Below are 71687 nucleotides of genomic sequence, written 5' to 3' on the forward strand. Positions count from 1 at the left end.
GCATATCGGGTATGGATCACAGTGCCATCATTAGGAAATGAGGGTCAGTAGGGCCCTAGAAATGCGGTCATTTGCAAACTTGGGTTATGGGTACTACTGATTTCACAACGCGCTGTACATTATTCCGTGATATGGGGTCATACCATCCTACTAAGGTTATCTTTGCTGTGATGTAGAAGAGATGTACAACGAATAATATGTCGATATGCATGTCCCTATCCTGTACTATTGAAAATCCAATAAAATATGTTTAAAAAAAAAATAAGAAGGGAAATACTAAAAGGGCAGACTAGATGGACCCAGTGGTCTTCTTCTGTCGACAATCTTCTATGTTTCTACTGTCCTCCATATGTAATGCTTATGGCAAGAGAAGAAAATAGGGTGACAGATCAGGGGTGACAACTGAGTGACAACTGGACTGAGTATAATTATATCACCTGTGCAATACTAAGGAAATCCTCAAAACATGACCTGTTGGTGAGGCCTGAGGACTGGAATTGAGAAGCACTGTACTGTATTCTGGCCGGTATTTTACATCAGTATTTAATTTAAGGATGGGGAACCTCCCGCCCTCCAGTTGTTGCAAAACTAAAATTCCCATCATGCCTGGACACTGGACAGCCGAAGGAGCAGGTCCAGAACATGAATGATATAAACCTCTCTAGTTTACTTTCTCTGTGTTTGATCCATTGGTTTTTGTTTTACAAATACAAATTTAAAATATTGATCAGAATACTACAGGATGTAAACCTGGCTCCATAACTTTCCATGTTAAAAATCAGAAAAACATGGCTGCTTTCTTCCAGACACAGCACCTCTCCTGTCCTCAGATTGGGTTTTCCATTGAAGTGAATGGAGCTGAAGTGTAATACCACACACAACCTGAGGACAATTGTGGAGCAAAAAAAAAAAAGCAACTCTGTTTTCATTTAATGGCAAATATGTGCTGTTATTTTAGAACAACGGCTGTTATATTGAAATAATGGCCGTTATTTACCGTTATATGGCGGCCATCCACTCAGTTTCACCATTGTGTGAACAGATCCTTTCTGTGTTTTTAATCCACTCCTGGTTTTGGTTGCAATATGAGGACCACAATACCGACTGAAATATACGTAGTGTGAACCCAGCCTTAAAGGGGTTATCCAGCGCTACAAAAACATGGCCACTTTCGCCCTACTGTTGTCTCTAGTTTGGGGGCAGATTTTGAAACTCAGTTCCATTGAAGTAAATGGAGCTTAATTGCAAACCGCACCTGAACTGGAGACAACAGTAGGGGGAAAGTGGCCATGTTTTTGTAGCGCTGGATAACCCCTTTAAATTGTGTATTGTACAGTCATGCGTGCTATCCATGACAATGTATCATATTTTACCTCCTAGAGATATCTGTTCTGTAAAATAAGAAGCCATTGCCATAGCTAAAAAGAAATTGTACAGATATAATCTGCCCGGGCACACGCTTTCTTATAACACTATATTACAGCCACTTAGTGTTACTACTGAGCTTAGCAGCAGCCCCTTGTTACTATGCCCAGTAAGCCCCTAACACTACTGGGTCACTGTATGGGAGAGGTGATGGGAGCTTTGGCATCGAAGGGGCTGTGCCAATATTAAATAGGGGTAATGTAGCGTTAGAAAAACATGGCCACTTTCTTCCCGTGACAGCACCGCTCTTGTCTCCAGTACAGGTGTGGTCTGCAATTAAGGAGGTATTTCAGCATTTTTTTTTCCTTTTAACTAATTTTAGAAGGTTATATTCATTTTTAGAATACTTCTATGTAAAGAAAACTCAAGTCTTCCAATACTTATCAGCTGCTGTATGTCCTGCAGGAAGTGGTGTATTCTCTCCAGTCTGACACAGTGCTCTCTGCTGCCACCTCTGTCCATGTCAGGAACTGTCCAGAGCAGCAGCAAATCCTCATAGAAAACCTCTCCTGCTCTGGACGGAGGTGGCAGAAGAGAGCACCTGTTAGACTGGAAAGAACACACCACAGGACATACAGCAGCTGATAAGTACTGGAACACTTGAGATTTTTAAATAGAAGTAAATTTCTCTAACACCATTCCTGAAGCCCCAGCCTGTCCCTCACACAGGCACATAGTTAGCCAGGTCAGTTCTGGGCACCATAAGTGGTCTACCTTACACACATTCAAACAGCCGCAACTTTATCCAGTTCATACAAACATACACAATAATTCAACATTACATGCGCAATTGCTGCGGCGCTACACTTTCACTACAACTCCCGGCATTCCACCGGTGCATTGTTCTTGAGTCATTTCCGCTGCACCGCATTGCATTCTGGGTCACATAGTGCGTCCCCCTTGTACAGACTCTAGTCCTTCGACGCCTGCTGTCCATTCACAAAACTACATTTCCCGTCGCGCCTTTCGACTGGCTACCAGCAGAGTACGAACGCAGGCCGCAGTGCACCATGGGATTTGTAGTCCGCGTCTGAATGTGGCTTCCCGACCTACGCAGTGACCATCTGCGCCACAGGACTACAACGCCCAGCATGCCGCGCAGCTGCTAGCACCCGCTGAAGCAGCGGGGTAAGATGGCGGCCGCTGGAGGGATGGGGAAGCTCCCTTTGTTGTAAAGCTAAGAAATAACCATCAGAGATCGTCCTTCGCCAGTGCGGGCCGTCCCGGTAGAGGCGGATTGTAAGCGGAAGCGCCTGTGTGAGTCGGTGCGTCTGAACGGGCGGCATATGAGGACAGGGAGAGAAGGCCGGGGGGCTGGGAGGGGTCTTCCTGCCGGGGATGGGGTATAGACTGCGGGATGGGGCTGATGGCTGATCGCGGTAGTCTATGGCACGGTGATCCATTGCTGCAGGCCTGGCTGATGTCAGGGCGGCCTCCCTGCTGCAGATCACCATGCATAGACATCACTGCGTGCTTATGGTGTATCCAGAGCTCGGTAATCACTGTATATAGGGAGGATGGTGCAATGTATAATATATTACACTGGTGTGCTGTCATTTCTAGTCCAGGAGATGCATACATCTGTCCTAAATCACTGGAACCCAATGGGGGATTTACAGTGATTGCACAGCTCCAACGCCCAGCAGCTAGAGGCTATGAGGGCATGCTGGGAGTTGTAGTTCTGCAACCACTAAAGAGCCATCAGGTGGGGCACCTCTCTAGCTTCATTGGGGGTCATGTATATAGTATATATGGCGATACACATAGATCCTAGAGCTGTCATACCTGCCCAACCTTCTCTATAGGCCTCTATGGACAGATCTGCACAGGGAGGAGCGCCATAGTACACGCTTTTATAATGTATTCTGTTTGTTACTGTTGGTTTTGTATCAAAATTGTATCAAAACTTTCCTTGTTGTGTAAATAATAGTGATCCTTTCCATCCCCTCCATATCCTCCCATCTTATGGTGCCTTTACACAGAGAGATATATCTGACAGATTTTAGAAGCCAAAGTGGATTTGAGAAGATGAGAAAATCTCAGTCTTTCCTTTACGATCTGTTCTCTGTTTATAATCTGTTCCTGGTTTTTGGCTTCAAAAATCTGTCAGATACATTTCTCTGTCTAAAGGTCCATTTACACAGAAAGATTATCTGACAGATTATCTGCCAAAGATTTGAAGCCAAAGCCAGAAACAGACTATAAACAGAGATCAGGTCATAAAGGAAAGCCTGAGATTTCTCCTCTTTTCAAATCCACTCCTGGCTTTGGCTTCAAATCTTTGGCAGATAATCTGTCAGATAATCTTGCTGTGTAAGCCAACCATCAGTCCGATATCTGGGGGAGAAGACAATGTAATGCACACAGATTCCTCCGCTTTATACAGGGTTTCCTTAGGTTGTTCTTATTCTTACAAACTGACACAGTGATTTTTGGCCACATGACCTGTGTCACAGCCATAGTTACCACAGACCAATGATCATGTTGTGAGGATGGCGTTAGATTTCCAGAAAGGCTCTGTTCACACAGTATGTATTCCTCACAAAAATCTGATGACAATCTGCGCCAATCTGAATAGGGTTTACACATGCAGTGTAAAATTTCTGAATATTGTATGGAAAGGATTAGGTACGATAAATGGTCACTGGCCTGATCCATCTTTAGAGGAAATCAAAGACTTGGCCTTATATTCATGCTGTCAGATTTCACTTTAATTCTAAGGGTATGTTCACACTTAGCAAATCAGGCGGAATTCCGCCTTTCTATGGGAGAGCACACGCATTAGTGTCTACGTTTAAAACTCCGGCCCTCCAGCTGTTGCAAAACTACAATTCCCATCATGCCTGGACAGCCAAAGCTTTAGCTTTGGCTGTCCAGGCATGATGGGAATTGTAGTTTTGTGACAGCTGGGGGGCCTCAGTTTGACACCTTTGCCTTAGTATGAACAGAGAAACCCCTGTGCAGTGACAAAGGGGCTTGCTCTCTCTGTAGAGCCCTTCAGTCTGTGTTTCTCTTTCAGACAACTAGACTGTTGGGGTAAGTTCACACAGGTCAGATTCTCTATAGCAAATAGTCACTAAAATCCAGAAGACTGATACATACAGAATGTGGATTTTCCTGTGGAAGCTGAAAAAAGGGTAAAAAAAATCAATGTAGAATGTGTCCGTGCAGATTTTGCTGATGCTTTCAGAAAATCCATCACAGATCCGTTCCAACCTAGAGCAGAACAGACGTGCGGCGGATTTACAATCTAACATTTTTGGAATATTTTATATAAAACACATTCAATTGCTGAATTGATATAAATGTTAATTAAATTGGACCGTGTTGTTTAGCGCTAAATAGTATTGCTGCGTTGTGGTGGTCATGGTATTTGAAGGGGGGTTCTGTATATACCCTTCTCTATCCAGGGTGATTTAACTTTCACATTGCTGCTTCACTGAGCCAGGAAGAACTGTCATAGTGTTTCTATGACACCTTCCTATCTAGCGTTCTGCTTGCATTGTGTGATTCTCACTGAAGGGGGAAAAGACCACTGGGTCCATCTAGTCTGCCCTTTTAGTATTTCCCTTCTTATGTTAGGATAGATATATGTTTATCCCAGGCAGGTTTACTTTCTATTATTGTAGATTTACCAACCACATCTGCTGGCAGTTTGTTCCAAGCATCTACTACTCTTTCAGTAAAGTCATAGTAGTAGTAGTAGCCAGTAAGTCACTAAGCGTTTCCCAGTGGCGTAGTTTTTCATTCCTGGCATAGACATGGGTACTAGTAGTTTTCACTGCAGACGGACCCCACATCTCCCACAATGTATCTACTCATTGGAGCAATAGATTCTTTTCATTTTTCGCATTGATCCCTTTCACCTCATTGTGCTTGCAGTGGGAGTCACACCGATTTTCTCTGCTATCCTATCAGCTGACCATGCAGCTGTTAAAGAAACCATCATTACTGGAGATCACTGCTCTGCGTCTTCTATTCCTAACAATCTTTATAACGTATATATAATGTTTTTCTGCTAGGTGCAGAAGACCCACAGAAGCTTAGCAGGCAGCAGTAATGGCAGAAGACCACCAGGAACAGAAACAACCCAAGGAAGATGCTGAAGAGGAGGTCAAGGCAGAATCCACATCGACAGCAGAAGCGGTATTATCAGAGGATGAACAGGAGCTTTCCGCCAGCGTCACCGAACACGATCATCCGGAAGTGCTCTGCCCTGGACACATTATTCTGGTAACCCATACTCTACATGTCCCATACATTCATCAGGAAACACAAAGTAATCTCATCACATTAAAGTGGTCATCTCAACATAAGTCTCATACCGCCATGGGTCCAGATTCTCTAAGCCTTGGCCAATAGGTGTGCAAGTGACTAAGTTCACACACAGTATGTTTTTTGCTGCAGTACTGCATGTGTAGCGTACAGAAAACACTGCTTAGAATACTAAGGGGGAGATTTATCAAACAGGGTGTAAAGTAAAACTGGCTCAGTTGCCCCTAGCAACCAATCAGATTCCACCTTTCATTTTCCAAAGAGTCTGTGAGGAATGAAAGGTGGAATCTGATTGGTTGCTAGGGGCAACTCAGCCAGTTTCACTTTACACCATGTTTGATGAATCTCCCCCTATGTGTAAACCCAGCCTCCCTTTGCAGTTTTAGTCTGACTTCTATGAAGTCTATATGCTGTAATACAATGATCCCCAGCTGTTGCCACAGGCTGTCGGGGTATGCTGGGAGTTTTAGAACAGCTGGAGAGCCACCGGTTGGGGATCACTGGTTAAAGGCCTCATGCACACATGTATTTTTTTTTTTGTCTGCATACTATATGCAATTAAGAACTGTATGTGGACCCATTCATGTTTACGCGCTTCATTCACACATCAGGGTTGTTGTTTTTTTTTCTGGATCTACAAAAATAGGACTGCACCAATATAGTCCGTATTTCTGGTGTGGAGGTACCCGTATAAGTCTATAAAAAAATTCACGTAGCATACGGATTACTTAAAAGAAATAATAATAATAATAATAATAATAAAAAATCACATGGGCCACTGGTTGTCACTTTAGGTCACCAGTAATCTTTGGACAGATGGACTTTTAGGTTTGTAAAGGATTTTTTTTATTTCATTACAGAAAGCTTTGCAGCAAGTTGTCAGTGAAAGTAAGAAGACGCTCCACAGGGTTACAGGTAAGCCGTCTACACATTTGGATAGTGTGATAGCTAGAGATGACCGAATTTACAGTAGCTCGACAGTCTGCTTATCATCCGGCTGCCTTTGAACTCCGTGCCGCTCTGCTCCAGGTGCCTGGAAAAGCTGGATCCAGTCCTGGGAAGCTCCCAGTTTCCCAGGATTGCATTTAGGGTTGCATTTTCAAGCACCCGCAGAGGAGCAGCATAGAGGTAAAAGGCAGTGGGATGATAAGCCGACTGTCGAGCTAGTGAAGAGCTTTACTTCCTTACTACTGTAAATTTGCTCTTCTCTAGTGATAGCTATGTATGATCTTTTATGTTGCTGATTTCCGGATTGTGTGTCCTCATAACAGAGGGGTTGTCACTGAACTGTGCTCTTTACATGAGGTCATCAGGAAGAAGTGAAATAATACTGCCAGTGTGAGGCCAATGCAAGATGTGGGGTGGTGATAACATACTAGGATACTGCTATACACTCTACCTATGGATGACTTATTATAATGAGTTTATATATCTATAATTTTACATGTAATCGTGTTTTGTTTTTGTTTGCTTTTTAATTTTGCAGACTTAAAATCGAAATGTCCCAAGTCAAAAAAGACATGTAAAAAGAAACCACAGAAGACCTTTGTGGATCCAGAAGAGACCAATTGCCTCCATGTAGAAAATGAAAATTCTGTATGTCTAACTACTTATTGTTAATTAAAAAAAAATGTAATGAAAACTTTCCATATTCCTTGACTTCCATATTCCAGCCTACATAGCCACTGTTATCGGACACCTTTCCGCATGACAGTATTTCAAACATTTCTAGTTATGCAATATGTCCCTTGCCGCCATATGGCCTTCCAAGTAGTAGGTGGACTACAAGAATTGTGCAGTTTTTAGGAGTACTTTGTATTCTATGTATTCTTGAAAACTATGTATTTTTTTTTTTGCAGAATTATGAACCCACACCAGATCTGTTGCTTAGTCTGGCTAGTGCATTGGAATATGCTGAAAATACAATCACACCAGGGTCTCATCTCCAGTCGTCTATAGAAGAGAACCTAGATCATGAAGACTTGTAGTGAGTATCAGTGCTTGGCTTCATATGTTAAAGGGGTGTCTAGCCTTAGGCCACCAATATCAGATGGGGGAGAGTTTACAAACAAGCCCTGACCCTTCAAAACTTGGCTCATGCGCCTTCTATTACACTATATTGGGTAATCTTTGACAATACATTGGTAATAAGTTTGACACTTGTCTGATGTTTATTTACTCTTCTATTAGTTATATAGTTAGTATAGTTGAGAGGAGACACCATCAAGTTCAATGGGAACATGTAATACTCTTGACAGCTTCCCACATAGTCATGGCTGCTGTTGCTAGAAACCTAACAATTAGAGGCTTGATGCCATTCATTGAGCATGTCCAATTTTTTTCTATTTATTTAACAGTATAATTACTTGACTCTCCACTTTTTTTCCCTCCCAAGTTCCATGGAAGAAATGGATGAAATTGAACTTTTGGCAGAGGTTAGACTTGGAGATGTTGAAGCCTTTTCAAGTACGGGGTCAGGAGTCTTTAGAAGGAACCGACACTGGAGATTTCAGAAATCAGGTGTGTGGCACTTACTTTTTATTCACAGTGGTTTCGGTTCCCACTGAAATTATTTATAGTCTTCTGCTACTCTCTAAAGAGAGTCTGTCAGTAGATTTGAATAGGTCTCCAGATAAAAAAAAATAGATTTGCTCCACAGCTGTGGTTGATGTGAAAATAATAAAAAATATTCACCAACCTGGTCCCTCCCTCTGTCAGGTTCCTGTTACCTCCGCACCTGCAAGCCAGTCAATGGCTCCAATAGCTTCCTGTGTGGTCAAGACTTTGCAGGAACTCAAAGGAGGCAGAGACCACCAAAGGACCCGAGAGTGTTAGCATGGCAGTTGGGGGGAGACGATGTGTATAACATTATGTTGGTATTACACCACTCCCAGCCATGGGGCAGATGTCTTTGCCTTTTAGCTAACTACTAACATTACTAGAATGTTGCATTGTTTCAGAGGGCAGCTTAGCTTAAACCCTGAGCTGTGGCGCTGGGAAAAGGTCTGGTGCCAAACACTCACACGTTTTTAAACAGTTAAAGTGAATGTACCAGCAGGTACATCGCTTAAAGATTTGTAAATCAATAGATGTGTCTGTCTCCAATGCTTCAGGGCGAGCCGATGACTTGGAATAGACCGGTGCTATGTGCGGGAACCGGAGTGCGGTTTAAAAAAAAGGACATCGGCACCCGCATCCCCATGCCAATTTGACAATTGCAGCCATTTTTATGTACTCAGTAAATTCCCCATAAATGTATAAAATGTAGTCTGCAGTGAGGGGGTCTGTTCTTGTGAATGCGTTTGACAGCATACACCTAAGATAACCAGTTTTCGGTTATCACTATTCGGTTATCACTATGCTGTTATGACATTTTCCTGACTTGCGTTGTCCCTAATACCTTGCTCATTGCCTGTTTTGTGTTTTTACAGTGTGCCTAAGTACCTCAGGGCTGCAACTCACTGAAGGACAATCAGCAATGAAAAAGACAGCATCCCCACCTTCAAGAACTGAGGAATCACTGGAACATCTTAAATACCCTCTGAATATAAAACCTTGTATGCCCAGGACATTGCACAGAACTGGCACAAGCACGAAATGTGTTGTAACGCAGATCTTAAAGGATGTTCATCTGGAGAGGACTTTGCCACCAGAAAGTCCTACAGCAGCCTGGGTACCAGGACTTCCGGGGCCTGGCAGAGGTCCATTGGATGCCTTCTCCATCTCTAGGGTTCAGAACAAACTTTGCTTGAACAGGACTAGTTTGATAAATAGCAATACTAAATTTATTAAAAATAAGCCTGTTGCTTTAGTGTCTGTAGGACTGGCTCTAGGAAATGGCACTGGGGTATCGGGTGGACAACAAAGACCACTAGGTGGCGAAGGCTCCACCTCAAACAACCAACATTCGCAGCCTGCTGGTTCTTTGGAAAAAACTGATACAAGTTCCTCCTATTCATCATCATCTTCCCAGAATCCCGCACTCTCTGCTGGCGGTAGTGGCACACAGTCAAATAGATCACAAGACCTAGATATTTATGACCCTTTTCACCCTACAGACGAGGAGAATGTGAATGGAGATTATATTTATGAGGACTCCCCAGAAAAGGAATTGGATGAGCAGGAGGATCAAAAATATGATCCCTTCGATCCTACTGGCTCTAATCCAAGTTCTTCTGAGCGCAGTCCTTCACCCTATGAGGATGATGATGACGACATTGGGAGTGAATCCCATCCTGAAGGTCGCTTATCTGAAGCCTTGGCAGGTATCTATGATGAAAATAGCTTAAGCCAAGAATATCATGGCCTAGACAAAAACAAGGAAAGTTCAAAATCTGCTGAATGTGATAAATTTCAAGGAACAGAGGAGAATGAGGTTGCTACGGAAGGTGACAGTAATAAAATGGAGTTAAGACTTTCCAAAGATCCCTCAGACTCTGCTTCCAAAAACTCTGCTTCCAAACTGGATTTTGAGCCCTACAGTCCTAGCTCCAGCATAGACCTGGACACGACCGATGACATGGAGGTACAAGAAGCATCTCCTAAAGTATCTGAAGAAAAAGTAATCGATGAACCACCAGCTGCTGATTCAACCTTGAGTGAAGCCAATCCATCAGAGACATCAGTGGAGCCAATAAGACGAGTATTCACTGTAGATGTCGGTAAGGACTTTAATCGAAAAACAGATCTGACATCAGAAGCAGAATCAAAATCTAAGGTTGAAATTAAAGTATCACTAGAGTCTTTAGCAAAGCCAGACATGAAATCCTACCTACGGTTAGAAAAAATTGCCAAACTTGGTAGCGAGTCAAGATCGCGCCATAAACGGAGACACTCCTCCGAAAGGAGGGATCGGGATGATGACTCTGATAGGAAATACGATTCGGAAATTGAAGAAGGAGAAATTGTACAGCCAGATGAAGACTGTTTTAGTCCAATGCCTTTGTTCCGCAGCCGGTGTCGTGTCATGGAGAGACCACTTAGGATGGTTGAAGGAGATGACTTTCTATCTTTGCATGCAGATTCAGATGAGGAAGGGGCCTTGCAGATCGACTTTGGTGAAAATCAAATGGATAGCCGATGGAAGGGGCTGGACCTTAGACGTAAAATAACAAATCAGCGCAGAGAGAGGTATCGTAAAAAGTCAGTGTCACCTAAGAGAGCTAAAAAAACATCAAAATCTCGTTCTCCTTCTAGCTCTCGTAGCCGTAAAAAAAGCAAACGGGAGAGAAAGAGGTCAAGAGAACGAAAGAGGTCGAAAGAACCGAGAACATCTGGTTCGTGGTCCAGTGCAAAAAAACTGGGAAAGGACAGTAAGGACCGTAAGCATTCCAGGTCACGATCCTACAATAAGGTTTCTCGTTCTCGGTCTAGAGAACGAAGGAGATCGCGTTCTTGGTCACCTTCTATTAGCACCAGCTTATCTGCTGTAGGCTCTTCCCGTACATCGGCTGAAAGGAGAAAAAGCCGTAGATCTAAATCAAAGGAGAAAAGAAGTCGGTGGTCCCACTCTGGTAGTACTGACCGGTCTCGTAAAGATAAACATAAAGAGAAACATCGATCAGATGTAAAGAAAAAGAAGAAGAGATCCCGTTCTAAATCCAGAGAAAGAGATCATGACAGGCGGTCTTCACGTCACTCCAATGAACGAAAGGAAAAAGATAAACCAAGACCAAGGCACTTGCTGGACGAACCTAAGGTTGAAAATCCTCCACTGCTAGAAAGGAGGAGACGAGACAGTCGGTCTGTAGTGCCGCCTTCCATCCAGGATCTCAATAATGCTGATCTTTTTACCATTAAAAGAACTATTACTGTCAATCCGGAAGAGAAACTGGATAGGGAGGAGTTGCTTCGCACTCCTGAGCTGTCTGGAAAAAGAGAAGTTCTGTACGATTCTGAAGGACTAAGCTTTGAAACCTATTCTGACCGTGAAACTCTTGATGACAGGGATGGTAAATGTAGTCGATCTTATGATCGGCATTCGGGGAAATCGGATTCTGGCAAAAGGAGAATGCCTATGGAATTTGACTCCAAACGGGTAGAAGATGATAGAGATAGCAGGCAGAAAATCTCTAAAGAGCGGGATAGAAAGCGATCTTATACAGATGATAGCCGGGAGAGGTATAAAAAACGGTTCAAAGATGTCCCTGAACCTGAGCCAGAGCCTTTGAAGTTAGACAGAGAAAAGGTTCGTGCTGAGAAGGATAAGACTCCTAAGAAAATTAAGACCGGTCATAAAGACAGCAAAGGAGGCTCAACCAGAAAGGTCAAACTTCAGTCTAAAGTTGCCGTCTTGATCCGAGAAGGAGTGAGCAGTACAACTTCAGTGAAGGAAGCCGGATCCATTGGGGTTAAGTTTAGTCGGGATAGAGAGAGCCGCTCTCCGTTCCTTAAATCTGAAGAAAAGATGGCAGATATCAAGAGTAGTCGGCCAAAACCTGACCCTGAAGATGTAAAAGAACCTCTCTTAAGGCCTAAAAAAATAAAAGGCTTAAAAACCAAGACTGGTGTTAAGAAAGTAAAGGCCGCAGCAGCCGGAGGAGCTCTAGTTAAAACCAAGGGAACGGTAGAGAAGAAGAAAAAGAAGCTGAAAACGAAGGCCTCCCTCAAGAAATCTAAGGCAGATAGCTGTAGTCAGGAGATCCTAAGCCCGATTGAAACCAAAGAACAACCTATTTGGTCAGATACCGAGAAAACTGAGATTAAGGTAAAACCCCCAAGTCCACCTAAGCCAGCCAATGAGCAGGAGCTCACCCCTGATTCACAGACTGTAGACAGTAGCTGCAAGACGCCGGATGTGTCATTCATGCCTGAGGAACTTCCTCCAGATCCGGAGAGAAGTACCGACGTGGAGGTCGATAGTATTTCAGAACCTAAAGAAGAAACTCCCCGTCCGCCGCCACCTCCTCCACCACCTCCTGCGCCAATGTCGTGGAATCTGCAGTCAGGAGTTGATTGTGCCACAAGTGGGGTATTGGCCTGTAAGTATATTTATTTCGCTAATCCCTTGATAGTTCAGTGGATTTGTGGTTGGCTGAAGGATAGATATCAGAGGGTTGTTGGTAATTGTGTATATTCCGAGCAGAGACTGGTTACAAGTGGTGGCCACAAGGGTCTGTTCTGGTTCCTGTTCTTTTTTAATATGTTTGTGACATAGGAGAAGGTTTGGTAGGTAAAGTTCGTCTTGTTTGCTGATGACACAAAAGTGTGCAACAGGGTTGATATTCCTGGAGGTGTCAGTAATATGGAAAATGATTTGGCTTTGCTAGATAAGTGTTCCAAACAATGAAAACTGCAGATCAATGTTTCCAAATGTAAAATAATGCTCTTGGGGAGGAGGAGTCCTCTATCCGAGTATCATATCAGCAGTTCTGTGTTGGAAAAGACTTCAGAAGAGAAGGATTTAGGGGTAGTGATTTCTGAATGAGTCACCAGTGCAACCAGGCAGTGGGGAGAGCAAATCTTATGCTGGGCTGTATAGCTAGAGGTATAACCAGCAGGAAAAGGGAGATTGTGATCCCGCTGTATAGAGCTCTGGTGAGGCCACATCTGGAATACTGTGTCCAGTTCTGGAGACCTCACCTAAAAAGCTATTGATAAAATAGAAGTCCAAAGAAGGACTACAAAAATGGAGGAGAGTGTGAGGCATAAACCATATCAGGAAAGTACTAAGGATTTGAATCTGTATAGTCTGGCAGAAAGAAGGGAAAGGGGGGGGGCATGATGCAAACCCTTATATATGTTGAAGGACTAAATAAGGTTCAGGAGGGAAGTATTTTTAGTAAAAAAAAAAAAAAAAAGAAAAAGAAAAAAAAGAGGACACAGTGAGAGGTTAGTTGGGGGAAAGATCAGCAATGTGAGAAAACAATACTTCTATGTTCTTCTATGTTTCTATAAGAAAGTTGTGATCAGTCAACCCCTGCTGTTCTGTTCAGAGATTGTCATATTTGACAGGAGGAATAGACTTGTTTTATTCTTCCCATCAAAATGATGGACACAGAATCCAGTGGACTCCATTGTACGTCTGTAAATACTGTTGACAGCCATTGGTTTCCATTTTGCAAAAGATCCTCCACCATGTTTTGGTTTATATTGGCGACAAACAACGGACAACTGTGGACAGGGAGTAATTGTTGTACGCTGGAACATCCCTTTATTAAGATTTGCATGTAGTTGAAATAGGCCTTTTAATGGTTAGAGTTGTTGAGGATGGCCATACACTTCAAAGGGGTTATCCAGCACTGCAAAAACTTGGCCACTTTCTTCCAGAGACAGCATGACTCTTGTCTCCAGGTCAGGTGTGATTTGCACTTAAGCTCCATTCACTTCAATGGTACTGAGTTACAAAACCTGCACCCAAACTAGAAACAAGAGTGGGGCTGTCTCTGGAAGGAAGTGGCCATGTTTTTGTAGCGCTGGATAACCCCTTTAAAGCATTCCCCAACCTGTTACTCCCCAGCTGTTGCAAAACTACAACAACTCTCAGCGTGCCCTGTGAAATGAAAAATCACACGTTGGGAAACAATACTTTACAACCTGTGAAGCATTAAAGGAGACCTCTGTCAAAATGTAAAAATCTGGGGGAGGGCAAGGGGTGGTGGGAACATAATAAAAAGTGATACTTACCCATCCTCTTACCCCAGCAGCATAGCATCACTGTGTACTTTCCCCGCATTGGTCTCCTGGATCTCCCAGCCCTGCAACATCACAGCCTGCTTCAGAAATGCCTGTTTAGCCAGTAAGTGACTCAGGCGGGACACCTGTAGTCACTGACTGACTGAGAGGAGAGTTTCTGTAGTGTCCTGTGATGACATAGAAAGCCAGAGAAACTGGAGACCAGAGGTTGATAGTGAGCAGTGTCTACAGGGACCTAGGGATGGGTAAGCATTGCTTCTTTATCATGCTCCCATCCCCTGCCGCCCTGGATTTTTACCTTTTGCCATAGTTTGTCTTTAAGGTCGAAACATTTTGTATGTATGAAGTATTTGAGATTTTATTGTGTCTGATTCCATTTTCAGTGACTGCTTTACTCTTCAAGATGGAAGAAGCGAACATGGCGAGCAGAGCCAAGGCGCAGGAGCTCATCCAAGCGACGAATCAGGTGCGGATACCGTGAATGCTTATACCTAGCTCTGCTTTATCTGGATGTGTAAAGTGGGACACCTCAGTCTTACAAGAAAGTTTTGTATTACTTGTGAAGCACCTATACAAATATGTATATATTACTTTCCTCCACCATCACTTTACATGGAGAACATAGAAGCAGTTTTTACATCTAATTGTGGGCCTCCATGGTAACAGACTACAAACAAATTGTGCAGTCTGGTCCTGCAGCCGTATTCCCCTCTCTCCTGGAGATATGTCCTGTATATCTGGATAACTTACCAAATGTACCTTAGTGCTTTTGTGACTTAATCTTGTGATTTTCAGCCCAGTAACGTTTATTTGGGGACATCACTAGGTGCAGATATTGCTCCTAAGACTTTTAGTACACTCAGTATCTTTTCTCTAGAAAACATACCCCCAGATGGCCCATATATATGATCCAAAAGTCGTCTCACTACCACGTCATAGTCCCTGGGAACACATAACATTGTCTGATGCACATACCAGTAGAAACAGAGAAGTTAAAACACTGTGCATGGATAGACTATAAAAACATAAATGAAACACCGACTTGTTTTGAATTCTTATGGTTCTTATTCATGGTCCTATATATTCTCTGCATATGCTGTATGCATGGGAATTCTTAGAGGAGACTGACTTTTTTTTTTTTTTTTTATTGGATTCCAAAAGACTGACAATATTACAGCAGATGTTCTAGAAAAGGAAAGTATGAGGAAGGGGCTTTTACGGGACTCATGTTATTTTTTTTTTGTATTCTTATTCCTCCATAGATCCTCAATCAGAGCAAGCCTTCTACCTCATTGGTCAGCCAGCCTCCACCTCCACCCGTTATGTCATCTATGGGTCATTCAGCTCCTCCGTATCTTCTTGGTGGTCTTCCCCTCAGTAGTAGCTCCAGCCCTCCTACCCCTACTGGAATTTCGGGCCTGAGCACACAGACATTGCCCGGCCCTACATCCAGCTCATTCTTCAACACTACAGCTCTCACCGAGCTGGGAAAACAGGAAGGCAGCACGAGCTCTGACGGCAGAGGAGACACGGACAAGGTACAGATACAAATCAGTAGGGATCGGGTCAGGATTGCGCTCTACTTTTGCCTCTGTAGCGTCATCTATCTTCCATAATGGTGCATACACTGAATTTCTATATTGAGAATTGTTTAGGAAGCCACTTAGTATAGTTTAGAAGTGTAGAAGGAAACCAGAGAAAATACAGACCAATACTAGCCCAATCTAAGTCTAGTGCTAACAAGTGAGTGGCATTGAGTTGGTCTCAGCTGCTTCAGGTGACATTTCTTTTTTTTCCAGTACTTGAAGAAGCTGCACACACAGGAGAGAGCTGTGGAAGAGGTGAAACTGGCCATTAAGCCGTATTACCAGCGGAAGGAGATAACAAAGGAAGATTATAAAGATATACTGAGGAAGGCCGTACATAAGGTGGGCTCATCCTTCACTTAGCGCAAACACCGAATAATCCCATTATATCAAGACCCGCTGAGAGTCTGCAGCCGAGCTAATCTGTACTAGCACAGTGCGGCCATGATGTGTATACTAATGCCTCTAATGCATGTGGTGTGTTATATACACACACACACACGCGCGCGTGTATATAACATACATACATCATATATAGTATGTGAACTTGAACTTATTTGGACATGAATTGCAACAGATCAGGCATAGAGAGGAGCAGGTCCACAACAGGCTATCAAAAAAATTAATTAATTATAGATTTTTCTTTTTTTCCATTCAGTGACAGTAAGGGGCAACATGGCCCCTCTGCTGCCACCAGTGGCTGTGTAAGGAACTGCCCAATCCCTGGTCCCAGCACAGTTACATATCACTAGCAGTACTGAGCACATTATGATATCTGTTCTAATGCATGTTAGCATTAAAATTGACATTACACTGGGGGAAGCAGAGTGAGCAGTGATTGACAGCCATGCCCGCTTGCTCTGTTACACTGTGCTGCCCCTGCAGCTGCTGACACACACAGCTTCCCCAAGTGTAATGTCTGTTCTAATATTAACTTGTTATATAATAGAAATTAGGGAACATTCAGTATCTTTAACACTGCATTCTGTGGCACTGGTAGTATGTAACTGTGCCAGGACCAGGGCTTGAGCAGTCCTGCAGTTCCCAACATAGCAAGTGGTGGCAGCAGAGGGCCATTGGCCCCTATTGCTGCTACTGAATGTTATATAACTATTATAGAAATGTCATAAATGTATTGTACTTGCCGGTATACACTTCGCCTGCACCATACTTTCTTTTAGCTGTATTTTGTTTGCTTCAGCAGTGATCAGTAATATTTAAAGGGATTATCCAGGATTCGTAAAACAAAGCGAAACAGCATCACCTCTGTCCTGAGGTTGTGTGCGGTATTACAACTGTCCTCTAGGCACTTCAATAGAACTGAACTGCAGTACCAAACACAACCTGAAGACAGTGGTGGTGCTTTTTCTGGAAGAGAGCAGCTAAATGTCTCTAATTCTGGAGAACCCCTTTAATCTGGCAATCTGACAATCTCTGGTCACTATGTGAATTTAGGTTGATGGAATTTTGATGGGTGGCTCCACCTGGGCATGACAACATAGAAGTCATGTGGTTAATGTCTCTTTCATCGCTTGCTGCTTATAGATCTGTCACAGCAAGAGTGGAGAAATCAACCCTGTCAAAGTAAACAACTTGGTGAAAGCCTACGTCCAGCGATACAAGTATTTCCGGAAACACGGCAAAAAAATGGAGGATGATGAGAGCAGCAGCAGTTACCGTAGTGGGAAAGATCAGGGGGGCTTGGACAAGGCTCTACCCCCTTTACCAATAATCTGAGCCCCAGAGGACTATGGGAATCTACTTGTTCAATAATGTCAATTTAAATAAACAAGAAAAAGTTAGAGAAAAGAAGGAAACAAAGAACTTTTATGCAAATATTTGTCGAACTTTAGAAATACTTATCTTTAGAAATCAATCTATGTGACTCCTGACAAGCTCCCTCCCTCTGCTTGTTACTGTGGTCACAGACCTGTCAGAGCCGGGGGCTTCTAGATAGTCCTGCACAGGCCATTGTCTGCTGTGCGGTCTCGTTTTAAATAGTCGTCTCTTGTAAATATATTTTTGCTTCACAGATTTGCAGCTTTATTATCCATACTCTTTACCGGATTTTAATTCTTAACACTGTTATCCGCCCTCCCCCACCATTATTATTATTATTATTATTATTTTATTTTGCATGATTTTACACATCTCCACGGTTTCATCTCCTGGGTAGCAAGTTCTTGTTATAAACTCCTTTCCCTGATAGCTGTATTAAAACGCCATCCTGTAAGCCTCTCCGTCTGTTTCTTAATACTATGCACTCTCGTCTTTAGACACTTCATTATAGATAGTTAGTTTAGGTATTTTTATAAAAAAAAAAAATGTAGAATTTTTGCTTTTTGAGTTTTTTAGTTGAAGAGTTAATGCGTATCTACCCCTTGTCATATGTAAAAATTCATATCACCTGGTTGGTTCGGCGCCATTTGCATTGGTTTCTCCATCTTAGGCCAGCTTAGTGCACTTAACCCTTAGGGCCGCCTCCATGTGTTCAGAGCGGGGCCACACTCTGAACCGCTGCGGTCCCAGGTGCCACTCCTAGCCCGGGACCGCGGCTATTAGCGGGCACGGTCTGATCGCCGTGCCCGCTAATAAACTAATCGGATGCAGCTGTCAAAGTTGACAGCTGCATCCGATTACTTGATGCAGCCGATCCCTAGTGTCTAGTGGGGTGGATCGCTCCTCCGAGATGTTGTCCCGGAGGAGCGATCCACACATCTTATGCCGCCCAGGGTGTGCGCCGTAATGGCGCTGATCCCGACTCGGCACTCGATTGCTTCCAGCTGCAGCAGCCGAAAGCAATCAATGTGCCTATCTCATCGATCTATGCTGCATTTCTATGCAGCATAGATCTCAATGAGAGATCAGTGCACTTATACTAGAAGTCCCCCAGGGGGAATAACCCTAACCCCAGGGGGGCTTCTAGTATAAGTGAGTATAAGTGTAAAAGGAAAAAAGTGTTATTAATAAAAAGCCCCCTCCCCTAATAATAGTTTGAATCACCCCCCTTTTCCCATGTTATAAAAAATAAATAAATATATATATATATATATATATATATATATATATATATATATATATATATATATATATATATAAAACCAGTGGGCACCGCTATAATTAGAAGAGTGCTAGACCAATGCATATAAATGACACAAACCCAAAAAGAACAAAAAGCATATGCACAAATAGGTAGCACATCACAAAAATACTTTATTATAATATAGACACAAGTACAAAAATAACACTAAATAGTTTATGCAGGGGTATAGCAAGGAGGGAGACAAACCCCAATACCACTCTACATTAAAAACAATTAAAATGTCCAACATAAAATGTCCACATAACCGGACTTATGTGGACATTTTAATAGTTTTTATTGTAGAGTGGTATTGGGGGTTGTCTCCCTCCTTGCTATACCCCTGCATAAACTATTTAGTGTTATTTTTGTACTTGTGTCTATATTATAATAAAGTATTTTTGTGATGCGCTACCTATTTGTGCATATGCTTTTTGTTCTTTTTGGGTTTATAAAAAATAAACATGTTTGCTATCGCCGCGTCCGTAATCGCCCAAACTATTAATTAATCACATTCCGGATCTTGTACAGTAAACAGCTTAAGCGCCCAAAAAATCCCAAAGTGCAAAATTGCATATTTTTGGTCGTATCAAATCCAGTAAAATTGTAATAAAAAGCGATTCAAATGTCGCATATGCGCAATCAAGGTACCGATAGAAAGAACACATCATGGCGCAAAAAATGTCACCTCACACAGACCCATAGACCAAAGGATAAAAGCGCTATAAGCCTGGGAATGGAGCGACTTTAAGGAACATATATTTGTTAACAATGGCTTGAATTTTTTACAGGCCATCCGATACAATGAAAGTTATACATGTTATATATCGTTGTAACCGTAACGACTTGAGGAACATATATAACAAGTCAGTTTTACCCCAGGGTGAATGGCGTAAAAACGAAAAAAAAAAAACATATAAGAAATGCGTTTTTTTTTTTTCAATTTCACCACCCATTGAATTTTTTTCTACTTTCGCAGTGTACTTTATGAAAAAATTCAGCTTGTCATTGTAAAGTACAATTAGTGGCGCAAAAAATAAGGACTCAGGTGGGTTTCTAGGTGAAAAAAATGCAAGTGCTATGGCCTTTTAAGCACAAGGAGGGAAAAACGAAAACGCAAAAATTGAAATTTGCCCGGTCCTCTAAGGGTTAAGGTGGGCCCAGTGCACTGGTACTGGTGAACTGGGAAACACTCAGCCTATGCTCTGAGTTGGCCTAATTTCCAATGAAGAATCCAGCACGGGTGGTGGGAACTGGACGGCGGTTAAAAAAAAAAAAAAGAACCGTGTCGCGATCTACGCATCAGCGCCGATCAGGTTATATGAAAAAATGTTTTATGTACGCCAAGTGGTAGATTCTTATTAAAGTGCTCTATACACAGTATTATGCTATTTGCTAAGCATCTGGCACATAGGCTTGAGCCGCTGGTTGGAAACCCCTGTCATGTCCTGCAGTTTAGATGATCCCTTTCAAACTTACACATGTACCCAATAGCAGACAGCAAGATGGTCAACGACATTCAAGTAATGTTTGTGTTTTTTTCTGGATCCATCAACTCAAATGAATTCATAAGGAGTTATGATGATTCGGATGGCTAAGGCCATGTTTACACATAGCATTTCATTAGTTGCAATATGGATAAAATTCTAGTCCAATGACTAGAAATGGGTGAATCTGAATGTTATCCAAGCTGGATCCATCCCTAGCAGACCTCAGATGTCATACAGGAGTTTTCATGGCAGCTGGAGCACATTAAAAGCCAAATGAATCAATGGCTGAATCTCAAGATGCATTCCTCCTCCCTCCCCCTCCCTACCTTTATTAATTGAGATACAGAATTGACTGACTGAGGGGAGCGGTGGGGGAGGGAGGAGGCATGCATGCTAATGGTCCTTTTAGACCTGATATTTTTTTAAATCATTTCGTCTTAACAGTCTGTAATGTGTCAAAGCAAAAATGATCAGTTGAACAATGATCAAACAATAGACGATCCCTTGAAAGATTCTTAATCTATACCATGTGACATGGCAAGAGCCCAACAGCAATGGCTTTGTCTACTGTACAACGGGACTTTATTCCTTTTTATTTAGTGAATGTTATGTCACCTTATACATTAACATGTGAGAGATGCATAGAATTAGTTAATCTATTCCCAGTCCATCATGTCTTCGATGCTCCTCAGGAGGGTCAGCAGGTTATTTGTACTGGATAAGGAGTCTGAGATTTCCAGCTTTATGTCGCTATTTGTTAGAGAAGATGCTCCGGTGCTGTAACTTAACTCATGAAGAAGACGCATTGTAACAGGGGTCACCTACAATAAAGAGAAGTAGAGGGATAAGATATAGAGGACAACTGGTAAAATATGGGATGTTGGTCCCATTCAAGACGACTCATACAGCAGCTGATAAGTCCTGGACTTGGGACTTGTTTTTTAATTAGAAGTAATTTATAAATCTTTATAACTTTTGACACCAGTTGATTTAAAAATATATTTTTTTCCTCTGGAATGACCCTTTTTTTTAATAAATGAATTTAATAATTTTCAGTAGAGTGCCCCTTTAACTCATTGGAGCATGCTGTCTCCTGCAAGCACACCTAATATACATTAGATTATATTAGTATGTCATTATAAAGAATAGAGTTTCCATTCACCTGCACCATGATGTATTTCTTCTCCCATGGTTTGTCATCCGGCCATTCTTTTCCAAGACAAATCCAGATTGAATACTCCGGAGAGTTTTTTCTTCGTTGTTCTATAAAGTCAATCAATTCTGGAAAGAAGACAAATGATGTTAGGTATATCTGCTTCCACACATACTGCATGTTCTACCTGGATTAGGTTATAACCCAATCCCTGGTAGTGATTCTATTAGGATTTAGAAGACAATTGCAGGATATCAAGACGCACCATGTTCAGAGTGCTCTAAAGCCTGGCAGACCTCATGCTGTTCGGGATGGGGTATAACTAAACTCTGCAATGTATGTCAATGTCAGGTCAGATAACTGGGGGAAAGACAGGCCCTGGATCTCACAGACTGGTATATGAATTACTATAGTGGATTTACTATTTAATAAATTGCAACTCAACCAGAAGACTGCTGGGCCAAGCCTTGTCTATGCAGGCACAATGGGAATTATATAAAGCAGGAAGGCTCCCCATCGCAATGTGTTCCAGCATTACTAACATTAAGGGAGGCATTTATTAAGTCCGGCGTTTTTTACGCCTGACGTAAAAATGCCCCCGCAGCTCCGGCGCTACGGAGATTTATGTAGAGGCGGACTGCCTCTACATAAATCCCGTGTGCGCCGTTGCGCACCGCCGAAAACCTACGCCAGCTGAGGACTGGAGTAGGTTTTCGGCGTACATTTTGGCGGAACGGATGATAAATCGCGCGGACTCTTGAGTCCGCGCCCTCCGTTCCGCCCACTTTCCGCCCCCTGGCGTACTCGGCGGAAAGTGCCGATTTGCGAATATTTTATTCGCAAATCGGCCATTTGCGTATAAAAAAATACGCAAATCGGCACTTTCCGCCGAAAATCATCCGTTCGCCGGATGATACATGTGGCCCTAAGTCTTTTTGTCAGTACTTGTAGCCAAAACCACGAGTGGAAACGAGAGAAAGTCTATAATGGAAAGATTTGAATTATTTTTGGTGTTTTTGACCCACTCCTGATTTCGAACCAAATAACGATCAAAATACAATAAGGAAAATTTATTAAGGGTTTATTAATTGGATTTTTCACCCATTTTTGATCTAACTTCTATTTATGATCCAGTATTTGACGGGTGATTATTTTTTAGATGCAACTTTTTTTTAATCTGCCTGTTATGAGTATTCACCAAAAGGTTTGCATAATCCGGGATTGGCACCCAATTTATCATTTGCGGCTTTGTGCAACTTTTTCAAAAGTCACACAAACAGGTGCAGGCCTATGTCTGGTCAGTACCAGGTGAATAGGCTTGTGCAATTTTTGAGTTTTTGCAACTTTTTGGGGGGCTTTTTACTTCTACTTTATGTCGTCACTAGAGATGAGCGAACCTGGAGCATGCTCGAGTCGATCCGAACCCGAACTTTCGGCATTTGATTAGCGGTGGCTGCTGAAGTTGGATAAAGCCCTAAGGCTATGTGGAAATCATGGATATAGTCATTGGCTGTATCCATGTTTTCCAGACAACCTTAGAGCTTTATCCAAATTCAGCAGCCACCGCTAATTAAATACCGAACGTTCGGGTTCGGATCAACCCGAACCCAGTTTGCTCATCTCTAGTCATCACTATGACAGCGCTACATTTTAATAAATCAGTCACAAGATATTGGAACAAAATATACACCAATTTCCAGTAGAAGAGTCACACAAATTATACTCCTTAGTAAATGTCCCTCTATGTGTGTAGTCCTACTGGTGAGCAACCTAGAAATAGTGGCCAACATGTTTTTAGGAGAAAGTTCGCTTTTATGTTACATCTCTAATAAGTTGTCAACTTCTACTATAAAGTGGAGTCCACACACAGCCAAAATTCACCACTGTTAGGGAAAACCACACAAACTGTCAGCAGCATGTGGTCAAAACATGGCAGCCATTTGGTGCACAAGTATGCTGGCAAACCTATGTGCCAAGCGTCTGCCGCATGTGGTCGAGGAATCTAATCTAATGGTACTACAAACTGGATAATGGGTAAAAGCTTTGGCAAGAGTGCCGGAACCCCAACAGACCTCATTAAAGTCAATGACGTCCATTTGGTACTGATTGTATCTGGCGTCCAACAGATCTGCCATTGCTATTTTTTCCAATGATAGAGCAGAACAACAGAACAAGATATGCAGGTGTGATTAGAGAGGAGCGTGCTCAAGTCCAATCGTTTGGCATCTGATTATTGGTGGCCAAAGAAGTTGGATGCAGCCCTAGGGGGTTCTGGGAAACATGGATACAGCCATACACTGTATCCATGTTTTCCTGGCAGCCATAGGGCTGTACTCCACTTCTCTAGGCATTGGGAGTCAAATGCTGAGGGTTCGGATGAACCCAAACGTTCAGCAAGTTCGCTCATCACTCATTTTCTTAAAGGGAACCATTCACCCCGTGGCCCCCGTTAGAAACAGACAAACAGTTACATAAAGGTCAATATACTTACCATATCGCTCCCGGTCCCGTCCCGGATCTCGTTGTTGACACGGAGAAATCGCCGATTCTTCTTCTCGCGCCCATTATGGTAATGAGCGCCGCCGGCCCGAAGTCCAGCCTTCTCCCCGCCTCCGACACTTGATTGACGCCGGGTCTTCTTCCTCCTCGTCTTCTTTCTTCTCGCCGGATCCCGCGCAGGCGCCGTGACGGTCGTTTTCGGCGCATGCGCAGTTCACAATTGAAGCCGCTCCACAGCTTCAATGTTTACTGCGCGTGCGCCGATTGTCAGAGCTGAATCGACGTGTTGGACTTCGCGCATGCGCGGTACACAGGAACGTCACGAGCACGTATCCTGTTTACCGCGCAGGCGCAGAAGAGATGACGAGACCTTCGCAACGGCGCCTGCGCGGGAATTCGTGAGGAGACTGAAGACTGAAGACGTCAATCAAGTTCCAGGAGGCGTGGATGGGCGGCGACGAGAAGAGGACCTCATGAATAAGTTGGACTCGTCCGTCATTTCCTATGGACGTTGGACTCATCTCAGCTCATTACCATAATGGGCGGGAGAAGAAGAATCGGCGATTTCTCCGTGTCAACAACGAGATCCGGGACGGGACCGGGAGCGATATGGTAAGTATATTGACCTTTATGTAACTGTTTGTCTGTTTCTAACGGGGGCCACGGGGTGAATGGTTCCCTTTAAGTTGCCCACCCTACAAGCCATAAAGAATTGTCTACCTGTAATAAACTGCTGAATGCTGTACAGGATGGTGTACTCCGTTTTGTCGATCTGGTTTGGGATTTTTGTGTTTGGTGCATTTGACATACTCCAATAACTCCTACAAGAGCCGAACCTCCTAGCACATATGACTCCTTCTCGGACTTCCACCAGAGTCCCTTGCTTCAGGCTTGTCAGGAGACTGTTTACTGCTTCGATTAATAGCTGATCAGACACCACAGATGCCGGCTGCGGCAGAAAAACACGGGCCAAGTTGTCATCCCGACCTCGCTGTTCAGCAGTGATGTAGAATCCATGCGGGTTTGTCACCATTGTGGTCTGAACCAGTTTTCCTCGGTAATAGATTTTTACTTCAAAATCAGTTTCTGTTGTAAATAAACACACAAAAATAATAATTTTGTAGGCACAAGAAACAAAAACATTTGGGGTATATGCCATTTTTGTTAAACTTTTTAGTCATTTTGGCTGTATTTTAACAATTTTTTGGGCTACAGCAAAAGCTATAATCCAAAACACTGCTATCCTAATTTAGGAGGTATTTACAGCACAAAATATGGCCATATTTTAGCCCAAAATAGGGCTCGACGTTTATTTTTACTGCAACAATTACAGCTGTAAAATGAATGTCTCTAATATAAAATAGTAGTTTTTTCACTTGTTTTTGTTCTGTTTTGGATAATAATTATGACCTAAATACTGAGAGTTGCTGCGTCTGGCTCTCTTATTGTAGGCACTCATAAATGAGCACAGTTAAAAAATGCAGCGCTCTGATTGGCAGAGCAAGGAACCGTTGGCTCCCCTTTCTGCCAATCACTCTTGTTGCTGCAGGCGGCATTATATCTCCGGCCACAAGAGGCCACTCTCTCTCCAGCTCCCGATGTGCGAGTAACATCACCCATGCATTCAAAGGGAAGAGAGATTTTTTTTATTTTTTATTTTAGAAAGGGGGATGCTTACTGTGACGTTACCTACATGGGTGATATTATTTGCCAAGAGGGTCAAAAACTAACAGGAGGAACGCCAACATGGGGAAGAGAGCTGCCTATACTGGTGATATTATTGAGCTTGGGGCGCAACAAACATAGGGACTACCTACATTGGGGGGAGGTGGCTACCTACAGGGGAATTACCTACTTAAAGGATCCTTTTTACTAGGGGGGCTAACTACTAGTGGTGGTGCCTACATGGGGAATATACACCTCCTATAAGTCACTGGATAAAGATTGATTTCATTATGTTGAGTCTGCAGTGAATGTGTTGCCCTGGTATCTACGATTATATGGGCACTGTATAGGGGGATAGTGTCCTTAGTATTGAATAGGATTTGATTCAGTAATAGTATGGTGGCTCAAAATTAACCCCCAAAATGGACGGAAAGCTCTTTGTTCCTTTTTGTTCAGCTGTTTTTGGGCCTCGTTTTGTAAAACCAGACATTTTAAGTTTCAAAAAAATTCCCAAAATACTGCATGTGAACATGTGCCACAATTGGTGGGCTTTATACCACCATAAACAGTCTGAGGCTATGCTCATACACGTTTTTCAGTCCCACTTTGAACCATAAACAGCTGAAGAAAAAAAGACCAAAAGGAAATAGCTGTCTAATAAGAGGAAACAACTAAAAATAAATTTTAAAAAATGGCGTGTGAGCATAGCCTGCGTCTAGTGAGGAACTTCTGGGAAGCTACAGAAAATTTTCGTTTTTCATCACTTCTGTTTTCTATTATAAAAATGTTAACACCTCTTCAAGTGCGGGATTCCGGTAACACATATATACCGGGGAACAACGATTGATCAGTGTAGTTTTACCTAGGTGAAGCCATGCTTTAGGCCTTATTCACACGTTCAATAATAATGTCTAGTCCTGAAACAACCCGCTAAAAATTACGGATTGGACATGCGTATTGCATCCGTATTTCCTTAAATCCATTTTTACTACTGACTGCTTTATACGTGTTAAAGGGGCAGTGCGGCGCTAAACAATTATTCACTAAATAACACTTATTACAAAGTTATACAACTTTGTAATGTATGTTATGTTAGTGAATCGCCCCCTTCCCCGTGTTTTCCCCCACCCACACCAGACCCGGAAGTGTAGTGTTCTATACATACCTGCCTCTAGCCGACCCCGTCCGCCATCTTGTGCCATGACGTCATCTTCGGACGGATGCCCGAACCGCTCCAACCGTCCCTAGTGCCGGTCGCCCTCTGCCGCGTCATCAGCGCGACATGCGCCATCAGCTGCCCAATCGCAGCTGAGTAGCTGATGACGCGGCAGAGGGCGGCCGGCCGTCCGTCCGAAGATGACGTCATGGCACAAGATGGCGGACGGGGTCGGCTAGCGGCAGGTATGTATAGAACACTACACTTCCGGGTCTGGTGTGGGTGGGGTTGTATAACTTTGTAATGTGTGTTATTTAGTGAATAATTGTTTAGCGCCGCACTACCCCTTTAATAAAGTTGAGTAGGTAAAAAAATAGCACCATTTTGCCCAACCCCTAAAATAAGTCACATGATCGCTTGTCAGCCTGTGGTTGCTTAGAAACAGAACCTTGTGACCTATGAGTCATCTGTATTTTTTTACGGAAATATGGATGTTGCAATCCGTAAACAATTGATTTCAATGAGAGGATCCGTAAAAAAAATCTGGGTCCGCACTTTTTTCGCCATTGATTTTCATCTGTGTCATCTACTGATGTGTGTGAATAGCTCAATAGACATCAATGTGCGCTAACTCGGATACGGAAATACGGATCCGTGAATTACGGGACGTTTGAATAAGGCCTTAGGGTTTGACAAGATTCTGGGAATCTTACTGTCAGCTAGCGGGTGGACTACAAAGTATTAAATCCCAATTATTGTACTACGTGAATCATATTTATCAAAGGGCTACTTTGCTGTAAGATTGTTGCTTTATATATAAGTATATGTTTTTTATTCATAGGTGCCAGTGTAGTAGCTCCCCCACTGGCTACCCCGCATCTCACCAATCAAACATTAATAATGTATCCTGTCCATAGGCCATTAATGTTAAAAACCCAGAAAACCCCTTGAAGTGAATTATATCTACTCAGTTAGCTATTGTGTGAACCAAGTTTTCTCAAAAAATTTTAATCCACCAAAAAACATGGGGAAGAGACATATATGACTAGTGAGGGCCGAGCATTATGTGTGACATTTTAGTTCTGTATACTTTTATATGACTTTTTAGTCTTTTGCTGTGGACAAGATACTAATCTCAAAGCCCCCAATACAATGACACTATTGAGTTCTTTAGTGACTGGACTATAACAATTCATGTATGGCCAGGAGTGTCCACCCCCATTCAGTATGAAGATCACTTTAAATGTAGGGTGCAATGTATCAGGATACAATAGTTTTGGGAAACTTTGTTCTCCAGAGAACTGATCTCTGTCCCAGCCTAAATCCCTCTTTCTTCTATTGTTACAAGCTGGGCTTAGTGCCCTCGAGGAGTATAAGGTTAGTAAATGGGGGGCCACCAGCATATAGACCTGTTGAATTTAAATGGCATTCCCGTGAATAAGACTTATCCCCTCTTAGCAGTAAGTGTGTGATCGTTGGGGGTCTGGACCCCTAATGATCCTGAGAATGGGGACCAGAGTCTTCAGTCGAAACAGAGCAGCAGTCCCATGCGTGCCACTTTATTCCACCACCCTATTCCCTGTATATGGGAACGTCCAGGGATTGCCGACTTTCTCTGACATGACCATCCTGGCAGGTTTTTATCCACTACTCAAAGGCCACAAAATCAAATGCTGCAACGTTTTTTCAAGCTCCTCCCATTAGCATTATAATAAGATAATATAATAATATTCTTACGAAAGGAATTGTAGCTGAAATGTTGAAGGATCTTTTGCTGGAAACTCTCCTGGTCTTCAGCTGGTTGGGGCCCAACTTGTCCTATGAAAAAGAAATCATTGATCGTATGAGGATAAAATTCTAATCACATTACAACATTGGAACCTGCTGCCTAAGGGCTCATTCACACCTTCAGTATTGTTATTATCATTGAAAAACATTGCCGACACATTGAGGTGGTTTTAGTAGCATTTTCTGTTTTTTATGTGCATTAAGAATTTTTTAATATGCAGCATTCTCTCACAGAGGCATTTTGCATATTGTAGTTGTTTGATCAGGGCCTTAAAGGGGAATTCCGGCGTCAGGCCAAAAAATTATTCCGGGCTGGGGGAACATAAAAAAGAAGTCGTATTCACTTGTCCCAGTGCCTGCGCAGTGCCGTGTCCCGCTCCTGGACCCCAGCTGGCTGTCTTCTTAGCTCCTATTCGGCTATGTCACGACCCGATTGAGGAGTGCCCCACTCAACCAGTCAGTGATGGGTGCGGGACACCACAGTTTCCTGTAGTTCTTGACCAGGTTTGCAGACACTGCAGCAGGGATTGTGTCCCACTCCTTCATACACATCTTCTCCAGATCTTTCAGGTCTCGGGCCGTCTTGAAATGCTTCTTATGGAGCCCCCCTTAGTTGCCCTGGTTGTGGGGCAAAGTCTTGTAATACATGGCCCCATCCATCCTCCCTTCAGTATGGTGTAGTCGTCCTGTCCCCTTTGCAGAAGAGTACCCCCAAAGTATGATGTGCCCACCCCATGCTACGACCAGGTTTATGGGGTTGTACTTATCCTTCTTCTTCCTCCAAAGTGGCGACTGGAGTTGATACCAAAGAGTTCTATTTTGTCTCCTCTGACCACATGACCTTCTCCCATGCCTCCTCTGGATCATCCCGATGGTCATTGATGAATTTCAAATGGGCCTGGACATGTGCTGGGGTGATCAGGGGGACCTTGTGTGCTCTGCAGGTATTTAATCCATGACGGTGTAGTGTGTTACTAACGGTAATATTTGAGACTGTGGTCCCAGCTCTCTTCAGGTCATTGATCAGGTCCTCCCATGTAGTTCTAAGATGATACCTGACCTTTCTCAGCGTCATCCTTAGCCAACGAGGCTAGATCTTGCATGGAGCCCTAGACCGAGGAAGACCAATGACAGTCTTTCTTCAATTTTATAATAATTGCACCAACAGATATTGCCTTCTCGCCAAGCTGCTCACCTATTGTCCTGTAGCCCATCCCAGCCTTATGCAGGTCTACAATTTTGTACCTGGTGTTAGACAGCTCTTTGGTCTTGGCCATGGTGGAGAAGTGATTGATTGTGTGGACAGGTGTTTTGTGTGTGTGATATGGGTACATTGTGTGTGTGTGTGTGTTATGGGTACAGTGTATGCTACAATCAGTGCACACTCCAAGTTATGAAGAAATCATTGCTTTTCTACCATAATCTGTTTAGGACTCCAGATGAACCAGTAAAAAGTAAATGCAGAATATACAAGGGAATCAGTAATAAATCGTAGTTACCTTCTCCCTCTTGGTAAAGATCCAGATTCTCTAGCTCCTCAAAAAGATCCCTCTGCGCAGGGCAAACAATGATAACCGGATAAGAAGTATGACAGTATGATGTACATAGCACACACGACAACTAAGTCTACAGCCTTCAACACCAGTGTACATTATAGCGCTGATAATAAACTTCAAGCTGCATTATATCCCAGAGCTGCATTCATAACTATGCAAGTTGTTGACGGAAACAGTCAGCAAGCTTGTTGTCAGACACATCCCTAATACTTTAGTTGAACTCCTTTAAGGGAATAGCGAGTTTTTCCTACATAAGATGACTTCAAAATGTCTGATCACAACCCTGTGCAGACAGAGGACCAACAGGTGGAAAATGTCAGCTCTGAAGCAAGCAGAACTGTAAATGCAGCCTAATACAGGTTGTATTTTAGGATTAGTACAACATAGGTAATATAATGTATATATACAGTGACTACATTAGCAGAACTGTGAGTGCAGCTCTGGAGTATAATACATGATGTATCTCAGGATCAGTACAGGATAAGTAATGTAATGTATATACACAAAGTGAGCACACCAGCAGAATAGTGAGTGCAGCTCTGGAGTATAATATAGAATGTAACTCAGGATCAGTACAGGATAAGTAATGTAATGTATGTACACAGTGACAGCACCAGCAGAATAGTGAGTGCAGCTCTGGAGTATAATACTGAATGTAACTCAGGATCAGTACAGGATAAGTAATGTAATGTTTATACACAGTGACCCCACCAGCAGAATAGTGAGTGCAGCTCTGGAGTATAATATAGAATGTAACTCAGGATCAGTACAGGATAAGTAATGTAATGTATATACACAGTGACCCCACAAGCAGAATAGTGAGTGCAGCTCTGGAGTATAATACATGATGTATCTCAGAATCAGTACAGGATAAGTAATGTAATGTATATACACAGTAAGCCCACCAGCAGAATAGTGAGTGCAGCTCTGAAGCATAATACAGGATCAGTAGAACATAAGTAGCTTTTTGTCACCCTCTAGCCTCAGTCAACACTCTAATATTCCTGGTGTGGGGGCTGTCACTGCAGATATACTCAATCTATCTCACCTAGGGATAATACCTTGTTTGACATTGTATCCCGCTCTCTGTGGACCAGGGATTTGGAATAGGTATGTTGGGTGTATTGTGCGCTTATGAATAATGCTTTATTGTGTTTAGCACCAGTTTTGCCCCATTAGGGAAGTGCTATGATCTGGGACTAGAATCTAGAATCAAGAGACCTGTAAGGCTACTCTGTCCCTTATGCTTTACACTGCATCTCTGATTGTATCAATTGGCTGCTAATATGCAGAAGGTCGGAAGGATGCCAGTGCCTGGAGAGCTCATACCCATTACAAGGGTAGAATTACTATACAGTAATGGGGACTGGGGAACTGACCTGAGGCAAAACGACCTTCAATAAGGAGCGATCACTGGATATAACTCACCGATGTTTTGTGAAGGTCTTGGTTGTTGGAGGAGTTCGGATGCAGATCTGGATTTGAGGTAGTGCTGTTATATTGTTCAGCGTGGATAGCTCCTTGTGCTGGAACTTAGACAAGAAATTTAGATTACTTTTATCATAAGACCCCTAGAGGGCATTATACCTTTAATGTTTTTGTGTCCCCCAGTAACCATAAGCCGCTATATTGATGCCTTCCCACTGGGCCAGTCACTACATCCATGCCTCCACCCTGTGCCAGTCTTTACATCCATGCCTCCACCCTGTGCCAGTCACTACATCCATGCCTCCACCCTGTGCCAGTCACTGCATCCATGCCTCCACCCTGTGCCAGTCACTACATCCATGCCTCCACACCGTGCCAGTCACTACATCCATGTCTCCACCCTGTGCCAGTCACTGCATCCATGCCTCCACACTGTGCCAGTCACTGCATCCATGCCTCCACCCTGTGCCAGTCACTACATCCATGTCTCCACTCTGTGCCAGTTACTACATCCATGCTTCCACACCGTGCCAGTCACTACATCCATGTCTCCACCCTGTGCCAGTCACTACATCCATGCCTCCTCTCTGTGCCAGTCACTTCATCCATGCCTCCACCCTGTGCCAGTTACTACATCCATGCCTCCACACCGTGCCAGTCACAACATCCATGTCTCCACCCTGTGCCAGTTACTACATCCATGCCTCCACACTGTGCCAGTCACTACATCCATGCCTCCACCCTGTGCCAGTCACTACATCCATGTCTCCACCCTGTGCCAGTTACTACATCCATGTCTCCACCCTGTGCCAGTCACTACATCCATGCCTTCACCCTGTGCCAGTAACTACATCCATGCCTCCACACCGTGCCAGTCACTACATCCATGCCTAGACCCTGTTCCAGTCACTACATCCATGCCTAGACCCTGTTCCAGTCACTACATCCATGCCTAGACCCTGTTCCAGTCACTACATCCATGCCTCCACCCTGTGCCAGTCACTATATCCATGCCTCCACCCTGTGCCAGTCACTACATCCATGTCTCCACCCTGTGCCAGTCACTACCTCCATGCCTCCACCCTGTGCCAGTCACTACATCTATGTCTCCACCCTGTGCCAGTCACTATATCCATGCCTCCACCCTGTGCCAGTCACTATATCCATGCCTCCTCTCTGTGCCAGTCACTACATTCATAGCTTCACCCTGTGTTGGTCACTATATCAACACGCCCACGTTGTGCCAGTCACTATATTAATGTCTCCACCCTGTGCCAGTCACTACATTGGTTTTCAACTCACTATAGAATACAATTCAGATTCCTCTTCTCCCTGTCTACCACCCTACCAGCGCTTCTGACAATGATCTCAGACAAACATCCTCCATCATCTGAAGTGCCCATTCCCGTCCCAAAAACTTCTTGTGTTGCCCCAGTTCTCTTAAAGGTGACACCCAGGAGAAGATTACTTTAGTTTTATTCCTAATATCCTGAGTTTTCACTACACCTCACATCCTTTTGGGCAGACGTATGATATACCTCAGCCAGTCTCCCTTTCTTGTACTATGTCCCTTTATTATAATGATGATGTAACCCATATAAGATATCTTACTGGTGATCTCATATATTTTGTGGGGATTCGCAGCATCTGAGCTGCGGTCTAGAATCATGTGGATTCCGTCCTTCCGAATCAGAGCAGAGCGAAAATTGCGTTTCCATCGCGCAGGATCAGGCTTTTCCGTCAGGGGGTCATAGCAACCACTGGCAATGGCCCAGGCCTGGAGAGACAAGGAGATATGGGTCACTTTGCTATTACAATACCTATTAGTCCACTATGGACCCATGATAAATAGAATGAATGAAGCACTGGCCTCATATACATCCAGCTTCCCATTCAGAGTGGGGAGTAAATAGAATGAATGAAACACTGGCCTCATATGCATCCAGCTTCCCATTCAGAGTGGGGAGTAAATAGAATGAATGAAGCACTGGCCTCATATACATCCAGCTTCCCATTCAAAGTGGGGAGTAAATAGAATGAATGAAGCACTGGCCTCATATACATCCAGCTTCCTATTCAGAGTGGGGAGTAAATAGCATGAATGAAGCACTGGCCTCATGTGCATACAGCTTTCCATTCAGAGTGGGAAGTAAATAGAATGAATGAAGCACTGGCCTCATATGCATCCAGCTTCCTATTCAGAATGGGGAGTAAATGGAATGAATGAAGCACTGGCCTCATGTGCATACAGCTTTCCATTCAGAATGGGGAGTAAATGGAATGAATGAAGCACTGGCCTCATATGCATCCAGCTTCCCATTCAGAGTGGGGAGTAAATAAAATGAATAAAGCACTGGCCTCATGTGCATAGAGCTTCCCATTCAGAGTGGGGAGTAAATGGAATGAATGAAGCACTGGCCTCATATGCATCCAGCTTCCCATTCAGAGTGGGGAGTAAATAGCATGAATGAAGCACTGGCCTCATATGCATCCAGCTTCCTATTCAGAATGGGGAGTAAATGGAATGAATGAAGCACTGGCCTCATGTGCATAGAGCTTCCCATTCAGATTGGGGAGTAAATGGAATGAATGAAGCACTGGCCTCATGTGCATACAGCTTTCCATTCAGAGTGGGAAGTAAATAGAATGAATGAAGCACTGGCCTCATATGCATCCAGCTTCCTATTCAGAATGGGGAGTAAATGGAATGAATGAAGCACTGGCCTCATGAGCATACTGCTTCCCATTCAGAGTGGGGAGTAAATAGAATGAATGAAGCACTGGCCTCATATGCATCCAGCTTCCCATTCAGAGTGGGGAGTAAATAAAATGAATGAAGCACTGGCCTCATGTGCATAGAGCTTCCCATTCAGAGTGGGGAGTAAATGGAATGAATGAAGCACTGGCCTCATATGCATCCAGCTTCCCATTCAGAGTGGGGAGTAAATAGCATGAATGAAGCACTGGCCTCATATGCATCCAGCTTCCTATTCAGAATGGGGAGTAAATGGAATGAATGAAGCACTGGCCTCATGTGCATAGAGCTTCCCATTCAGAGTGGGGAGTAAATGGAATGAATGAAGCACTGGCCTCATATGCATCCAGCTTCCCATTCAGAGTGGGGAGTAAATGGAATGAATGAAGCACTGGCCTCATGCGCATCCAGGGCACATCTCTTTTCCTATGCTTGTGGGGGTCTCAGTAGTAGACTGATCTGCTAGTTATATCTTGGGGGTTTGGGATAACAGCTTTTAGCAAATTTTTCACCTTTGCTTTCCAGTGGAAAATTTACATAAATAGGTAAAAAAAAAAAAAATGACCTTTTTATATACAGAAAAACCTGTGCAAATCTGTAAAATGTATAATAATCCGTAAATCATCACAAGTACAAATGTGATTTCACCTCGAAAATTTTAAAATCATCAAGGGAGCTGTCCTGCCTCAGCCCATGCTTCCACGGCACCCGGAATCGTGTGTGTTCGTGGTTCATCCATTCCAGTCCGGGATATATTTTGCCGTCAATCTGGCGGATCAGCCAAGGGATGATACGAGGCTTCGAGGAGCTCATGTTCCGAGCCAATGAGGAGCCTGGGGAGCAGAGAGAGAAATGAAAGCAATGACAATTACTTTGTAGCCTGAGGGTGCGTTCACACCTACAGGATCCGCAGCAGATTTGATGGTGCAGATTTGATGCTGTGTTCAGTTATTTAAATGAAATCTGCTGCGGATCTGCTGCAGATCAGCAGCAGAAAATCAGCTGCGGATCCTGTTGGTGTGAACGCACCATTAAAGGGATTTTACAGGGTTTTTATTAATCAAAAAATAAAAAAAACATCACTCCAACCCCCTCCCCCCGCACCGTGTTCCCATCCGGGCCTGCTACAATGATGTTACATAATACATTGATCATGTGACGCTACAGCCAGTCGCTGGTATCAGAAGACTCCTAGTATCTCTGCGACCACAGCGTCACGGCCATAAAAACCAGAACAAGGACAGGTCCACTTTTAGCTTATGTTCACATGTAGAATTATGCCTGAAAGGTGATCATTTAGTTTTTGTTCCGATTTTACACATTTTTTTGGGAAAATATACTTGACAGTTTACATTTACGGCTGTAGGAATATCATTGGTATATCATCTGTGATATCAAATTCTGTATTATTACATGCGATTTTGTTTCCGCCAACACGTATAATTTGTTCTACCCCGCAGGAATATGGTACATCAAATACAATGGAAATCGCACATGACGTAAACTCCTTGGAAACATTACCATCCATTCTACATTTCTACCATTATTTCTATTAATTCTTTTAATAAATAAAAAAAATTACATAGAAAGAAAAATAGAAAATAATAAAAAATAAAAAATCTTGTTAATGCAATAAAAAAAAGCAGAAAAGAGATACAGAATATTGTGTACATGATGGCCAATAATACCTGTGTAATATATGGATATATAAGTATTTGCCCCCTGAGAGGCTGGACAGTACTGACCTAATATATTGCAGCTTTTGAATCGCTCGGCTGGCACAGTCTGTCTAGGTTTCTCGTTGCCTGGAAAGTGAAAAGTGTTCTCTTTTATATGAGGCTAAGTTTCATTTTTGGGTCTCCTTGTTACTTCCTGCTCCTCCCCCATTGTGCTTTCCAGAAGCATCTTCAAGCCTCTAGGTGGCGATAAAGAGTCACTTTTAAAACATGAAACAAAAGATTTGCACAGATTCTGTGTTTCCAACTCATTCCTGGTTTTGTTAAAAAAAAAAAAAAAAGACTGAGGGACATACTATGTGGGACATAGTCGTGGCTGTCGTGATACACTTAGGATAATCTTCTCCCAGCTTGTTCTATTGATCAGTATGAACACCCAGACCCTGACTGATAAAAACTTTTTACATGCCAGTATACCTTTAAGAAACAGGAAGTAATGACATGACAGACACCCACCACACAGTAGGAACAAGCAATCACAAGTGTATGAATAAAGCCTAATGGCAGATACAGATATGAAATCCACTTGTTAATGTTAATTTTCATGGGAATTTTTTTAATCTGCCCTTCTGTTTTTTTTAAATTTATGTCAATGGAAGTTTGAAAATCTGCACTAAAAAAAAATCTGTGTGAAGAAAACCCTCAAAACGATGTCATTTTCTTATGCATAATACCATAGTCCATGAGTTTCCATATGATAGCTTTATTACGGTGGTCAGTACGATTGTATTGATACCTATTATAGTATATATAGTTTTTATTATATTTTACTACTTAAAGGGGTCCAGCGAAAATCAACAGATGTCAGAAAGTTATATAGATTTGTAATTTACTTCTATTTAAAAATCTTTGGTCTTCCCATACTTATCAGCTGCTGTATGTCCTGCAGGAAGTGGTGTATTCTCTCCAGTCTGACACAGTGCTCTCTGCTGACATTTCCGGCCGAGACAGGAATTGTCCAAAGCAGTAGAGGTTTCTGTGGGGATTCCCACAGAAAACCTCTCCCTCTCTATAGAGTTCCTGTCACGACCAGAGAGGTAAAAAAAATAAAAATAAACCTACTACCAAAGCATATAGCATTGCTTACCTGTCTAACCCAGTTTTGAAACTACCAAAAATCCATTTGCTTTGGACGTTAACATAACAATGTGTGAACACAGCTGGCGGCATTGCATTGACTTTAATGCAATGCCGCCCCTGCAGTAAAGAACGGACGCTGATGCCATTGCAGTCAGTGTCCGTTCTTTACTGAGAAATTACGTTGTGTTTTTTTTTTTTAAACAATACTTTATTATATTTTATTACATGGTTAGTAGAATATTATCCCTACAACCAAACATTTTTCCATTTTCACCTCTTCCTTATTATTTGATTTATCTTTGCATCTTGCAAAAGTTCAGTTTGAGGCCAGAAAGTTCACCTTTATCTCAAACACATAGCTAGTAACTTGGACTTCTGGGCTTCATCCTAAAACCTGCAACAGACCTTTCACATTCTATACAATGTTACCTATGCAACCCCTATGGGTGCACCCCAAAAAAAAATAGTAATAACTAGACCGCAGTCTATACAGATGGCTGCTTACTGTAGGCAACTTAGCACAGACCCCTCCTCGCTCCTGGCTGTATGGCTCAGCATCCTCCTCTGTTGTGCACGTGATGGTCACTAGAGGCTGCAGTGCAGAGAAAGATTGGCATTGGCAAAGATTGGGATTGAACCCGGAAGATTGGCCCTAGAGACAGGAGCGGGGAAGGCTGACTATCAGTGTGTGTTCTCACATTGTGTTTGTGATAATAATGCAATGTGAGAACCCAGCACTTTCTGTGTGTTCTTACCCACTGGGTAAGTAGCGTCGTTCTGCTAGATTGGCGCTCGCTTACAGAGCCTTTTATAAGGCTGGATCAGCCATCGGTCGTACATCACTATTAAACGTAGCGATGCACAGCTGGTGGCACATTTTTGAACATGTGGGGAGATTTTGCTAGGGAGAAGCAGTGTGGGTATTATGGCTTAGAGCAATATAGTCTAACATTTTTTTTATTTTACCCCAGGGCACCCCTACCGAATAATGTGCTAAAAAATACAAAAAAAAAACATCATTCAGTGACTCTCAGGTGACGTCTTTTTTGATCTGAGGTGTCACATTCCTTTTCCTCTCCATCTGGCCTAGACCACCATGATGATTTCTTCCAGCTACAATTTGTCTCTTCAGAACCTGCCAGACAAACTAGGCTTTTTCAACTTTTTCAACAACTTACTTCCTTTTTTCTAACCTATAAGGTCTCAAACAGTAGTAATTCCACTTTTTGGTGTGATTTCCAGTAAAGTGAGTAAGTACTGTATGTGAGTTGCCCCTGTATGTAGGATTCCCCTGTTGTGCGCCCAAATAGTTATAAAGTCCCTATGTCCCCATATAGTAGTAATGTCTCCCGCTGTGCCTCCATATAGTCATAATGTCCCTGGCTGTGCCCTCCATATAGTAATAGTATCTTTTGCTCCTGCTGTGTCCGCACTTAATGTTATACTGTGTGCAGCTGTGCTGTGTGTGGGTTAGCAGCACCTGGGGCAAGGAAAAGTACATGCGCCCCCAATGCCCCTAGCATTGTAAGTAACGCTTTAGTGGTGCTCATGTAGCTGGAGTTAACCCCCCAGTGATGCACCTGGCAGCTGTAGCCCAACTCCCCCAGTGATGCCCCTGATGGCTGTAGTCAGCCCCCAGTGGTGTCCTGGTAGCTGTAGTTCTCTCCCCCCCCCCCCAATCCCCTGTGGTGTGCTGATAGCTGTAGTCCCCCCCCCCCCCAATTCCCTGTGGTGTGCTGATAGCTGTAGTTCTCCCCCCCCCCCAATTCCCTGTGGTGTGCTGATAGCTGTAGTTCTACCCCCAATCCCCTGTGGTGTGCTGATAGCTGTAGCCCCCCCCCATTCCCCTGTGGTGTGCTGATAGCTGTAGTTCTCCCCCCCCCCCAATTCCCTGTGGTGTGCTGATAGCTGTAGTCCCCCCCCCATTCCCCTGTGGTGTGCTGATAGCTGTAGTTCTCCCCCCCCCAATTCCCTGTGGTGTGCTGATAGCTGTAGTCCCCCCCCCCATTCCCCTGTGGTGTGCTGATAGCTGTAGTTCTCTCTCCCAATCCCCTGTGGTGTGCTGTAGTTGTATTAAAAAAAACCACTCCACTCACCTTTTCTCGCTCCAAAACTCTGCCATCTTCTGCAGCGCCTTCTCCGGCAGGCGGCGCGCGATGAATAGAAGAGCCGTGCGCCGCATTACAGGAGCTCACCGGCACAACGCTCTCCTGTGTCTAGCGGCAACCGGACACAGGAGAGCGCTGGAGATGTCGGGAGCCTGATGCGGCTCGCGGGACGGAGTTTCCTCACCCCACCCCTGCCGGGTTCGGGCTGGTGGGGGCCCCAAAGTGGTGGGGGCCCCGGGTCACGTGCCTTGGGTGCCCTCCCTTTAATTCGGCCTCTCTATAGCAACTCCACTCCGGTGTCCAGTGTAGTGTGAACTTTCTTCTTCCCACAATCCATGCATTGAGGCTTCTTCTTATGGTGGCTCTGTATTTAGTAGAGTTACTCAAGGATGTAACCTGTCCTGTTCATTCCATGGTTCCAGTGGTTGGTCTTCTCTGATGTATTGGAGTGTAATGGTGGCCATATGTTTATTTGTGATAGGTTTTATTGAATGTTTGCATGCTGTATTTCTTTGTAATTCCAATGTAATTTTATTTTTTCTATATGAGCAAAAAAGCGCCCAAAGGCAAGCAGCACCTGGGGCAAGGAAAAGTACATGCGCCCCCAATGCCCCTAGCATTGTAAGTAGCGCTTTAGTGGTGCTCATGTAGCTGGAGTTAACCCCCCAGTGATGCACCTGGCAGCTGTAGCCCAACTCCCCCAGTGATGCCCCTGATGGCTGTAGTCAGCCCCCAGTGGTGTCCTGGTAGCTGTAGTTCTCTCTCCCCCCCTCCCAATCCCCTGTGGTGTGCTGATAGCTGTAGTTCTCTCCCCCCAACCCCCCAATCCCCTGTGGTGTGCTGATAGCTGTAGTTCTCCCCCCCAATCCCCTGTGGTGTGCTGATAGCTGTAGTTCTCCCCCCCCCCAATCCCCTGTGGTGTGCTGATAGCTGTAGTCCTCCCCCCCAATCCCCTGTGGTGTGCTGATAGCTGTAGTTCTGTCGCCCCCCCCCCCCCCCCAATCCCCTGTGGTGTGCTGATAGCTGTAGTTCTCTCCCCCCCCCCAATCCCCTGTGGTGTGCTGATAGCTGTAGTTCTCCCCCCCCCAATCCCCTGTGGTGTGCTAATAGCTGTAGTTCTCTCCCCCCCCCCCCCCACCAATCCCCTGTGGTGTGCTGATAGCTGTAGTTCTCTCCCCCCCCCCCCCCCACCAATCCCCTGTGGTGTGCTGATAGCTGTAGTTCTCCCCCCCCCCCAATCCCCTGTGGTGTGCTGATACCTGTAGTTCTCTCTCCCCCCCCCCCCCACCAATCCCCTGTGGTGTGCTGATAGCTGTAGTTCTCTCCCCCCCCCCCCCACCAATCCCCTGTGGTGTGCTGATAGCTGTAGTTCTCCCCCCCCCCCAATCCCCTGTGGTGTGCTGATAGCTGTAGTTCTCTCCCCCCCCCCCCCACCAATCCCCTGTGGTGTGCTGATAGCTGTAGTTCTCCCCCCCAATCCCCTGTGGTGTGCTGATAGCTGTAGTTCTCCCCCCCCCCCCAATCCCCTGTGGTGTGCTGATAGCTGTAGTTCTGTCCCCCCCCCCCCCAATCCCCTGTGGTGTGCTGATAGCTGTAGTTCTCCCCCCCCCAATCCCCTGTGGTGTGCTGATAGCTGTAGTTCTGTCCCCCCCCCCATCCCCTGTGGTGTGCTGATAGCTGTAGTTCCCCCCCCCCCCCCCCAATTCCCTGTGGTGTGCTGATAGCTGTAGTTCTCCCCCCCCCCAATCCCCTGTGGTGTGCTGATAGCTGTAGTTCTGCCCCCCCCCCCCCCAATCCCCTGTGGTGTGCTGATAGCTGTAGTTCTGTCCCCCCCCCCCCATCCCCTGTGGTGTGCTGATAGCTGTAGTTCCCCCCCCCCCCCCATTCCCTGTGGTGTGCTGATAGCTGTAGTTCTCCTCCCCCCAATCCCCTGTGGTGTGCTGATAGCTGTAGTTCTCCCCCCCCCCAATCCCCTGTGGTGTGCTGATAGCTGTAGTTCTCCCCCCCCCAATCCCCTGTGGTGTGCTGATAGCTGTAGTTCTGTCCCCCCCCCCCCCAATCCCCTGTGGTGTGCTGATGGCTGTAGTTCTCCCCCCCCCAATCCCCTGTGGTGTGCTGATAGCTGAAGTTCTCCCTTCCAATCCCCTGTGGTGTGCTGATAGCTGTAGTTCCCCCCCCCATTCCCCTGTGGTGTGCTGATACCTGTAGTTCTCCCCCCCCCCAATCCCCTGTGGTGTGCTGATAGCTGTAGTTCTCTCCCCCCCCCCCCACCAATCCCCTGTGGTGTGCTGATAGCTGTAGTTCTCCCCCCCAATCCCCTGTGGTGTGCTGATAGCTGTAGTTGTCCCCCCCCCCCCCCCAATCCTCTGTGGTGTGCTGATAGCTGTAGTTCTCCCCCCCCCCCAATCCCCTGTGGTGTGCTGATAGCTGTAGTTCAGTCCCCCCCCCCCCCCCCAATCCCCTGTGGTGTGCTGATAGCTGTAGTTCTGTCCCCCCCCAATCCCCTGTGGTGTGCTGATAGCTGTAGTTCTGTCCCCCCCCCCCTCCCCTGTGGTGTGCTGATAGCTGTAGTTCCCCCCCCCCCCCCCAATTCCCTGTGGTGTGCTGATAGCTGTAGTTCTCCCCCCCCCCCCCCAATCCCCTGTGGTGTGCTGATAGCTGTAGTTCTGTCCCCCCCCCCATCCCCTGTGGTGTGCTGATAGCTGTAGTCCCCCCCCCCCAATTCCCTGTGGTGTGCTGATAGCTGTAGTTCTCCTCCCCCCAATCCCCTGTGGTGTGCTGATAGCTGTAGTTCTCCCCCCCCCAATCCCCTGTGGTGTGCTGATAGCTGTAGTTCTGTCCCCCCCCCCCCCCAATCCCCTGTGGTGTGCTGATGGCTGTAGTTCTCTCCCCCCCCCCCCCCCAATCCCCTGTGGTGTGCTGATAGCTGTAGTTCCCCCCCCCATTCCCCTGTGGTGTGCTGATACCTGTAGTTCTCCCCCCCCCCAATCCCCTGTGGTGTGCTGATAGCTGTAGTTCTCCCCCCCCCCATCCCCTGTGGTGTGCTGATAGCTGTAGTTCTGTCCCCCCCCCCCCAGTCCCCTGTGGTGTGCTGATAGCTGTAGTTCCCCCCCCCCCCCATTCCCCTGTGGTGTGCTGATACCTGTAGTTCTCTCTCCCCCACCCCCAATCCCCTGTGGTGCGCTGATAGCTGTAGTTCTCCCCCCCCCCCCCCCCCCCCCACAATTCCCTGTGGTGTGTTCCAAAAACACAGCAGCAAACAAAACCAAAATCTGAAAGGATAGGGTGCGTGGCCTATTCATTCGTGCCATCCCTGAATAAGAGAGACAAACAAGTTGACCTCTTTGATCATTGTCCGCACTCTTGATCAGACACCTCCCCTTCGCAGTGATGGTGATATCGACCAGGAGAGACCACTCACATAACCCTTCTGACTGATAGCAAAGACACAAGAAGGATAAGGTATAATTATTTACATCTTTGCTGGGGCAGTCTCTGCTTTTGTGATTGCTTATGGAGGCAGTTTATGGTTGGCACTGTCAGTAAGGTCACTGACAGGGGGGTGGGGGGGGCACTTTTTTTTGCTGCCTTTTGATCATGAAGATATGGCAAAATTTTGTCAATATGGCTTACCTATCTTACCAAAGCCTGTTTTCAAAAGTTCTGCTTTATATGTGAACATTGATAGAAAGACAATAGTCTTTTTATTCGTAGTCTTACAAGCATGGCACTTGTTATGTTAAAGGGGTAGTTTACCAATAAATGTTTTCTTTTACATCAACTGGTACCAGAAAAAGCCAGAGATTTTCTATTAAAAATCTCACGTTTTCCAGTATTTATCAGCTGCTGTATGTCCTGCAGAAAGTGGTATTCTTTCCAGTCTGGAGAGCAGGAGAGGTTTTCTGTGGGAATTTGCTACTGCTCTGGACAGTTCCTGACATGGACAGAGGTGGCAGCAGAGAGCACTGTGTCAGACTGGAGAGAATACACCACTTCCTGCAGAACATACAGCAGCTGATAAGACTTGAGATTTTTTAATAAAAGTAAATGACTAATCTCTGGCACTTTCTGGCACCAGTTGATTTGAAAGAAAAACATTTTTGGTGAACCCCCTTTAAGACTCCTTGTATACGGCCGTAGTAAACGGGTCTATATACTGTCCACAATTGTGGATAGTATACAGATGTTTAATACAGCCCTTTGCAAGTACAGATTAATACAATTCTATGGGCTAATGCATTGTCCATGCACTTGCCTCGGGCCGGACCACAACTGGAAGAAGTCCAGCTTGTATTCTGGGCCCTTATGGTATCTATTGTGTGCATAGTGCCTGACTCTAGACCGCCCACAGAGCACTTTGCCAGCCACCCATACATACAGATCTAAAAAAAAAAAAAGGCTGATATGTGCGAGATATTGGCAGCATTATCTGTTATTATGTTATTACGACAATAAAGAAGAATTTCGCAAACATTCCATAAATAAGGAAACATATGGAACACAAATACAGTATTATTATGAAGACGCTATGGAGCATATTGCATGCTTGTTCCTAGCAGCCATGTTTCTGTACCTTCAGTTGTTTTATGATAACATATCATTATTGAAAACAATGGAACTATAAGGTAACAGTGAAGTCTTCAGCATGAAGTCCAGTTATTCTTTTGCAGCTCCCCTTTAAGGCTCCCATACACATTAGGGCTATGTTCACACTACATAAGAGACCGGCCGTTCCGTGACCCCGGCTGGGTCACGGAACGGCCGGTCTCTGGCCGGATCATCTTGACGGTACTTATGCACCGGCCGGATGATCCTTCTGGCCGCAGAGCTCTGATGTGGGCGCATAAGCGCGCGCCCGCATCAGAGCTTCCCATAGCCCACAGTGAAGCGAGCGGCCGGAGCCGCTCGCTTCACTGTGTGAATTGACAGGTCTTTCTGCGGCTGGAATTCACTGAATTCCGGCCGCAGAAAACTGACATGTCAGTTGTTTGCGGCGGCGTATGGGATCCTGGCCGGAGCGCATACTATGTGTGTACGCTCCGTCCGGGATCCCATAGAACAACAGGCATTGTTCCACTGTAAAAGTAAGGCCATTGTTGCCATCAGCAACAACGGCCATACTTTTACGAAGTGTGAACGTAGCCTAGACCTGTATTGGCCAAACCTGGTGATGGAAGCCCGAGAATACAGCGCATTCATAGCTGCTCAATACAGAAGAAGGAAGTCCGTTCACAGTTATATGGACTATACAACAGCCTGCCTCTAAATGCTTCACAGGTTTGATAGTAGCCTCAGGATACACTAGGAAAAACGGTACCACTTCATAAGAAAGCAAGCAACAAAATAGAGACAGAAGCCTTGGGGCAGCAATGAGACATGCGTGCCTGGTCCCTAATAGACTACGCCCGCCACTCTTAAAGGCCTATTACACCAATCCGATGCATTTGGCCGATTATCGGCCGCTATGGGCGATAATCAATTGGTGTAATAGCTACTGTCAAAAGATACCGGCGATCAGGCGACATGCACGATTTTGGATAAAGACTAGAGAGGTATATGAATGGTGGCAGCAGACCGCCGCTATCTCCTATGGGGTCCCTTCTATGGGAACCCCTCCCTCAGCTCCCAGCATCCCAACACCCCGCTCTTACCCAGCTAGCTGCTGCTGTCCTTCTCTCAGCTTCATCCCCCACCTCTCATCTATTCCTATAAGATCCTCTAGCCCATACAGAAATATAAGCAGCAGCTCTGTTGGTTGTACAAATAAATATACAGCTACTAAGAGAAAACCCTACACCGCAATGAGCCCTTGGCAGCTGCCTAGCTTGCCTTAGGGGCCTACTCCACAGAGCGATAACAGCCGATCCATCCGATTATCACTCCTTGGAATAGAGAGAACAATCAGCTGATGATCGTGTCATCGGCTGATTGTTCATCGGCTGATGTTGAGAATCTCAAGTCTCTTGTACAGTGTTCTGTGATCTGGTATACATTAAGGATCAAGTTCTGTCACATTCATCACATTCATGGTAGATTTGTGGGTTTCTAAGCACAGTCCATCCGTTCCACAAAACCATTAAGAAAAGTCAGCAGATCCCCGGTACTCTGCAGAGACAGCGAGTCGGAGATCTGCAGGTTGATCTCGCTGCTGCGTAGCGACGAGGCTCCGGTGTTGTAACTCAGCTCGTGAAGTATTTGCATCGAGATTGGCGTGACCTAAATAAAATTAAGAATAGTGTATCAACCTTCAAAGATTATATTTTAGTAAAGAGATTTGGTAACGAGATGAGCGAACCTGGAGCATGCTCGAGTCGATCCGAACCCGAACTTTTGGCATTTGATTAGCGGTGGCTGCTGAACTTGGATAAAGCCCTAAGGCTATGTGGAAAACATGGATATAGTCATTGGCTGTATCCATGTTTTCCAGACAACCTTAGAGCTTTATCCAAGTTCAGCAGCCGCCGCTAATCAAATGCCAAACGATCGGGTTCTGTCTCTAGTAAGGACATGTCCACTATTCAATTATTATTATATTTTTATTGAATTTAAAAAAGAAAAAACACAAGCTACCTTGCAAATAATCTTAAAGGGGTGTTCCTGTATGTCCTGCAGGAAGTGGCGTTTTTTTTCCAGTCTGACACAGTGCTCTCTGCTGCCACCTCTGCCACCTCTTGCTACTTTATGGACAGTTCTTGACATGGACAGAGGTGGCAGCAGAAAGCTGCAGGACATAAAGTAGCTGATAAGTACTGGAACTCGTTTTTTTTTTTTTTGATAGAAGTAATCTACAAATCTGTATAACTTTCTGACACCGTTTGATTAAAAAAAAAATCTCTGTACCCCTTCAACGAAACCTTTTTCTGTTTGTCTATACAGCTCCTCTGCAGACCTATGTGTGTCCATGGTTTCAGACCACTCATTCTACTGCTAAATCTATGTTATTACGAAGTAGGGGTTATGTGAAAGCAAAGGTTTTGTGTAGTTTATAGCTATAGAGACACCTGGCTGTGTTAAGGAGCTGTAGACACGAAACAATAGGTGACTTAGGCCCCTGTTACACGGAGCGACATAGAGGAGCAAACAAGCGCTGTCAGCGCTCATTTGCTCCTCGTTCCCCGCTCACTGCTGCCACTTTTACGCGCATTGTCAGTGAGCAGGTAAGAGCAGGGGGGGCTGCAGGGAGGTGCGGGGGGGGGGGGGGGGGCTACTTAGGTGATCGCTAGATCAACCGGCCAGCCCATAGAGGATAGCGGCGCAACAGCAGCAGATCGCTGCTATCACAGTTATTGGTCTTTCTACATGTTGAAAGACAAACAACAGCAACGATCAGCCGACATCGTTCATGTCAGCTGATCGTTTGCCTTCTATTACATGGGTCGATTATCGTCCATAACAGCCGATATTGGCCATAACGGCTGATATCGGTCGAATAATCGTTCCGTGTAATAGGGCCTTTAGTAATTAATATCATTTAGTTAATTAAAGTTTGTACAAACAAGTTGCAGTCAGAAGTTCTTATTGCTGGGGTCTGGGAGCTGAACCCCCCCCCCCCCGCCTATTGGTACAGGGCTGTATGGATTTACAGAAATCCTATAAGCTATAGATCTGTACTAGAGATAGAGAGCATGCTCGAGTCCATCCGAACCCGAACTTTCGGCATTTGATTAGCGGTGGCTGCTGAAGTTGGATAAATCCCTAAGGCTATGTGGAAAACATGGATATAGTCATTGGCTGTATCCATGTTTTCCAGACAACCTAAGAGCTTTATCCAAGTTCAGCAGCCCCAGCTAATCAAATGCCGATCGTTCGGGTTTGGATGGACTTGAACATGCTCGAGGTTCGCTCATCTCTAATCTGTACATATATGATGGATTTGTAGATTTCCCGGATAGGAAACTCACTTGCAGCATAATAAACTTCTTTTTCCATGGTTTGTCGTCTGGCCACAACTCCCCCAAACAAATCCAGATAGAATACTGCGGAGACTCCTTCCTCTTCTGTTCTATGAACAAAATCAGTTCTGCAGAGAAGACAACAAATACTTTACAATAGATCAGCAAAGATGACTTATACTTTAACAGTTTCACTTTTTGCTACTGCAGAGATTTATATAAAGGTTGCTGATGCCACTCCCAGTTGCAGTTTCTAAAGGGGTTATCCAAGCTTAGAAAAACATGGCCGCTTTCCTCTTCTCACTTTGGGGGTGGGAGGTGGGGTTTGCAGCTCAGTTCTATTGGCGTAAATGGAGTTGAACTGCAATACCACACACAACATGAATAGAAGGGTGGCGCCATTTATGCAAGAAGTATCTGGGCTCTTTTAAAATTTTGATAACTGTTTTAAAGGGTTTATCCAATGTTCACCTTTTTAATATATGTTGCTGGTGCATATAAAACAATAAACATGTTATCCTTACCTGCCTCAGTGTTTTCCTCTAGTGTTGCCGGTGTCCCCCTCTGACTACAGAGCCTCCACTTCTAAGACAAACTTGTCTCGGGAATGAAAGCCCGTTCAGCCAATCACTGGCCGCAGGGCTGTCCTGTCTCAGTCAGTGATTGGCTGAGCAGGCTGTCACTCCCGAGATGAGTTTGTCATGGAAATGGAGGCTCTGCAGTCAGCGGGGGACACTGGTGGCACCAGAGGAGGGCACCATGGGAGCGTGGAGAGTCAACATGTTTATTGTTTTATATGCACCAGCAGCAATATATTAAAAAAGGCTGGACAAACCCTTTAAGAATGTGCTAAATGAGAAGCAAACCACACCCCATACTATTTTGCTGTATTACACTTTAGGGACTAAAGTCCACCCTGATCTTGGAAAACCCCTTTACTGTGAAGAACAACAAGTAATATGCCTTGTGTAGTCAGTAATGGCGTGGCCCTGTGAGATTGGCTGCTCAATGGATGTGACGTCTCTACTTGGGAAGGTAGCTGGAGGCAGATCCAAAGATCATTAATATTTTTGAAGGTTTTTAATTTTTTATATCCAGCAGGATATACAGAAGAAACAAAAACAAAATAAGTCCACAACAGCAATAAGTACACAATAAATACACAACATTCACAATACACAAAATACACAACAAATACACAACATTCACCAGAAATACACAAAATACACAACATTCACCAGAAATACACAAAATACACAACAAATACACAACATTCATAAAAAAATACATAAAATACACAACAAATACACAACGATCACAACAAATACACAAAATATACAACAAATACACAACATCCACCACAAATACACAACAAATACACAACATTCATAAAAAATACATAAAATACACAACAAATACACAACATTAACAACAAATACACAAAATACACAACAAATACACAACATTCCCAACAAATACACAACATTAACAACAAATACACAAAATACACAACAAATACACAACATTCACAACAAATACACAACAAATACACAACATTCGCAATAAATCTACAAAATACACAACAAATACACAATATTCACAACAAATACATAAAATACAAAGCAAATACACAACATTCACAACAAATACACAACAAATACACAACATTCCCAACAAATACACAACATTCACAACAAATACACAATATTCACAACAAATACATAAAATACAAAGCAAATACACAACATTCACAACAAATACACAAAATAAACAACAAATACATAAAATACAAAACAAATACACAACATTCACAACAAATACACAACATTCACAACAAATACATAAAATACACAACAAATACACAACATTCATAACAAATACACAAAATACCATATAGGTTTCAGGTATGAGCAACCACCCTAGGTGCTTCAAGTATGCGGGGCTAAAAGGTTATTTCTATTCTGTCATAATTGATCCCAAAGGTATCCTGGAAAGAAAATATAGGTCATATCATATCCCTAGGCTCTGTCCACCACAGTTAGGAAACAGTCCAGTACCGTATATATGACAGTATTAGTGAAATCATAAGGTGGATACATTGATAGTGTGTGGATACAGGTCACACAGGGCTGTGCGCAGGGGTACTATTCTGATAATGGGCAGGGGTACTATTCTGATAATGGGCAGGGGTACTATTCTGATAATGGGCAGGGGTGCTATTCTGATAATGGGCAGGGGTACTATTCTGATAATGGACAGGGGTACTATCCATCTACACAAGGTCCTATATCTTTCTGTAGATCTACGGTAGTTACAGCCAAAAAAAAGCAGCCCTGCGGCACCTACCTAGTGATTAGGCTTTCTAACTGGGGGCCAAAGGGTCTGCCCAATAATGTTGTGACCAGACAGAATGTATACCCTTTGTACAGATAGTGACCAAATAGGACGTATTCATGTAGGGCCCTAGTACAAGGTACGATTATCTGCCCAATCAGACATATTCGGCCAGATATGATAAAACAGTCCTCCTGGCTTCTCTCTGCTCACCACAGCTGCCACTGAAGCTTCTGAGACCATCTCTGAAGTGACAGGCCACTCAGCCAATCACTGACCATGGCATTGTCTCATCTCAGTCAGTGATTGGCTGAGCGACCTGTCACTGCAGAGACATGTAAGAAGTTTTAGCGATGGCTGCGGTGAGCAGTGAACAGGCAGCGGAGAGAGAGGTAAGTATTACTTTACTTTTTTCTACATACGCAGCAAGGGCTGTATGATCATCTAACCGTGTAATAGGCTCTTTAAATGAGCGCCGATCTAGCACATCAACGCTCGCTTACAGCTAATACAGCCCTTAGTATAGCCACTACCATCCCATAGGTTACTCAGCATCAAATGCTCATCATATCCATATAATCTGTCCGTGCATCATGTAAGATAAAATACATACTATCCTGAGAATACTGAAGTAGGACCTACCTTGGTATCTTGGGATAAAGTTTTATTTTTTTATTTTCACCCATTTCTTGCTCAACCTTGCTATTATATATAGATATGTATATATCACATATATACCACAAGAAATACATCCTGTGATACAATGATGACGCTGACTGACCTATAAGATGGTATTGGCTATTGGGAATATGTGACCTATTTGGTCATTGCCTAGCCCTATACCTAAAGTGCCCACACTAGATTGTAAGCCCCCTACATCCTAGGGCAAGCAGCTAGAAGTGGTAGGGCAGTTGTCGGATAACTTTGTATAGGTCTATGCAGGTGCTTATTCTATCACTATAGTATGTAACAGCCCAATGTTCCAGGTACCTGCTCTGCCTTATTCCCCTCATACTTTGTCTAATACTGAGATATACACGGTGGAAATTTATAGTCCATTTGAATTGGACCATTTCGTAGCTGTGGTGGACACAGAGATTGGGGACACGGTATGACCTGTATTTTTTCCAGAATAATTAGGACTGAATAGAAATAATCTTTCAGCTACTTGTATGTGGGGCACAAGGGATGGTTGTTGGTATCTGGAGCCTGTATGGTATTCTATGTATTTGTTATAACTTGGCTTTTGGGGAATATAATTTCACAGTATTCCCAATATTCACCCCCCCATGATAAATACCCTAGTCCATACCTTTGACAAATTGTTGACAGTTATATAGAACAGAATAGTCCACTTTGTCTATAGGATTGGGCTGAGATGTGGTTGGCATGTCCGTCATAGACCAGAAGCTTCTGCACTTGCCCAGCCTCTTAGCGCAAATTGAGCCATTTCGCACTTCCACCACTGTGCCCAGTTCCATGTTCTCTAGAAGTTTAGTTATTTCAGCAGCTACTCTCTGGTCATGTATGTTGGTTGGTGGTGGCAGCACCACCTGCTCTGGATAACCTTCAGGATTTGGTTGTGCTCGTGAAGTGATATAGAAGCCATTGGGGTTCTTTATCACCATCTGTTTCACCTGAGTTCCACGGTAATAGATCTTCACATCAAATTCTGTTTCTATTATAAAATAAATAAATAATAATTATATATATATATATATATATATATATATATATCAGATTTTTTTTCTTTCTCTCTCTTTGTCCTCATCTACCTATTAGCAGATTGCATTGAAGGGAGATACCTAGTGTTTCAAGTGACAGTAAACACTTAAAGGGGTTATCCAGCGCTACAAAAACATGACCACTATCTTCCAGCGACAGCACCACTCCAGTTTTGGTGCAGGTTTTATAACTTAGTTCTATTGAAGTAAATGGAAATTAATTTCTCTCTTGGGGGAGAAAGTGGCCATATCTTTGCAGCGCTGGATAACCCCTTTAAATGAAGGTGCTGCTAAAATGGCATATTACCCAAGTCAGGTAAGAACTGCACTAGAGATGCGTGAACCTCGAGCATGCTCGAGTCCATCCGAACCGGAACATTCGGCATTTGATTAGCTGGGGCTGCTGAAGTTGGGTAAAGCTCTAAGGTTGTTTGGAAAACATGGATACAGCCAATGACTACTGTTTATCCATGATTTCCACATAGCCTAAGGGCGTTATCCAAGTTCAGCAGCCACCGCTAATCAAATGCCGATTGCTCGGGTTCGGATGGACTCCAGCATGCTCCAGGTTCACGCATCTCTGAACTGCACCTGTTCTTACCTGATATATCCCCTGATAAATCCCTATATAAGGATTCACAAATACAACAATGTTAAGTCACTCTACTATTCTGGTCTATCCTAGGATGTTGGAGGTGGATGGATGACTGGCACCAATCCAGGACCCCATTTCGTTGTTGTTTACGGGAAAAGAATAAAAGTTTACAATTTCTGGCCAAAATCTGGTTTGTGCAACAAATGTCCAATTTTGCATAACAAAAAGTGAAATTCCTGAAGCTTTTTAACTGTACATGGTACAGTAATATCCATGCCATATTGTAATCGCCACCACTTGGCATGCCATTTCTCGTTTAGTAATCCACTACAAAAGCATAACCACTTTCTTCCAGAGACAGCAACTCTCTTGTCTCCAGTTCAGGTGTGGTTTGCAATTAAGCTCCATTCACTTCAATTGAACTTATGCTGCGTTTACACGGAACGATTATCGTGCAAATTCGCACGATAACTATTGAATTCGAACGATAATTGTACGTGTAAACGCAGCGAACGATCAAACGACGAGCGAGAAATCGTTCATTTTGATCTTTCAACAACTTCTCAAATCGTCGTTGACGTTCGCAAAAAATTTGCAGATCGTTCCGTGTGAACAGTCGTTCGCTGATTTAACCAATGTGTGAGATAGGCTTAAGCGATCGCAAAACGATAGAAAAACAAATTTTCCGTACGATATATCGTACCATCTGAACGCTGATCGTTATGAAAAAAAAAACGTTACTCCGACATCGTTAATCGTATGATCAGGCGAATTATCGTTCTGTGTAAACGTAGCATCATGCTGCGTTTACGCGGAACGATTATCGTGCGAATTTGCACGATAACGATTGAATGCGAACGATAATCGTACTTGTAAACACAGCGAACGATCAAGCGATGAGCGAGAAATCGTTCCTTTTGATCTTTGAACATGTTCTCAAATCGTCGTTCGCAAAAAATTTGCAGATTGTCCCGTGTAAACAGTCATTCACCGATTAAACCTATGTGCGAGAAAGGCTTAAGCGATCGCAAAACGATCACAAAACGTTTTTTTCAGTACGATATATTGTTCCGTCTAAATGCTGATCGTTATTAAAAGAAAATCGTTACTTCGAAATCGTTAATCGTACGATCGGGCGAATTATCGCTCCGTGTAAATGCATAAGGGTGCACATTAGGGTGCGTTTATACAGAAAGATTTATCTGACAGATTTTGGAAGCCAAAACTAGGAACGGATTTGAAAAGAGGAGAAATCCCAGTCTTTTCTTTATGACCTGATCCCTGTGTATAGTCTGTGCCTGGTTTTGGCTTCAAAGATCTGTCAGATAAATCTGTCTGTGTAAACGCACCATTACAAAACCAAAACTAAACTACAGACAAGAGTGGTGCTGTCTGTAGAAGCTGAGCATGCAAAGTCAGGAGAAGCACTCTGCTGTGTACGTCACTCCCTGACTTGATGCAATCACCTTTTTGCAGCACGAGACATCTTTATAGAGTGAAGCGCTGAACCAAGCGCTTCTCCTGACTGTATTTAATGATTAGTGGAGTTCTGAACACCTAAACCCTGACCAATCGAAACTTTTGACATGTGGCGTCAAGAGTTATTTTAAGTTTCAGGGACATTTAAAGTCTCCAATAAAGTGATCTGAACGTTCCAAAATTCCATCAGAATCTCATTTATCTGTACAACTTGGAGTGACAATAGATAAAATATTGGCTTTTAAGTGTTTTGAAATTAAATATTATGGTTTAAAAAAGAAAAACAAATTACCAAAGGTATTGTTTGGGAAGAGATGATTCATCAGGTTCTGCTGAGCCTCAGCTGGAGAGCACTGAACTTGTCCTGTAGCTATATGGGAGACAAAGAAACATTATAGGAGCAGCGAATGGAAGTTACACAGCACAGAAAAGGCTGAAGAGGGGTGCCATAGTCTATAGAAATATTGACTACAAAGCTACAAAAAGAAAAAAAAACAGCATATTGGAAGTATTTATCAGATTCTACGGAGAAGGGGAAGATTTGCCCCTTTTCAATGACGTATGCCAGCCGTATGGAAAGGTGGGGAGGAGGCATGGAGTAGGTGTAAATTTTTAGCGCAATTCCTGCACCTAGCGCAGGTCCTAATGGATTTACTAGAGGCATGCACCTCTTAGAGAATCCAGCGGCATCATTAGGGGCGGGGCCTAATTTAAGAGTACCAGTATGCCATTGCTAATAAATGACCTTATATTGCAATCTACAGGACCTGGTCTACATTGGCTATAATGTGGCTATAAAGAGGTGGCCAACTTTAGGACTTACATTTACTTTAGACTCTTATACGAAGGATGCTCCTTAATACTCGACTTACCGGGTTGCTCATTGTAAGCCAAATTAGGTGAATTGTTAACAGGCACGGGACTGGCAGCAGCACCAGGTAAATATACATCAGGAGGTGATAAGTTATTATACCAGTCTTCACCTTGTGGTTCAAGATTGGCTTGCAAGTCTTCAGCAGCGAGGTATAGCTCTAGACACAATAGAAAAGTACAGTTGTTTCTGTGATCTGTATGGAGGCAATATTCCTGGAGAGGCTTATCTGGCATTGATGGTTATGGCTGTATTTCTTCCTGTATTCTCTAGACCTGCTTTCTCTACCTGTTTGTGGACCTGCAAGTTCAGAGCTCAGTTGGCATCCTCTGGGCTTCTCCCTACCTTACCTGAGCCTGTTCCTGTATTTGCTTCTCCTCTTACTAACATGGTTGTCTTTGGCAGCTGTGATTTCTGTTAGAATTTAGCTCACAAGCCTTCTTTGGGATATATGTTGTATATAGACACTATTGACCACATATGCCCTACCAGAAGGTTTGCTAGAAGCAAGAGGAGGAGAAGGAGGGGAGGGTCTGACTACACACATGGCTTGTCTGTAGTCAGAAGCAGCAGCTGCATTAATATTTTTCTGTATTGGAGTTGTATACACCAAACAGTAGGATATTTCAGGACTAACTCCAAAGTTGTCTAAATCTTTTATTGTATATGAACTGGAACATGAAATAATGTTACCAAGGTCGATATAGCCTTTAAGTATAGTAATGATATAATAATGATGAAGTTATAATAATGATAGTAAAAACATAAATCACACTTTCTATAGAGTTACAGTGCTTTTCCTATGCTGCATAGAATGCAATTTATTTTATGTAACTTGTTATATATAGCAAAATGCTGTCAACGTATCACTGTACTTACCGTCATCATTAAAGGAAATCTGCATCTGTGTCATGCCCTGCGCCAGATGTCTGTCCTGTAAAATACACAAAGAACAATCTTAGTAATGTTGTAACAACCTGGACCCATCAGAGAATGCAGCATTTTGCAGAAAGTTGAATGCAGCATTTTTTTTTTTTTTTTTTAAACTGTGGTTTTTATTATTATTAAAGTTTTATACAACAGAGAAACATGAAATAACAGGTTATAAAGCCAAAAACAAATGACTCTTCGGTACAGCATATAATAAGCATTGAGTTCCCGAGGAAGGCCGCAAAGTTCGTGGCAGGCTGGGAGCACATAGTTCTTTCAGAAAACTGTCATATAAACACTGGAACATTGTGAGGAAGTAAATCGACATGGAGAACCTCCAGGCCTGTAAAAGTAGTGCAAAATCGGGTACCGACGTCACATCATAAGTATATAAGACCAGAAAAAGACACATACTTAGAGACCAAACGACAGAAGAGACATAGTAAGAGAGGAAAGACAGACAGACATGACTAAGAGCAACAGAGGGGGGGGGGGTGGAGGGGGGGGGGGGGAGGAAAGGGAAGGCAGCGATCCAGACCTTTCAGGCATATCCCTGTTGTGTACAATAGGCATCCCATGGGGACCACACTGCATCGAAGGCATCCAGGCGGTTTGCCAATGAGGCCGTGAGATGGTCCATGGTCCTCATATCTTTTATTCTAGCTATCAGGTCCGTCAATGCAGGGGGTAGGGTCTGCTTCCACTGTCGCGCTATCAAAGTTTTGGCCGCTGACAGTAGTTGCAGTGTAAGCTTGGTAGCTTTTTTAGCAATAGTCTTGGGGGTCAAATTAAGGAGACAGGCCAGAGGATCACACGGGAAGGGCTTCTGTATAACATTGGACACTATGCCGCACACAGTGGCCCAGAAAGGCTTAATGATCGGGCAGTCCCAAAAGATATGTTTAACCGTTCCGGTTCCCCCCAGGCAACGCCAACACAGGGGGGAAATGGAAGGATTCAGTCTGTTCAGTAATTCGGGGGTGTGATACCACAGCATAAGCAGTTTGTACTGGGTTTCCTTGTATGTAGTGCATATGGACGTTTTGGCTGCCCTTTCCCATATGATCCTCCAGCACTCCGGAGAGATAGTCTTGGCCAGAGCCGCCTCCCATTTCACCATGTATTTATGGGAGATCGGGGTGTCGTCCGGAGGCGAGCCCAATATCTTATAGATATCAGAAATCATTCCCTGCATATTAGGACCTAGTCTAGACAACTGCTCAAAAGCTGTGGGCCTTGATACCGTGGTGGAAGCCATTAGGGTAGTCATGAAGTGATGTAGTTGCAGGTAAGTGAAGTGCTCAGTCCGGGGGAGTCCATATTTCCCACAAAGGTCCGCAAAAGGCAACAGAGTACGGGTTAGTGGGTTGACAATGTCAGCGAATTGAAACAGATTATGTTCCCCCCATGTCCGGACTGTTGCAGTCCGCATGCCAGGGGGAAATGCAGGAGTAAGAAGGAATGAGACTAAGGGCGATGCTTCAGAGGCAAGTTTAAATTTGGCCGAGCATATCTGCCAGATGTGTCTCGTATGTTTGATAGGGCCAAGGAGTGGATCAGGGAAGGTGGCGGCTGGGCTAGAGAGCCAGAGGATAGAGTTAGGATGGGTGGGGGCCAGCCACCTTCGCTCTATGGCCATCCATTTACTGTAAGCGTGATAGGCAGTCCAGGAAGGGATATAACGGAGGTGGGCCGCCCAGTAATAATGTGTGATATTTGGGACCGCCAAGCCACCCTGTAGTTTACTAGCCATCATCACTGTTTTGGGGATCCTATGCCTCTTCCCATCCCATATAAATCTAAACATAGCCGCCTGTATGGCCTTGAGTTCCTGCATAGGGACCCTGACAGGTAGGGTTTCAAATGAATGCAGCATTTTTGAACCCTTAAAGTGTCACTGTCATTATAACTTTCAAAATCTGAAACAGTAGATGTGATATGAAGCAAGTTTGCAATTTACATTGTTTTTTTTTTTTGTTTTTTTTTTAGTTACCATGGAAAACACGGCACTTCCTGTATTAAGACTAAAAAGCCGTCTTCAGGAGAATGGACCTGCATGCAAGTAAGTATAGCTTTGTTTTACAGCATGACAACAAAAAAAATAATGAATGTAAATTGCAAACTTGTTTTATATATCACATCTACAACAACTATACTGTGATATACTGAGGAAGGCGGCTTGTGAAACTTCATTATAGTTATCTTACACTAACTAGAAACAAAACTGTAAATCAGCTAACCACAGTGTTCTGGCTTCCCGGGCTGTTCCAGCTGGTTGGGTCAGTAGTTGGACTTATGCCGTCACTCATATCCAAGTCTTCAGAAGCTACACTACCTAAAGAGAAAAAAACATTTCATTATTTATACACTACTGTACACTGTATATTTTTTAAATAAAAGAAACACTTTACCTGCTGTTAATTGGTTCAAAAAATGACAATTTAACTTGGGGGCGCTGTTGTTGGGAGAGTTCTGGCAGACTTGCACCTCCAACTTAACCTCCATCAAATGTATGCATTTAGGTAAGAGGCATTGGGTCCAAATTTACTAAGGGTGCAGTAGGCACCGCCAAAAAATTCTAATTTTTTTGTGTAAACAATATGGGGTGGGGGTTGCTTTTGTGGCATGGTACGTAAGGGACTCCACCCTCTGGTAAAGTGTCAGGATCTCTTAGGAAAGGGATAGGGAATCTTTGGCGCTTCAGCTGTTGCAAAACTGCAGGCATGATGGGAATTGTAGTTTTGCAACAGTTGTAGAGAAGAAGGTTCCCCATACCTGCCTTAGCACTAGACTAGTTGTTGGCAGAGTCTATCAACGACCTATCCAGCAAAGTCACTTACTGGTCATTAGACCAGCCCTCTTCCTCCTACCTAAAATATAATATAACTCTTTTGCCATGTTCACACAATGTATATTTTTGCAAAAGTACAGCCGTTGTTGCCGATTGCAACAACAACCGTGATTAATACGAAAATATACGTTACCTTGCCGTCTATGGAATTCCGGCTGGAGTGTATACGCATAGTATACGCCCCAGGCGGGATCTCTAGCGCCACTGCAAACAACTGACATGTCCGTTTTCTGCGGCTGCTATTCATTGAATAGCAGCCGCGGAAAAAACTGTTAGTGCACACTATGGAGGGAGCGGCTCTAGCCGCCTGCTCCATTGTGTGCAGTGGGGAGTTCTGATGCGGGCGCACACGGATGCGCCCGCATCAGAACTCAGCGCGCTAAAGATCATCCGGCCAGTACTGTAGTACCGGCCGGGATGATCTTTAATGAGACTGGCTGGGTCACGGAACGCCCGGTCTCATACCGCCTGTGAACATAGCCTTACACTGCAGACTGTATATTACTGGGGGATCTTCAGTATGGCTACGTTTGGTTGTTTGGGTTAAAGGGGGGGAGAGTAGAACTTACCAGCAGGAAGATTTTCTCTGATAATCTCATATATTTTATGTGGCTCAGTAGAGTCTGAGCTGTTGTCTCTGACCACTTTGATTTCGTTTTTACGATTCAGAGCAGAGCGGACATTTCTTTTCCACACAGCTGGGTTGGGTGCGTCCTTGCTGGGGTCATAACTACCACTGGCGATAGCCCAGGCCTAGAGAGACAGGAGATATAATAATAATAAATGCACCTTACCCCACTAGCTGTGAAATTACCAGATACCATTCCTTACGATGCTGTAGACTGTTTAACTGGTTATGTTCCAGATGTCTCTGCCATTTTTTGCTTTGTAAACCACTTACAGCCCCAAATGCAGTGTGTTCACACGCATTCCCGTTTATTATTTTGAGCCATTTTTTGATCCACAAAAAAAACCAAAAAACATTGTAAAAGGCTTCCAAATGCTAAGGCCACACTTAAAGGCATTGTACCAAGGAGATAAATAGGTCAAAACTGATGCATTATGTAAAATAAAACATATTTTAAATGTAAAAGCATTTCTAAAAATGTCCTGTTTGATAGATATAGACTTACTATTTGCCCACACGCCTGCTTGGTTACGACCTACATTTGGGCATCCACAAAGGTAGGTCATACATGCTCAGTTCAACTACTATCTCCTTATGTGCCCCATTTATATTAAAAGTTTGTCTCCACTGTGCCTACAAGCTGTAAGGGGAACTGTGAGTGTCAACAGGGTCACAGTTTAGAGAAAAAACAGGAAGTGATCAGATCCATGGTGGAGAAAAACTTTACAGGGTTGTAAGTATGTGTATATAGAACATGTGATTTTACCATTTTTTCTATATGGGACAACCAGTTTACAGTTTATGTTGGTCATATCAATTTATGAACAAAACACAAAACACAGGGCTATGACATCACTACACAATTACCTCAAATATTTTTACATCATCCTCCGACCGGTCCTGCCTCAGGCCATGCTTCCATGGTATTCGAAATTTTGTATGTTCCTTGTTGATCCATACAAGGCCAGGATACTTCTGACTGTTGATCTGGTCTATGAGCCAAGGGATAATACGAGGCTTTTGAGAGCTCATCTCTTCACTCTAGAAGACGGTCTACTGTGCTATGGCTGTTGGATGGATGGAAGATTTGTTAGTAGCAGTTTGCAACTTTTGTCAATTTCTTGTTTTAAAATTTAGAATGGTCACAAGAAAAAAATGAATAAGGAATAAGGGCCAGTGTAGGGGGCAGCAACAAAGAATTTAGAGAAAGCCCATCTATTTAAGTGCAATGGTTCAGTTTCCATGTGTTGGTGCTGCAGGGTAACTCAACACTTGGGTTCACTCTGAGGAATTCTCGTGGATAAATTCTGCGGAATTCCTTCACGGCCGCGCGCCTTTCTGCCGGCTCCATAGACACCATTCTATGGGCCGGCTGATTCCGATTCCGCCGAACGAATTCTTTCGGCGGAATGCGGAATCAGCCGGCCCATAGAATGGTGTCTATGGAGCCGGCGGAAAGGCGCGCGGCCGTGCGCGCTTACAAGCGACGGAATTTATCCGCGAGAATTCCTCAGTGTGAACCCACCCAAATGGGGCGTGAGAACCTTTTACCAAGTGTTGAGTTACCTTGTCCACTTAAATAGATGGGCTTTCTCTACATTCTTTGTTGCTGCTCTCTACACTGGCCCTATTACACCAAACGGTTATTGATGTCGGCTGATCGTCGTCTTTCAACATGTTGAAAGGGCCGATCATGTCAGCAGCTTGTTGCTCCGGGCGATAGCAGCAGTGGCAGCAGACTGCCGCTAACATTAAAGGGGAACTCCAGGTAGAGGTAAAAAAAAAATGAAACTTCTGCAGAAGCATAACGCATTACTTACCTCTCTATCCCAGTTTTGAAACTACCAAAAACCCATTTGTCTGGGGGGGGGGGGGGGGGGGGGGGGGTTTGCTCTGTTTTGTGTTTCTGTTCTTCCTGGTTTGGCATTTCCCAGAATGCAATGCTTTCCCTCAAGTGATCATCACATCCCCCACCCATCCCAATCAGTAAAATTAGTGCAGCAGCTGCTTCTGTTCGGTCAGAGATGGTGAATCAGTCAGGGGATTGGGGGATCCAGCCAAGCCTCCTGTGACATCCCGCCCTGCCCCCTGTCTGCTTCATCAGCAAACACACACAATGTGAGACAGAGGCATGTAAGATTTGTCTCCTAGGTGGGGATAGCAGAAGGAGCAGGACACAATGTGAATTGGCACAGGGGCCATTTTTTTCACTTCCTGGATTTCTATCAGCTACCAGTGTGGCAGAACCGTACAGGTACAGTAATACATTGTATAGACACATCTATATAACTTTTAATGTACTTTTAATAGAAAACAAGTTTTTTCTATCTGGAGTTCCCCTTTAATGGGCCACCTGGGCAATCTAAGGATCATCCAATCAGCCCCTCCTGCAGCTCCCCGATTGCACCTGCGATCAGGAAATGAGGGGAAAGCAAGTGCTGCCCTGAGAGGTCGGCGCTCGCTTCCTCAATATTGGGCCATATAATATGGCCTTTCGGCTCCATTCACAATAAATTACGACTCAATGGGGCCAGGCATGTGGGTAACATTCCCCCGAGGAAGCCACATTTGTGGTGAGACACGTGGGGTTCTCTTTCAGTCCTCAGCCAGTTTGTTGTTCCTATTACACACTGAATTAGATAACTTGCTACTTCACAATCCTTTTTTATTTCATGTTACATTTACATAATCCACATGATACCTTTTCACTGCCTTTAGGATTTTATTAACTTTTCCTTTTTTGACAGTAAATTATGGGCTAAATAAATGATATTTGTCTGCTTGTTGGTGAATTATTATTTATTGCTGTTGTGTACTCATACATTATTGATGTGGGCACAAGCACTGATTTTTATGTGGAGTTCCATCTTGGAGAGTGCTGTATGTATCTTTTTACCACTCTCTATGTTTCATTCATTGTTTATAAAGTATTTTATATTGGGTCTATTTTGCCTATGTGTATTGTTTTTTGGACTACAAACTATATATAATTTTTGTACAGTGTGCACAGTACCCTTCTCTCTTTTTTTATTAATATTTTTTATTATACAGGACATGTAGAACCTTCTTCCCACTTTTGCAGTGGCTGCTTAATTTTGCATTTATTATTCGTTGAGCGAGGGTCTAATCTTTGGCCGTCTGCAGTGCAAATGAGTGCAAGATTCAGCAAGATTCGTGCTTGTATGCAGTGCTTTTAGATGGCACAACAAATCGAGCAGCTGGGCCGGACAAATGATCACTGTATTGTTTGTTCGGCCATTTAAGTCTATTGCTATCAGTCACACATTTCCTGTTTACACAAGGACATGTACGGCCAATAATGATGGATTCGAGCAGCTGGGCCGGACAAATGATCACTGTATTGTTTGTTCGACCATTTAAGTCTATTGCTATCAGCCGCACATTCCCTGTTTACACAAGGAGATGTACGGCCAATAATGATGGATTTTAAAGCTGGGACAAAAGATTAATTCAAGCGAGGATCGGGTGTTTTCCTGCTCCTCGACACTCCTTGCTGTAGGAGTGTTTCTATCAACGCTCGTGGCCAATAATCGGCCAGTATAAAAGAGCCATTAGACACTACTGTCCTGGTTTCCTTGTATAAGTAGAGCACTCCACTCAGCTTCACCTACCCTTCCTTTGGCTATGTTCACACTACGTTCCGCAGAAATCACGGCCATTGTTAGAACGGCCGTGGTTTCTGCGGTACTTATGTAGTGCTGCAGGCTGAGGGAATCCCAGCCGGGATCCCTAGCAGTGTAAACTGACATGTCAGTTTTGCCGCAGAAAACCCTGTCAGTTCACACAATGGAGCAAGCGGCTCCGGCCGTACACTCCATTGTGTGCACTGGGGAGTTCTGATGCGGGTGCACACGGATGCACCCGCATCAGAACTCAGCAGCGCTAAAGATCATCTTTTCTTTTCTGAGACACCAGCCGTTCCGTGACCATGTGACCATAGCCTTTCTCACCAAGCACAGTTCTATACATTTGGTAGCAATTTGTTACAGCTGTTTAAACGGTCATTAATTGCAATAAATTTTACTTCCCATCTATGATATATGATAGAACTTGTTATTTTGGAACATAAACATAACAATAATGAAATAGACACCATAGCTCCTCCATATTATATACAGTGGTACCTTGGTTTAAGAGTAACTTGGTTTAAGAGCGTTTTGGTTTAAGAGCTCCCTGTACTGGGTGGGAGGCAGAACGGGGGAGGGCCATGGTCTGCATAGTGGGGTCTACAGCCCTGTACTCTGACCCAGGAAGTCTCCCTCACCTTCCAAGTCATAGCAGATCCACTTCAGGCTGGGGCTTGCATCAGGGGACAGGACTGTGGAGGTAATCTCTTCATAGCTGTAACCCCTCTCACCCCGGACAGAGAGAGCTGCTATACTGTGCCCACATCTGCCCTGCTCATTCCTTCATGCTCCCTGCAGTCTCTGTCCGCCCTTGTGTGCCCCATCCTCTCCATTACTGTACAGTAACCTATAATATCCCATATTCTGCTGTTTCTGAATGTTTGTTTCATTTGTTTTACATGTTATTCAGAATAATAAATCATTATTTTTAGTGTGTGTGGAACCAATTGTCTGCATTTCTATGATTTCTTATGGAAAATTTGCTTTGGTTTAAGAGTGGATTTGGATTACAAGCGCCGTCCCGGAGGGAATTATGCTCGTAATCCAAGGCACCACTGTATATAATTTACAGCATATATATTTCCCCCAACAGAACCAGTCTGTATACAGCCGTACAGCTGCCACAGGGCAACATTTACAGGATTTATGTGCCTGGACCTGCATTGTTCTTCTGTCTTGTGTAACCCCCATAAATGTATATAAATGTTATTATATATATGTTATTAGTACCCGGCTTTCCTTACCTAAAGATCTCGGTGCTGCTTACAATGGCTTCTGCTCTCACATGCAGTTTCAGTTTCTATTACTGAGAACTCCTTCCCCACCAGAGCCGGCCCATCCATGACCACATCCAATGAGCGTCAGCCGCTGATCTCACTGTGGAAATCCCAGAGTCCTGTGTATCAGCTTCCCCACACTGATACAGACCAGGCATATTTTTGCAGTGTATTTATTATGATTGTAAAAGTGATATACTGTAGTTAGCATATGCCAGATGTATATGTATACCATGCCCATAGAGTCCTTTTCACGTATGTTTGGCTGCCATAGAAATGTATTGATAAACACAGGCGACAACACATTTAATACAACTATATGCAAAAAGGGTATACTGTGTGTTTTACGTTATGTTTTATTAATAGGATTTAAAGGGATATTCAGCTTTTAAAAAATAAAGTTTACTCTTTGGTACTTATATATTTTTTTGTTACTTATATAGAGAAGTGATCAGATAAATGCTTGCAAAGATGGACTTATCATTTTCAATAAAGAACTGTACCCAGTGTATACTGAGCCCAATTTATACCTCCTGGGGGATATACCTAATCTAATATCTAATGGGGGGAACCTACCTACTTTGGTTGTTGTACCTACTTAATAAGGCAACCTACCTACCTTTTTTGGGGGATGTACCTACCTAATTGGGGAAACTACTTATATAATGGTGGAACCTAGCTACCTATTGGGGTATCTACCTATTGGGAAGACCTACCTCCTTACTTAGGCTGGGTTCATACTGCGTTTTTGCAATCCGTTTTTTGCAAAAAACGGATGAAAAAAAGGATGCATTTGTGTCCATCCGTTTTCATTCGTTTTTCCATTGACTTCCATTGTAAACAAAACGGATCAAAACAGATCCGTTTTTTTTTACGGACGCAAAAACGTAGCTGACACTACTTTTGTGTCCGTTAAAAAAAAACGGATTTGTTTTGATCCAGTTTTTTTTACAATGGAAGTCAATGGAAAACGGATCAAAACGGATGCACACTATTGCATCCGTTTCTTCCATCTGTTTTTCATCCTTTTTTTGCAAAAACGGATGAAAAAAAACGGATTGCAAAAACGCAGTGTGAACCCAGCCTTAGCTAATCAGTTTTACTGTGTGGGGCATAAAAGGGGGGCCGTATTACTATGTGGGGTAGTATGACCATTATAAGCACTATAGATAGATAGATATAGATGTGGGGAAGGATAAGTGGGGGAGCACTGAGGGGCCTTAATGCTAAATGGGGGCACTAAAGGGCATTTGTATTGTGTGTGCAGGCTCACTAATATTGTGGTGAGAATTAGGGGGAACCATTACTGGAGGGAGGGGACACACATAGTTTAGTAGTTTGCACTATTGTGTACAGCAAAGAATGTATACGTTGTATTTTACATTTCTATGTTTTTTATGTTGTACGTTTTACCCTTATAAAAAGGTCTACGTTAAACATAAACACAAAACACAAGTGTTGAGTTCCCATTGACTTACATGGCGAGGGATAAAAGTGGCATATTCTCTCTGGCCTCTTAAAAGGAATCCACGAAAACGAAGTTGCCCCAGTGGCACCACATCCAACGAGTCTTGTTTAATCTCCATGGCACTAGAGCAAGATTTTCACCATGTCACGGCCAAGTACCAGTTTCCCACTGACTTGCATTATGGGCGAATGGGGCTGATTTTCTCTGAATCCTTAAAGGGGAACTATCAGCAGGTTAGACAAATCTAACCTGCTGATAGCCCCCTATAGCACGCCAGGACACTGAAGAGGAAGCTGTGTGTCTCTTACCTTCCTACTTGGTGCCAGTCCAGCACTGTAAGGGGGCAATTTACACGGAAAGATTATCTGACAGATTATCTGCTAAAGATTTGAAGCCAAAGCCAGGAATGGATTTGAAAAGAGGAAAAATCTCAGGCTTTTCTTTATGACCTGATCTATGTTGATGTTTCTGGCTTTGGCTTCAAATCTTTGGCAGATAATCTGTCAGATAATCTTTCTGTGTAAATGGACCCTTATGGTACTTTTACACAGAGAGATTTATGTGACCAATTTTGGAAGCCAAAGCCAGGAATGGATATGAAAAGAGGAGAAATCTCAATCTTTCCTTCATGGCCTGTTCTCTTTTTATAGTCTGTCCCTGGTTTTGGCTTCAAAAATCTGTCAGATAAATCTGTCTGTGTAAACGCAGCATGAGGCTATGTTCACACTACGTATATGTCCGGCCGCATATTTTCATGGCCGGACATATACGTGTTAAACTCCGGCTGGAAATTTACGCAAGTTGCGGCCGGCTACGTACGGACCGCGAACTTACGCCCGTAGTCTACTTACGCTTCCCGAGCGCCCTACGTAGCGATCTGACAGCGGTCTTTTACTGGGATATCTTCGGCTAGCCCCGGACACCCCACAGAACCTTTTGGATCGGCAAAGAAAAGTGAAAAAATGAAGAAATCACCAATACGTACGGGACCGCATGTTACGCTACGGGCGTAAGTTACGGCATTTTCGTCCTCAAACGATGGTCTGGTTCATTTTTTACGGCGCCGCGTACGATCTGGGCGTAAGTTTGTACGTAGTGTAAACTGTGCAGCCGTACATCGTATACTTTCTATTGTAAGCAAACTACGTAAATCTCCGGGTGCTTATTCACGGAACGCGCTACGTCCGGAGACTTATGTAGTGTGAACATAGCCTTAGTCTGCACAATTTTCTGCCAGGAGCACCGTTAAGCCCCTATTACACAGGGCGATCTCTGGGAGCAAGCCAGCGCTGACCTGTCAGGCCAGCGCTCGCTTGCTCCTCGCTGCTGACACTATTACACACACCGACAGCGAGTGGGTAAGTGCGGGGGCTGCAGGGAGCTGCGGGGGCTACCCTGACCATGTTTAGATCGTCCAGGGAGCCAATAGGAGATAGCGGTGGTCGCTTCTATTACTTGGAGCAATGGCAGCAGATCGTTGCTATCGTTGTCGTTCATCACTAAAAGACAACAATTAGCCGACATTTCAGCTGATCGTTGCCTTTTATTACACGGGGTGATTATTGGCCGTAATGGCCGATAATTAGCCAAATACGTCCAATAATTGCTTTGTGTAATAGGGCCTTTAGGAGCACTGCCCCTGCTGCGTCATCCAGCCTGCCCACTACATAATTGGCTGTGGGCCTGATAGAAACAACTGACTACATTGGGTCCCACATTCTAGTGCTGGGTGGGTGTCGCAGCGGTGAGCCCTCAGGCAATCCTGCACCTATCACCTATCCTCTGAATTAGTGATAAATGGTGATAGGTGTTTTCAATGCATAATACAGAAGAGGAGATAAACACTGGGATATATGTGGGGTAAAGGGGGCAGCTAGGATGTGTAGAGAGTCCAACCAAATGTGTCTTCACTTTTCTAACAGAATATAAAAGTTCTTGCCATGTTGCTGGTCTCTGCTGGTCACCATGGTAACGTCCTACTTTTTGCCGGCTTGATGTCTTATATCTGAGAGGAGATGAGTAGCTTCCTAGAAGGCATTTAACTTTAACCCCTTCCCAACATTCCCCATATGTATAATGTGAAGGAAGGTGTCAGAGCAATACGTGGACGGGATCAGAGATAACACCCATCACCTGATATTCACTCCGTTTATAAAATTAGGTTCCATCTGACTAGTAACTAAATAGTCAGACATGAAGAGAAGGAGCCTCACACCTATGGGTGACACTAATGCCTCTCGGCCACATTTAAAAACAAACGCCAGGATGTTGGTATATAATTTGAGACCACGTGCAGGTCTCCTGGTTCTCATGAGTCCCCACACTAAATCAACACTATGTCGGTCAGCGAACGCCAACCCAGCAAAGCAAGAGCAAGCAGGGAAGGAAGGCCACGAAATGGCCCTGCAACCCCACTGTCACAGGACCAAACCCCAGGGGTCCCCCAAACCCAGCAGGTGCCGTCGGCGGAGAAAGTGGCCACCAAGCAACACAAGTGTGAATAAGGTCTTACCACTCACCACTGCACCGCTTTGCAGGATTAGTGGTCGCAATGACACAGTGCTGAGTTAGTGTAGGGACTCATGTGAGCCAGGGGACCTGCACGTGGTACATGAGGCAATATAGTTTGATCAAATTATATACCAACATCCTGGCGTTGGTTGTTAAATGTAGCCGAGAGGAATTAGTCTCAGCCATAGGTGTGAGGTGCAGCGGCTCCTTTCTCTCCTTGTCCTTATTATTTTACTTTTCTTTCTTTTGTGAGTTGCTATCACTCCTCCTGGTAAGACCCATGTGACCCCCTATTAGCAGGAAGCACCTGTGCACACATGGTAAGTACCTCCTATTTCTTCCATTCTACCTCCGATGCAGTGGTGAGTAGTAAGACCTTGTTCACAGTTGTGTTGCTTGGTGGCCGCTTTCTCCGCCGGCGGCACCTGCTGGGTTTGGGGGGGCCCTTTGGGTTTGGTCCTGTGAAAATGGGGTTGCAGGACCATTATGTGGCCTTCCTTTCCTGGAACAGCGGAGGGGGCATGAAGAGCGGCCCCTACGTGATCAGCGGCGGCGGCGATGTGATGGGCATAGATAGCACAGGTACTACTACCCCATTATCTGCAGATAATGGGGGAGTAGTACTTTGCATATGTGTCCAGCACCGAGCAGGGAGGGAGGGGGAGGTAGATGGCACCTCTCTCCCTCCCTGCTCGGTGCCCTGCAAATGTATTCATTGAATACATTTATGGGATACTTTGGGGAGCAAGGACACTTGCTCCCCAAAGTATTCCATAAATGTATTCAATCACAAAGTACAGTACATAACATTACATTACATACACACATCCATTGTAATTCCAATGGAGTGTCCAGCAGGGGTGCACTATATATAGAAGTCAATGGTACTCATTGACTTCTATATATAGTGCGCCCCTGCTGGACACTCCATAGGAATTACACCATTCGTCGTGACATCACTGCTTCTGAGAGAATTCTAACACTTCCTGATAGAATTCACAGAAGGGGGTGCACAAACAATATATAAAACCTAACGTTTATTAGATAACAATAAAAATATACCCCACTTAAAACACTTAACACTTCCTGATACACTAAATTAAGGGAAATAGCAGTATACGAGCATTTCCCATAATTAATGTACATTAGAAAATTGTATAACTTTCCATAAGTAATAACATATAAAAAAATAATTTTGGCCGGACTTCTCCTTTAAAAGAAAAAAAAAATTGGTGAACAAACCCTTTAAGTCTTGCTATGAGGCCCCACAGATACTTTTGATGCTCAATGAAGTTTTAGCAGAACATTATAGGTCAAAAGGGAATAATCCCTTACATGTGTATTGAAATCATATGCATAGGCAGTGTCAATACTGTGACAATACTGAAGCCTCAATCTGCTTAAACCATCAATAACTACATAGTTCATGAGTTGGAAAATCACTGAAGGATAAAACCATAAAAAAAAATAAATCTAAATTTCTCTCAGAACAGATGCTAGAAGGAAGTAGAGGTAGACAGGGGCTGACCTGACCAAAACCATGGGCTATCCCCTGAAAGCACACCTGGGAAATGTGGTTGGAGATGTTTTGCATTTATTGAGGTGTTTTCTGAGACTAGAGAAAAGAGGTCTGCTTTCCTTTCCCCAAAGTGAAACAGATCGCTGATCTCAGGGAGACCAGTCAAACAACAACACTGCCGGCTGCTAGTGGAAGCGCTCAATGCAGTGAAGTCCTAGGTGCATTGCCCCCTGGGAAACATGAATATAAAAAAGAAGAGCCCGTGGAGCCTCATCAAAGATATCCCTCCGGGAAGGACCCAGCCAAGGGGTGGCTCCTGTACGGAAACCCCCAAAACCCCCATAAGTCAATGTAATGACAAGGGAAAAACCAAGGCCAGGTCCCCATCCATATACAGCTGTTTCGGGGTGTTGCCCCTCATCAGTGTGAAGCAGGATTCTGGCTAGGTGGGAGCAATGCCTAGTAAAGCCATAAGAGAAACAGATTGCTGATCTCAGGGAGACCAGCCAAATGACAACACTGCCGGCTGCTAGTGAAAGCTCTAGTGAAAGCGCCAAGGGGAGGTCCTGTACGGAAACCACCAAACCCACCATATTAAGTGGCCCTATCTGGCTAGTTCTTTGTTTCGAAACTCTTTGATGAGGCTCCACGGGCTCTTCTTTCCCCAAAGTGCCATGCTTTTTACTAGACTGTATTTGGTAGTATTTGGGACCCCGGGAGAAGCGGACGGCAGGAGCAGCCCTGGAACGTGGATGGGTAATGTATATCGTTAGTCGCCGGCCACGCACCGCTATTACACGCAGCGGTGCGCGGTCGGCGCCCGACAAAAATAGGGTCTAACCTATATCAACGATCAGCCGATGATCGGCTGATCGTTGCATTTATTACATGGAGCGATAATCGGCCGAATCGGCAGGGTGGCAGCACCAGAGAGCAGGGGGAAGGAACAACTTTGTTTATGTTTTTATTTATATTTGTTTATGTTTTTATTTATTTTTGTCCTTCACATCCCGTTCAGACTTGCCAGTAAATCTGGTGTCTTTTCGAGAGGGGGAAGGGGGTATGGTGATATTGGTCAGGTCTGGTGGTGTTATCCAGTAACAGTGTGGCGGTATCCGCCAGGTCTGGTGTGGCGGTTTTATCCATTCACAGTATAGTGTTGTTGTTCAGGTCTGGCGTGGCGGTGTTATCCAGTCACAGTATGGCGGTAGTGGTCAGGTCTGGTATGGCAGTGTTATCCAGTCACAGTATGGCGGTAGTGGTCAGGTCTGGTGTGGCGGTGTTATCCAGTCACAGTATGGCGGTATTGGTCAGGTCTGGTATGGCGGTGTTATCCATTCACATTATGGCGGTATTGTTAATTTCAGGTATGGTGGTGTTATCCAGTCACAGTATGGCGGTATTGGTCAGGTAAGGTATGGCGGTGTTATCCAGTCACAGTATGGCGGTAGTAGTCAGGTCTGGTGTAGCGGTGGTAAATGTGACGCCTGGAGCTATTACCTACCAATACTGTAGTGAGAATTCCTTCAGACAATATACAGACTGCTTAAATCATTGATTCAATGTGGAAATTTGTTTATGTTTAAAAACCATGAAAAATGCGATTCAGACAATGTTTCTCCATGTAGAGAAATGCATGTGGCCAAAACCAGGCTCCCATTTCTTCCTCAGTAGTCATGTGCTGTTACCAGGATTATTGGCCATATGTCTATTGGTTACCGCATCAGGGTCTGGTTTCGGCTGCATCTGGTGTCATACAGTAAATGTGGGAACGCGGCCTAAGACTGATCAGGTATCAATATGATGTTCAAAAAGTAGAAAATCATGATGCTAATTGCTGGCTTTCCTTTCCCGAGAAGCAAAAGTTTAAGGAGCTCCCGGATTTCACCAACGCTCGCTGCAAGGCTGGTTGGGCTTCACTGTAGGAAACTCCCAGGTTGCTACTCTCAGAGAGGGACCTCGGCGACCACCGACCGAAGGAGTGCTGGAGTCCGGGACTAGGTACTCTTCCTCTGTGGTAGAAGTGCAGGATGCAACGTTAGGATATAGTTCAGACTGAAGCTGAACTGAAACTCAGTATGGACTGAGGTCCCAATTGCAAGAAGATTGCTAGGAAGTGGCGGATAGCCAGGGAGCACAGATGCAGTTGGTGACTGACAAACAACAACTGAGCAAAGAGGTGAGGAGGTGGAGACTATATATACCCTCAGGAGAATATGGCAGAAGACTCCAGAACCTGTGGGCTGAGCTTATAAATACAGGTGGATAGGTTCATGTCTGCCACTAGAGGGAGCCCAATCCTCCAGGAGGCCTGCTCAGAGCAAGAGAAACTGCCAGAGGACAAGCATGCTGAGAGAAAAGGAGATGATCACAGCACAGTGCGACCTAGAGCAGGTAGGGGGTAACATACACGACTGCATGCCGTTATATTCATATACATAAAATAATTGGCAAGTATACCCAACTTTTAATATGTATGGGAGGCTTAGTTTTAACTGGGCCAAGGTCTGGTCAATTAAAAGTGTAGATAAAATCATCTTATGGGTCC

At 44.0% G+C, this 71687-nt stretch overlaps 3 protein-coding genes across 8 annotated transcripts; 1 reads left to right on the forward strand and 2 right to left on the reverse strand.

Moving 5' to 3' along the window:
- Positions 1-2382: 2382 nt before the first annotated feature.
- On the forward strand, positions 2383-18153 carry SCAF1 (SR-related CTD associated factor 1). Of its 6 annotated transcripts, none has more exons than XM_069947616.1 (11): positions 2383-2690; positions 5448-5658; positions 6561-6615; positions 7187-7296; positions 7560-7687; positions 8096-8220; positions 9132-12680; positions 14718-14800; positions 15597-15872; positions 16134-16262; positions 17466-18153. In XM_069947616.1, the coding sequence occupies exons 2-11, from the start codon at positions 5485-5487 to the stop codon at positions 17655-17657; spliced, it is 4821 nt and encodes a 1606-aa protein (XP_069803717.1). In that variant the 5' UTR covers positions 2383-2690; positions 5448-5484; the 3' UTR covers positions 17658-18153. The 6 variants fall into 6 exon arrangements, with proteins under 6 accessions (XP_069803717.1, XP_069803719.1, XP_069803718.1 ...); XM_069947618.1 differs by having other exon boundaries at positions 5454-5658; XM_069947617.1 differs by having other exon boundaries at positions 2383-2682.
- Positions 18154-21145: 2992 nt separating this feature from the next.
- Positions 21146-36369, reverse strand: LOC138768737 (interferon regulatory factor 3-like). Its single transcript, XM_069946692.1, has 11 exons — positions 36235-36369; positions 35138-35322; positions 33346-33511; positions 31735-31838; positions 30168-30301; positions 29917-29995; positions 29811-29859; positions 28700-28819; positions 24862-25227; positions 21652-21770; positions 21146-21310 (listed from the first exon to the last, which is right to left on the reverse strand). The coding sequence occupies exons 2-11, from the start codon at positions 35300-35302 to the stop codon at positions 21146-21148; spliced, it is 1467 nt and encodes a 488-aa protein (XP_069802793.1). The 5' UTR covers positions 35303-35322; positions 36235-36369.
- A 7957-nt stretch (positions 36370-44326) lies between these two features.
- On the reverse strand, positions 44327-63655 carry LOC138769109 (interferon regulatory factor 3-like). The gene is made up of 10 exons (XM_069947335.1): positions 63609-63655; positions 59585-59784; positions 58659-58842; positions 57479-57573; positions 55188-55242; positions 54310-54468; positions 53730-53807; positions 50952-51317; positions 47315-47433; positions 44327-45629 (listed from the first exon to the last, which is right to left on the reverse strand). Exons 2-10 carry the CDS (start codon positions 59747-59749, stop codon positions 45459-45461), a joined length of 1392 nt encoding a protein of 463 aa, XP_069803436.1. The 5' UTR covers positions 59750-59784; positions 63609-63655; the 3' UTR covers positions 44327-45458.
- Between the last annotated feature and the right edge of the window lie 8032 nt (positions 63656-71687).

Source organism: Dendropsophus ebraccatus, chromosome 12, assembly GCF_027789765.1.
Source record: "Dendropsophus ebraccatus isolate aDenEbr1 chromosome 12, aDenEbr1.pat, whole genome shotgun sequence".
NCBI lineage: Eukaryota > Metazoa > Chordata > Amphibia > Anura > Hylidae > Dendropsophus > Dendropsophus ebraccatus.

Excerpts from the sequence above, each read along its gene's own strand:
- SCAF1 (XM_069947616.1), top strand. The coding sequence starts at position 5,485 with ATGGCAGAAGACCACCAGGAACAGAAACAACCCAAGGAAGATGCTGAA. Across the intron at positions 6,616-7,186 it reads GACGCTCCACAGGGTTACAG|ACTTAAAATCGAAATGTCCC; the intron begins GTAAGCCGTCTA and ends TTAATTTTGCAG. Across the intron at positions 14,801-15,596 it reads TCATCCAAGCGACGAATCAG|ATCCTCAATCAGAGCAAGCC; the intron begins GTGCGGATACCG and ends ATTCCTCCATAG.
- LOC138768737 (XM_069946692.1), bottom strand. The coding sequence starts at position 35,302 with ATGAGCTCCTCGAAGCCTCGTATCATCCCTTGGCTGATCCGCCAGATT. Across the intron at positions 29,996-30,167 it reads GGAGTCCTAAACAGATTATG|GTACAAAATTGTAGACCTGC; the intron begins GTAGAAAAGCAA and ends GTCTAACACCAG. Across the intron at positions 28,820-29,810 it reads TAAGGATGACGCTGAGAAAG|AATTTTATCCTCATACGATC; the intron begins GTCAGGTATCAT and ends TAATGTGATTAG.
- LOC138769109 (XM_069947335.1), bottom strand. The coding sequence starts at position 59,749 with ATGAGCTCTCAAAAGCCTCGTATTATCCCTTGGCTCATAGACCAGATC. Across the intron at positions 57,574-58,658 it reads CAGAGAAAATCTTCCTGCTG|GTAGTGTAGCTTCTGAAGAC; the intron begins GTAAGTTCTACT and ends TTTTCTCTTTAG. Across the intron at positions 54,469-55,187 it reads GATTTCCTTTAATGATGACG|AGCTATACCTCGCTGCTGAA; the intron begins GTAAGTACAGTG and ends TATTGTGTCTAG.